Below are 70,799 nucleotides of genomic sequence, written 5' to 3'. Positions count from 1 at the left end.
TGCCCTTCAATACTGCTAAGAATTTAGCTCCCATGGCCTTCAGTTAACACTCCCCAACACCCGTCCCCGCACCGCCAGTGTGGCAGAGGCTATGGTGGTACCTGTCACCATCCCACCTACTCCCCACATTCTCCACGCCCCCCTCCAGGTAACAAGGCCCAGGAGAGTGAATCTGGCCAGCAAAACGTATGCATCAGCGCTGACGGCCGCTGCCAGGCTGAAACAAGGTAAAAACCACGTGCAATGCCCCAGTCTTTCTCTGCCCCTCGTGGTGGAACCAGAAGATGGAGGCAGCTTGGATCCCTGAGTCACAGCATGGAGGACCCTTGTCCGGGAAATTCCCGCAGATGCTCAGCAGTCTCTGTGTGAGTGAGAAATACACTTTGGTTGTTTTAAACCACTGATATTGAGATCTGTGACTAGTAAACTATTGCATGGTGGTTTCAGCCTATCAATAACCAGTGTTTTGGCTGGAGCAGCCCTTATGGTTGTTATGACTGCAAGATGCCCCTCAGCAATAACCATCAAAAAACCTTGATAGAGGGCTTCCCTGGTGGCGCAGTGGTTGAGAGTCCGCCTGCCGATGCAGGAGATGCGGGTTCGTGCCCCGGTCCGGGAAGAACCCACATGCCGCGGAGTGACTGGGCCCGTGAGCCATGGCCGCTGAGCCTGCGCGTCCGGAGCCAGTGCTCCGCAACGGGAGAGGCCACAACGGTGAGAGGCCCGCATACCGCAAAAAAAAAAAAAAAAGCCTTGATAGAATAAAGGTTTATTACTTATAGGACCTGGAAATTACACGGTACAGCTGGGTCCCCACAGTGAGGTCTTGGGTAGAGAGCAGGAGATCATGGGCCTGAGGTTTTGCTTTTATTGGGGTTGAGAGTGGGGGTCTAGGGTTTTGTGTGTTCTCTCTTTACTGGTGAATTTAAAACACATGAGTGGGGCTTCCCCGGTGGCGCAGTGGTTGAGAGTCTGCCTGCCGATGCAGGGGACACGGGTTCGTGCCCTGGTCCGGGAAGATCCCACGTGCCGCGGAGCGGCTGGGCCCGTGAGCCGTGGCCGCTGAGCCTGCGCGTCCGGAGCCTGTGCTCTGCAACAGGAGAGGCCACAACAGTGAGAGGCCCGCATACCGCAAAAAAAACCCAAAAAACAAAAAACACATGAGTGGTAATGTAAAACATGGGATGAGAAAAAAACAGGTGGCCCAAATATTCAGATTAACCCAAATCTCTAAAACAAAGGAGCCTCAGTGAGGGGAGGCAGCCTGGCCCTTTATGTAGTCGTGTGGCTGGCAATGTGTTTATTCAAGATAGCCGTCTTTGAAGTGTGTGTGTGTGTGTGTGTGTGTGTGTGTGTCCAAATTTCCCCTTTTTAAAGACACCAGTCAATACTGCATTAAGGCCCACACTAATAACAGTATCTAAACTAATCACTTCCACAAAGACCTTGTTTCAAAATAAAGCCACCTTGTACGCTACAATCTTACTATAATTGGTTATCAGTTCTAATAGTTTTTTGCTATTGTTGATTCTTTGAGATTTTCTACTTAGACAATCATATCATCTGTGAAAAGACAGTTTTATTTATTTCTTCCCAATAAGTATACTTTTCTTTTTTTTCCTTATTACATTAACTATGATTTGCAGTATGATGTTGAATAGGAATGGTAAGATGGGACGTTTTTGTCTTCTTCCTTATCTTAGTAGGAAAGCATCTAGTTTCTTATCATTAAGTATGATTTTAGCTGTAGATTTTTTGTAGATGTTCTTTATCAAGCTGAGGAAGTCCCCTTCTATTCCTAGTTTCTGAGAGTTTTTATTATGAATGTGTTGGATTTTGTCAAATGCCCTCTGCATCTATTGTTATGATCATGTGATTTTTCTTCTTTAACCTGTTGGTGTGATGGAGCACATTAATTGAGTTTCAAATATTGAACCAACCTTGCATATCTGGAATAAATCCCACTTGGTTGTGAGGTACAGTTCTTTTTTAATACATTGTTCGATTTGATTTGTTAATTGTTTTAAAGAACTTTGCACCTATGTTTATGAGAGATATCAGTCTGTAGTTTTCCTTTCTTGTAATGCTTTTGTCTGGTTTTGGTATCAGAATAATGTTGGCCCTATAGAATGAGTTAGGGAGTTTCTGGAAGACATTTTCTGGAAGAATTTTCTGGAAGAGATTGTAGAGAATTGGTATAATTTCTTCCTTAAATATTTGGTAGAATTGACCAGTGAAATCATCTGGACCTGGCTTTTTGTTTTTTGGAAAGTTATTAGTTCTTGATTCAATTTCTTTAATAAATATTGACCTATTCAAATGATCTGTTTCTTCTTGTGTGTGTTTTCATACATTGTGTTTTTCAAGGAATTGGCCCATTCCTCCTAATCTATCAAATTTGTCACCATAGAATTGTTCATAATATTTGTTTATTATCTCTTTAATATCCATGGGATCAGTAATGATGGCCCCTCTTTCATTTAAGACTTTTTTAAAAAAAATAGACCTTTATTGGAGTATAATTACTTCACAATACTGTGTTAGTTTCTGTTGCACAACAAAGTGAATCAGCCATATACATACACATGTCCCCATATCCCCTCGCTCTTGAGCCTCCCTCCCATCCTCCTTATCCCACCCCTCTAGGTCATCGCAAAGCACTGAGCTGATCTCCCTGTGCTATGCTGCTTCTTCCCACCAGCCAACTGTTTTACATTCCGTAGTGTATGTATGTCAATGCTACTCTCACTTCACCCCAGCTTCACCCTCACAACCCATGTCCTCAAGTCCATTTTCTATGTCTATCTCCTTATTCCTGCCCTGCAACTAGGTTCATCAGTACCATTTTTTCTTAAGATTCCATGTATATGTGTTAGCATATGGTATTTTTTTCTCTCTTTCTGACTTACTTCACTCTGTGTGATAGACTTTAGGTCCATCCACCTCACTACAAATAACTCAATTTCATTTCTTTTTATGGCTGAGTAATATTCCATTGTATATATGTGCCACATCTTCTTTATCCATTCATCTGTCGATGGACATTTAGATTGGTTCCATGTCCTGGCTGTTGTAAATAGTGCTGCAATGAATATTGTGGTACATGACTCTTTTTGAATTATGGTTTTCTCAGAGTATATGCCCAGTAGTGGGATTGCTGGGTCATATGGTAGTTCTATTTTTAGTTTTCTAAGGAACCTCCATACTGTTTTCCATAGTGGCTGCATCAATTTATATTTCCACCAACAGTGCAGGAGAGTTCCTTTTCACCACAATCTTTTATTGTTTCTAGCTTTTTTGATAATGGCCATTCTGACTGGTGTGAGTCAGATTTGGATTCCTTTTATTTCTTTTCCTTCTCTGATTGCTGTGGCTAGAACTTCCAAAACTATGTTGAATAATAGTGGCAAGAGTGGACATCCTTGTCTTGTTCCTGATCTTAGTGGAAATGCTTTCAGTTTTTCATCATTGAGTATGATGCTTGCTGTGGTTTTTGTCATATATGGCCTTTATTATGTTGAGGTAGGTACCCTATGACCATTTTCTGGAGAGTTTTTATCATAAATCGGTGTTGAATTTTGTCCAAAGCCTTTTCTGCATCTACTGAGATGATCATATGGTTTTTATTCCTTAATTTGTTAATGTGGTGTATCACATTGATTGATTTGCATATACTGAAGAATCATTGCATCCCTGGGGTAAATCCTGCTTCATCATGGTGTATGATCCTTTTAATGTGCTGTTGGATTCTGTTTGCTAGTATTTTGTTCATGATTTTTTTGCATCTATGTTCATCAGTGATATTGGTCTGTAATTTTCTTTTTTGTGATATCTTTTCCTGGTTTTGGTATCAGGATGATGGTGGCTTTGTAGAATGAATTTGGGAGTGTTTCTCTCTCTGCAATGTTTTGGAAGAATTTGAGAAGGATCGGTGTTAGCTCTTCTCTAAATGTTTGATAGAATTCGCCTGTGAAGCCATCTGGTCCTGGGCTTTTGTTTGTTGGAAGATTTTAAATTACAGTTTCAATTTCATTACTTGTGATAGATCTGTTTATATTTTCTAATTTTTCCTGGTTCAGTCTTGGAAAATTGTACCTTTTCAAGAATTTGTCCATTTCTTCGTGGTTGTCTATCTTATTGGCATATAGTTGTTTGTAGTAGTCTCTTATAATCCTTTGTATTTCTGCAGTGTCCGCTGTGATTTCTCCTTTTTCATCTCTTATTTTATTGATTTGCATCCTCTACCTTTTTTTCTTGATGAGTCTGGCTAAGAGTTTATCAATTTTGTTTATCATCTCCAAGAACCAGCTTTTAGTTTTATTGATCTTTGCTATTATTTTCTTCATTTCTATTTCATTTATTTCTGCTCTGATCTTTATGATTTCTTTCCTTCTACTGACTTTGGATTTTCTTTGTTCTTCTTTCTCTAGTTGTTTTAAGTGTAGGGTTAGATTGTTTATTTGAAATTTTTCTTGTTTCTTGAGGTGAGAGTGCATTGCTATAAACTTCCCTCTTGAACTGCTTTTGCTGCATCCCATAGGTTTTGGGTCATTGTGTTTTCATTGCCATTTTCTTCTATGTATTTTTAAATTTCTTCTCTGATTTCTTCAGTGATCTCTTGGTTATATAGTAGCGCACTGTTTAACTTCCATGTATTTGTGTTGTTTTCCTCTAATTGATTTCCAATCTCATAGCATTGTGGTTGGAAAAGGTGCTTGATATGATTTCAATCTTCTTAAATTTTCTGAGGCTTGATTTGTGACCCACGATGGACCTATCCTGGAGAATGTTCCATGTGCACTTGAGAAGAAAGTGTGTCCTGCCACTTTTGGGTGGAATGTTCTATAAATATCAATTAGATCTATTTGGTCTATTGTTTCATTTAAAGTTTGTGTTTCCTTATTTATTTTCCATTTGGATGATCTGTCCATTGGTGTAAGTGGGGTGTTAAACTCCCCTATTATTATTGTGTTACTGTTGATTTCTCCTTTCATGGTTGTTACCATTTGCCTTATGTATTGAGGTGTTCCTGTGTTGGGTGCATAAACATTTATAATTGTTATACCTTCTTCTTGGATTGATCCTTTGATCATTATGTAGTGTCCCTCCTTATCTTTTGTAGCAGTCTTTATTTTAAAGTCTATTTTATCTGATATGACTATTGCTACTCCAGCTTTCTTTTGCTTTCCATTTGCATGGGATAACTTTTTCCATCCCTTCACTTTCAGTCTGTATGTGTCCCTAGGTCTGAAGTGGGTCTCCTGTAGACAGCATATATATGGGTCTTGTTTTTGTATCCATTCAGTCAGTCTGTGTCTTTTGGTTGGGGCATTTAATCCATTTACATTCAGGTTATGATCGATATGTATGTTCCTATTACCATTTTCTTAATTGTTTTGAGTTTGTTTTTGTGGTTCTTTTTCTTCTCTTGTGTTTCCCACTTAGAGAACTTTCTTTAGCATTTGTTGTAAAGCTGGTTTGATAGTGCTGAATTCTCTTAGCTTTTGCTTGTCTGAAAAGCTTTTGACTTCTCCATCGAATCTGAATGAGATCCTGGTTGGGTAGAGTAATCTTGGTTTTTGGTTTTTCTCTTTTACCACTTAAAGTATATCCTGCTACTCCCTTCTGGCCTGCAGAACTTCCACTGAAAAATCAGCTGATATTGGTTATTATTTTTTGTTTTTACCTTCCTGCTTTTATTCTTTGAATTTAATTTTTGTTAGTTTGATTAACATGTGTCTTGGTGAGTTTTTCCTAGGGTTTGTCTGTATGGGACTCTCTGTGCTTCCTAGACTTGAATGACTATTTCCTTTCCCATGTTAGGGAAGTTTTCAACTATAATCTCTTCAAATATTTTCTCAGACCCTTTTTTTTTCTCTTCTTCTTCTGGGACCCTTATAATTTGAATGTTGGTGTGTTTATTGTTGTCCCAGAGGTCTCTGAGTTTGTCTTCAGTTCTTTTCTTTCTTTTTTTCTTTATTCTGCTCCTTGGCAGTTATTTCCACCATTTTATCTTCTAGCTCACTTATGCATTCTTCTGCCTCAGTTATTCTGTTACTGATTCCTTCTAGTGTATTTTTCATTTCAGTTATTATGTTGTTCATCTCTGTTTGTTAGTTCTTTAGTTCTTCTAAATCTTTGTTAAACAGTTCTTGTATTTTCTCAATCTGTGCCTCCATTCTATTTCTGAGATTCTGGGTCACCTTTACTATCATTACTCTGAATTCTTTTTCAGGTAGATTGCCTATTTCCTCTTCATTTATTTGGTCTTGTAGGTTTTTATCTTGCTCCTTCATCTGTGACATATTTTTTTGACATCCCAATTTTTTTTTTTTTTTAAATGAGTGGGATTGTGTTCCTGTCCTACTGATTATTTGGCCTGAGGTTTCCAACTCTGGGGTTTGTAGGCTATTGGGTAGAGTTGGGTCTTGATGCTGAGATGAGGAACTCCATGAGACCTCACTTCAATGAATATTCCCTGGGGTCTGAGGTTCTCTGTTGGCCCAGTGGTTTGGACTCAGAGCTTCCACTGCAGGAGCTTTGGCCTGACCTCGGGCTTGTGAACCAAGATCCTGCAAGCTGTCTGGGGTGGCAAAAAAAAAAAAAAAAAATAAACAATAAGAAAGTAAAAAATAAAATTAGGCTAGGAAACTAACGGATGTGTTAGGAAGAATATAAAAATAAAAATATAGATGAATCAACCACTGGAAGGTAAAACAGTACCACAATAGTAAAAAGGAGGAGGAGGGAAAGGAAAAAAAAAATGTGGGGGAAAGGCCTTGGCTGTGGAGTGTGGGGCCTAAGCAAGGATGAGGTTTGGGTGGTGGGTGGGGCCAATGCTCAGGACTCACAGGGCTGGAAAAGGCCCTGGGGGCTCTGGGCAGTGGGGTTTAGGCTCAAGGAACAGAGGGGCCCAGGTGTGCCCCCCCCCGGTCTCAGAGGGCAGGGGACCTCACCTGGGAACCCAGAAGGCTCCCCGGACCTGAGTGGGTGGGGCAGTCACCCTCAGCTCCTCTCCTGCTCTTCCTGGAGAGTCCCTCCCACCTGCCTCTCCTGATCTCCCCAGCCTCAGGGGCGCCAATCCTGTCTGGCCTTCACTTCTCCTGCCCCCTCAGTCCCCCTACATCCTACTGGTTTACCTTGGGGTTCCTCCCATCTCCTTGGCTCTCAGAGTCCCTCACCAGCGGCCAGCAGGCACCCTAGTTTTGGGGAGATGCTAACTCCACGTCTTCCCACACTGCCATCTTGACTGCCTCCTCATTTAAGATTAATGTTTGTATATTCTCTCTGTTTAGATGCCTCACTAGAGGTTATTGATTTTATTAATCTTTTCTTTTTTAAAAAATAAATTTATTTATTTATTTATTTATTTATTTTTGGCTGTGTTGGGTCTTCGTTGCTGCATGCAGGCTTTCTCTACTTGCAGCAAGTGAGAGCTAGTCTTTGTTGTGGTGTGCTGGCTTCTCATTGCAGTGGCTTCTCTTGCTGTGGAGCACAGGCTCTAGGTGCACGGGCTTCAGTAGTTGTGGCACATGGGCTTAGTTGCTCCTCAGCATGTGCGATCTTCCCAGACCAGGGCTCAAATCTGTGTCCCCTGCATTGGCAGGCAGACTCTTAACCACTGTGCCACCAGGGAAGCCCTATTTTATTAATCTTTCAAAGAACCAGCTTTTGGTTTCATTGCTTTTCTCTACTGATTTCCTGCTTTTTGTTTCATGAATTTCTCTCATTTTTGTTATTTCTTTTCTTCTGCTTACTCTGGGTTTTTTTTTTTTTGCTTTTCTTTTTCTATTTCCAAAGGTGGAAGATTAGACTATTGACTTTAGATCTTCTTTTCTAATGTATGCATTCAATGCTATAAATTCCCCCCCAAACACTGCTTTCACTGTATCCCACAAATTTTGAGGGGCTGTGTTTTCATTTTCATTTAGCTCAAAATGTCTTTTAATTTCTCCTCATGTGTTATTTAGAAACTGCACTGTTTAATCGGCAAGTGTTTTTGAGATTTTTCAGCTATCTTTCTGTTGTTCGTTTCTAGTTTAATTTTAGTGTGGCCAGAGAGCATATGTTGTATGATTTCTGTTCTTTTAAATTTAAGGTGTGTTTTATGGCCCAGAATGTGGTCTATCTTGGTGAATGTTTCACAGGATTTTGGGAAGAATGTGTGTTCTGCTGTTGCTGAGTGAAGTACTCTATAGATGTCAATTAGATACAGTTGATTGATGGTGCTGTTCAGTTTTGCTGATCTGTTGATAGGACATATACAATAAGGATTGTTATATCTTCCTAGAGAACGAATCTCTTTATTATTGTGTAAATGCCCCTTTTTATTCCTGATAATTTTCCTTGCTCTGAAGTGTGCTTTGTCTAAAATTAATACAGTTGTTCCTGCTTTCTTTTTATTAGTGTTAGCATGGTGTACCTTTCTCCATCCCTCTACTTTTAACCTGTATGTGTCTTTAAAGTGGGTTTTTGTAGACAACATTCCTGGTCTCTTTTGCAGCTAGGTTTCTGAATTAGATATAGGTTCTGTAAATAAGTTACAATCATATGAGTCTTGAATTCAGAGCGGATTTAATGGGAGAGAGAGCTGGGTTCTGTGGCATCCATGTGGCTGGAGCAGCTTGTAGCAGGGGCATTGTGATTTGGGAACTGTAGCTTCAGCAGCAGCTTCTCGATCTGACAAGTCAGTTTCCTGATTCTGTCTGGAGCTGCAGGTCCCTCTGTGACCTAGCTGAGAGATTAAAGATATTAGTGTCTAGGTAAGGAGTAACGTCACTAGGGTATGCGAAATTGGTTCAGTTAAACTGGAAGTTAATGACATATGGAATTACCACATGGCCATTTTGGGGTCCTTATGCCACTGGAACAATAGGCTCAAAGGGAGACCACTTAGTTGAAAGTGAGGTACAGATATGGGAAGAAGGGTGTGTATTGCACTTGAATAAACAAAAAGACAGACTGTAGAAGATATCTATGAACTGGCTTGTTCAGCATCTATTTCATCTCCTTCTAGTGCACTGCAGAGGCTGGAAAACTTAAATAAGACTTCCTTGCAAGTAAGATTCCATGTGTTTTAAGATTCTGCCTATCAGATATATTTGTCTGAGATTTGAAATCAGAACTGAGTGAATGGGAAAAGAGCAAGATGTAAGGCATCAATTTGCTGACAGAGTGTTCTAGTGAAGGCATGATGATGGAAGCTGTGATGACAGCTTCACCATTTGACAAACAGCTTTCTGTTGTGGCAGAAGCCGCAGCTCCCTTGGTAGATTAGTTCTGTGGTGTGACTCTGGGAGTCTTTTCTGGAAACTCAACCTGCTCTTCCAGCACCCCCACTCCCAATGATTGCAGGATGCACTGCCCTTCTGGAAATAGTTTTCTAAATAAATTAGACCTTCAATCTTAAGTGGAGCCCTAAGGGTAATTTGTTGGGGCCAGTCTAGGCAGAGGAAGCTGTAAGCACTATGACTGTGTTCAGGAGAAAGTATGCTGTTGGAGGAAGTGAGAAAAGGCCAGATGGACCAAGCTCAGAGAGTAAAATAATGGTGGAGAGGTCAGAAGGGGCCAGATTACTGCAGCTCTTCCGGCCTTCTTGGCTCAACCTATGGCACTTTGAAGCCATACTGTAAAAGATAGAATTATTGTGGAAGATGGAATTATCGATCTGCCTTTATCTTCAACCAATTCAGTATTTTCAAGAGAGAGGCAGATACAGTATAATGACAGGTTTAAGCTAGATGTGACTCTCATTTTGGAGATGGCTAGTGTTGGAATGACCTTTAGAAAGAGGCCAAGAGCCCGTTTGGGAGCTAGATAAAGCAAGTCTTTCATTATAGCAGGGGGCTGGAGTTAATGACCCCTCATGGACCCTGCAGCTTGGTGATTCCTTACCTCTCTTCTGGGTTGGTTACATCTCTCCATTGCTCAGACCTCTCTCTGGGGTTTGATCCAGGGACACAGATAAAACCACCTCTCCATCTTTTCCAGAGAACACACTTCATTCTGTGTTCCACTTTAAAATGTTGGCACTTAGAATGGTCATCTCCCATTTGCTCCACCCCGGCCTGCCTGCTGCACTTATAAATCTCTCAGCACAATTATGATTGTGGGCTTCTCCTTCATGCCTGAATTGAGCAGGGCCTAAAAGAAACCCTGTTTCCACATATCTTATGTCAAAGGACCTCTCCTAGGGCTTAGTCACCTCCTTTCCTTCCCTCAGCAGTAAGCCAGCCCACTGCTTTTTAATAAGGTGCTGCAAATCTTTGGATATTAGTATTTATGTATCCAATCTTTCCACCAAACAAGGAGCTCTCTGCAGTCTGGGAGCTCTCCAAGCACAGAGCTGTGTATCTCCCTGATGACTGAGAACCCCTTTGGGAATATGGAATGACTTTCCCATCAGACGTGAAACTCCCTGCATCTCACAGTCTTATATTTCCTTGTGTCGTGCTCCAAGGAGGTGTAAGAAACTCGTCCCTTCCATTCAAACCACAGGGAGAACGCCAGGACACCAGAGTGAGCAGGGAAGTCCTGTGCAGAGTAAATCCTCTGTCAGCATTAGGGAGATGAAGTTGAGCATACCCTTCTCTCCTGAGCTGAAAACTCAGAGGGCACTTGCTATGGGCTGACAAGGTGTGGTGGTCAGCTACTGTGATCTCACTCCCCTAGCACATAGCACAGGGCCTGTTGAATTTGGGTCCATAAATGTGTGTTGAGTGAATGAATGAATGAAGGAACAGTAAATATGTGGGTACTGTGAATGAAAAACATTGCCTGCCATAGCAATAAACAAAGGACATTGCAGCCGTCAAGCCATCACATTACAGCAGCCTTGAGGGAACCCAGGATGGAGGCAGGTTGCCCCCACAACTAGCAGTCAGCTGCTGCAGCCACCCCCCCAGGGGTGCACCCTGAGGAGATTCAGAGTGAGAAGCCCAGATACTGGTCCCAGAGAGCTGAGGTGCATATCAAAGATTTCAGTGACCCCAACTCTTGCATCTTCCCATACATAGACAAGCACTAAATTCCTTAACTTGAGATATCTGGTTTTCTTTAATTAACAATAATCTTTTGATGCTCCAACTACCTGGTCTTTGTTGCAAAAACTCCTGTATATCCTGGCTCCCCACCTTGCCTCACTGGAGCAGTCTCTCAGAGTTATCTGAGATGCTGTGTCCCGGGCTTAAGTCCTCAGTTTTGTCTGCCGAATAAAACATAATGCTTAACTTTTAGGTTGTGCATTTGTTTTTCAGTCAACAGTATAGAGGGTCCATCCCAGACACCGAGTACTAGGGCAACGAGGCCCATCCCAGACACCAAGTAGTAGGGCAACGAGATTAACTCTAGGCCCCGCCTGAGGAAAGCTCTGAGCTGACTGATAAGCTGCTTGTCTGGGTCACAGTTGGCTCACACCTGGACAGAACTATGGTCTGAAGTTTCTAGAGGCCCAGGACCTGCAGCTGAGAAGATCCAAGGAAGGTTCAGGAAATGCCCGCTCACGGCTTCTTGAAGCCATGGTTTGGTTTAAGTCAAGAGTTTGATTTCCCCATAGCAAATAAGGGCTCTGGTTTGAGCCAGCTGCCTCTCCCATCATTTCCTCAGTTGACTCTCTGAATCTATTCGATTGTAGCAAAATCATCTTTGGTTCCAGGATGGACCCAGGAACTTCTGCAGCCAGATGTCCCTCAGGCCATCTGAGGTCAGTGGAAAATGTGGTTGGAGGTATTCTATCTGTGATCAGCATCCTGGGGTCTGCCCAGGAGAGGCCACACGCCCTGGGACTGGATTCCCTTTGCTTTTGAGACATGAAGTCAGGCATCTGGAAGGCCAGAGCCTGATGAGCAAGGTGGGGCAGTGCGGAGGGGGGTGAAGGATGCAACTGGAAACTTGAGGCCTTTGCCCTGGAAGAGGAAGATCCAGGCCCTTATTTGGAATGAATGTGCTTAGAAGAAAAAGAAGGAATGCAGAGTTAGAAGCACCCTTAACTAGAATGCAGTGCAATCTCTTATTTTACAGATGGGCAAGCTGAGGCTCAGCAAGTTTGTGGCAGGACCGGAACTCTAATCCCGAGTCCTTGCACCATGCTATGGCTGTCTGGAAACATAAGCTTTGTTCACTGCAACCACCTCCCTCTCATCGTGTTTGTCACCTGGCTTAAGACTCTCCTTCAAGTAAGCAGCATGTTCTGACTAGCCCCAAAGTAGCCATTGTCTGGGTGACCCCAGCTGTGACCTTCACAGCCTTTGGAACACGATATGCTCTTGACTTATACAAACACAAATATCTGTTGGTCCAGTTGACTGCTGTGGGGTGTTATGGACCTTTTGTTGAGTTTCACTCAGACATACAAACTTCCAATCTCAGACGACTCATTTAGCTGAAGCAAGGAGTTCCAGCATCTTTGGAAATAGAAACTGAACGTGATTCAGAAAGAAAGGGCAGTGAAAACAGCCCTTTAAAGATGGATTTAGAAAAAAACACAAAAACACTGCACTGAGTAACATTGTCATGAAATTAGATATTTCTTGCCCCCTTATTTAGAAACCAGATTACAGAGGGCAGAGACTGGGTCTTCTGGTCTTGTTTGTTTGTCTGTTTGCACGTCCTGCTCCTCCAAGCATGGGCCACATGCCCACAGTATTGGGATCACCAGGGAGCTTGTATGTAAATTTTCCAGCCTCACCCAAGACCCAGGGGTCAAAATCTGCATCTTAAAAAGATCCCTGTGTGATCTGTAGGCACAATAAAATTTAAGAAACACTGCTCGAGAGCATGGAAGCCAGTCAAACACAAAATGGGCTCTGAGCAAAGAAAGAAAATAAAATCTTCGCCATACTTGTGTTGTAATCAAGAATGTATAGTCATCATGAGTCATCAGGGATATGCTAATCAAAACCACAATGAGATATCACCTTACATCTGTCAGAATAGCTTTTGTCAAAAAGACAACAAGGGCTTTCCTGGTGGCACAGTGGTTGGGAGTCTGCCTGCCAATGCAGGGGACACGGGTTCCAGCCCTGGTCCGGAAGGATCCCATGTGCCGCAGAGCAACTGTGTCCGTGGGCCACAACTGCCGAGCCTGCACTCTGGAGCCCGCGAGCCACAACTGCTGAGCCTGCACACCACGACTGCCGAAGCCCGTGCACCTGGAGCCTGTGCTCTGCAACAGAAGAAGCCACCGCAGGGAGAAGCCCATGCACTGCAGGGAAGAGTGGCCCCCATTCTCCGCAACTGGAGAGAGCCCGCTTGCAGCAACAAAGGCCCAACACAGCCAAAAATAAATAAAAATAAAATAAAAAAATTAAAAAGACAACAAATAGCAAGTGTTGGCAAGGATGTAGAGAAAAGGTAACCCTCCTGCACTGTTGGTGGGAATGTAAATTGGTGCAGCCAAGCAGTATGGAGGTTCCACAACATATTAAAAAGAGAACTACCATATGATTCAGCAATTTCACTTCTGAGTATTTACCAGAAGAAAACAAAAACACGAATTTAAAAAGATATATGCACCCCAATGTTCATTGCAGCATTATTTACAATAGTCAAGATATGGAAACAACCAAAGTGTCCATCAATAGCTGAATGGATAAAGAAGATGTGGTGTATACATACACACACACACACACACACACACACACACACAATGGAATATTACTCAGCCATAAAAAATGAAATCTTGGGGCTTCCCTGGTGGCACAGTGGTTGAGAGTCCGCCTGCCGATGCAGGGGACACAGGTTCGTGCCCTGGTCCGGGAAGATCCCACGTGCCGCGGAGTGGCTGGACCTGTGAGCCATGGCCGCTGAGCCTGCGTCCGGAGAGGCCACAACAGTGAGAGGCCTGCGTACCACAAAAAAAATAAATAAAAAAAATGAAATCTTGCCATTTGTGACAACATGGATGGATCTAGAGGGTTTTATGCTCAGTGAAATAAATCAGACAGAGAAAGTCAAATTGTCTATGATCTCACTTATATGGGGAAAGTAAAACAACAAAACAAAACAAAATGAAAACAGACTCATAGATAACAAATAGAGAACAAATGAGTGGTTGCTAGAGGGGAAGGGTTGGGGGTTGGATGAAATAGGTGAAAGGAATTAAGAAGTACAAACCTCCAGTTATAAAATAAATAACCCATGGGGATGTAACATACAACATAAGGAATATGGTCAATAATATCGTAATAACTTTGTACGGGGCCAGATGGTTACTAAATCTATCATGGTGATCAATTCATAATGTATACAGATGTAATACACCTGAAACTAATGTAATATTGTACATCAACTGTATTTCAGTTTTTAAAAATAGAATGTCTGTACTCATGTAAAAGCACATATTGCAATAACAGTTCTTTATAAGTTAATAAACTTTGGTTTTGTTTCTCTATTTAGGAATGGTTTTAGATTTACAGAAGAATTGTACAGAATTCCCATAAACCTCCTCCCATCCTGGGTACAGACATACTATTAACATTTTACATTAGTGTGATACATCTCTTACAATGAATGAATTAATATTGATGCATTATTATTAACTAACGTCTATAGTTTGCATTCAGGTTGAGTCTTTGTGTTGTATATTCTCTGGATTTTGACAAATGGGTAATGTCATGTATCTATCATCACTGTATTTTACAGAATGGTTTAACTGCCCTAAGGATCCCCCTGTGTTTCACCTACTCATGTGCTCTCCCCATCCCAAACTCTTGGCAACCAGAGATATTTTTACTCTCAATAGTTTTGCCTATTCCAGAATGTCATATAGTTGGAATCATATAACATGTAGACTTTTCAGATTGGTTTCCTTTACTTAGTAATATCTTTTATTTTATTTATTTATTTATTTATTTATTTTTTTAAAGGGATCTTCCCGGACTGGGGCACAAACCCGTGTCCCCTGCATCGGCGGGCGGACTCCCAACCACTGCGCCACCAGGGAAGCCCAGTAATATCTTTTAAGGTTCCTCCATGTCTTTTGGAGGCCTGATAGTTCATGTCTTTTGTTACTGAATAGTATCTCACTGTATGGAAGAAAAATCATAAAACCTTATTGAAGGACATATAAGAAGACCTAAGTAAATGGAGAGTAAGACCATGTCATGTTCAGGGTTAGCAAGACTAAATATCGTCACATCATCTACAAAATTCAATGAAATTCCAATAAAAATTCCAATGGGAGTTGTCATAGAACTAGAAAAACTGATTCCAAAATTCATGTGGAGGGATAAGTGTTTAAAAATAACCAAAACATTTGTAAAGAAGAAGGAGGAAGAAGAGAGATGTCTTTAGTATATATGAAGACTTAAAAAGCCATAGTAATTGGGCAGAGTGATATTAGGGCAAGTGTAGACAAACAGATCAAAGTAAAATAAAGCAAGTCCAGAAACAGATCTAAGCATAGGTGGAAACTTAGGTGATAGAGGGAGCATGAAAATCAGAAGGGAAAGATTGTACTGTTTGACAAAAGGTATTGAAATCATCAACCTACCCTACAGAGATATGGAATTCCTTACCTCATACCATACTCACCCCCCACCTGACCTATGGAGTATTCTTACCAAAAACGTTTAACCTGATTAACCATGAGGAAACAATCAGGCAAATCCAAATGGAGGGGGATTCTGTAAGACAGTTGGCCTGGATTCAAAAATGTCAATGTCATAAACACAAGCAAACAAAAATGACTGAGGAATATTCTAGATGAAAGATTACCAAAGAGGCACAACGGATTGCAAATAAATGCAATGCCTGATTCTTGTTTGGATTCTGGATTGAAAAAAAATCAAAAAATTAGTCATAAAGAGCATTATTGAGACAACAGAGGAAAATTGGATATTAGACATTTTTAATGTATACTAGATAATAGTATTCTATCAATGTTAAATTTCTTGAGTGTCATAACTGTGTTCAGTTATGTAAGAGAATGTCTATCTTTAGACGATAGATGCTGAATTATTTAGAATGAAGTCTCTGCAACTTACCCTCAAATGTGTGTGTGTGAGAGAGATGTAAAGCAATTATAGCAAAATGTCAACAATTGGTGAATTGAAGGATTTATGAGTATTAATTACATGAATCTTGCAACTTTTCTGTTGATTTCAAATTTTTCAAAATAAAATTTTAAGAAAAAATGTGGATAGTCTATGACCCAACATTGCCTTTTTCATTATATACCTTAAATCAGTTGTATAGGGATAAATGTGCATAGAGTGAAAAAAGCACCTTGCAAGATGTTAAGTTCACTATGATTCCATTTGTGTAGAAATAAAAACCAGGAAATAATGTTATTAATTTTGTGGATACACATCAATTTCATGATTTGTTTATCTGTGGATAGGGAAGGAAGGCTGGAAATAGGGCAGAAGAAGGGTCAAGGAAGAATTCCAATTCAGTCTTTAAGGCTTTAATTCTAAAAAAAAAAAGCCAATATGGACAAAATCTCAAAGAAAGAGATAAAAATTATTTTTAATCAGGGTTATTTTAAATATTATTCTTAAGAATATAAATCATTCTGAAAAGTGGTTATCTTGGATGGATTATGATTCACTTTTTTTTTTTTTTTTTTTTTTTTTTTTTTTTTTTTTTTGGCGGTACGCAGGCCTCTCACTGTTGTGGCCTCTCCCGTTGCGGAGCACAGGCTCCGGACGCGCCGGCCCAGCGGCCACGGCTCACGGGCCCAGCCGCTCCGCGGCAGGTGGGATCTTCCCGGACCGGGGCACGAACCCGTGTCCCCTGCATCGGCAGGCGGACTCTCAACCACTGCGCCACCAGGGAAATGATTCACTTTTAACTTTATACATTTCTGGATTGTTTTTTAAGGCTTTTATCTCCCTCTCTGATGATGAGAGAAAAAAAAAAGACAGTATCTGTATTGTGTCAAGGACTATACCAGTCAAACCAGGGCCTGCCAAATCTGAATAAAGGGTCCTTCTAAGCTCATGGGAAGCTCTGGTTAGCTGTGTGACCTTGGCTAAGTTCCTGGATCACTGTCTGAATAGCCCTTTCTCCCACGGAGTTAATGCCTATGTTAGATGGGATAAATCATCTGTTGCACTTAGCAGGGTGCACAGTAAGTACCCACAAATGTTAATTCTACCATCATTATTGTGGCTGCTGAGTTATTAGTCCCCAGCCTGTGCTGGCTGGGCGGGGCCTCCCTCTCCCTGCTGCTGCTCTGGGCATATCTATCCTGGCACTTCTGCAGGGTTTTTGGTGGTGTGCTCATTCCTGCTCTGTCTCCATCATTAAACTCTGAGTTCCTTGAGAGCAAGGACCCTCCCGCACCGCCCCCTCCATTATTCATCTCTGTACCTGCCTCTCAGCCCAGCAGCTGGCACACAGTAGGTATTCAGGAAATAATGATGGTAGGTCTTCAGAAATGAATGACACCACCTGATTTCTGGCCACTGGTCTCCACTCTCAGAACTCACTTCCAGAAGTACATTTGCTTCCCTGACGGCTCCAGTACCTCCCCCTCTGACCACCTTCCTCCCCATCTGTTTTCCTAGGCATCCCATCCCCAGGCTCTGTGTTCAGAGCCTCTGCCTCTGTCAAGACTGGGGACCCCAGGGACTAGAAGAGTCGAGTTACTTAGCAGACTGTCGGATCCTTAAGAAAGTTCTGAGCTCAGGACCGAGGAGGTGGGGGAAGTGATCCCTCCAGGCTTGAGGAGATTAGCAAAGCCTGTGAAGCCGGATAAGGCTGTGACCTGGATAATTCAGGACTCACATCCACCCTCATTGGAATTCTCTGGGTGACTGCCCAGGCTTGCTTGGCAGGAGAGCCAGTTCCAGGCTCCAGGCTTTTGCTGGACTTCCTGCACCTGCCGTGGCAGCTGTGGGCTGAGCAGGCAGATGCCCGGCTGGGTCCGGGCAGAAGTTCCTCCTCACCACCTCCAGGCCTGTCTTCACCACTCGTTCTCATGCACGACTTTAAGATTCTGGAGGCCTAGAATCCATTGGGATCTGAAGCCCGTGGACCCCAAAGTTGTGGCTGGAGGAGGGGAGCCAGCGGGGCCTGCAGCTCCAGGCTCTGCCCGATGCCACTGCCCGTGGGAGCAGGAGCTGAGACCAGGCCAGAGAGGTCAGTTGCGGGCATGGAGGCTGCAGGGCAACCAGCTGGAGTGGGTGAGACTGGAGAAGGTGGGGTCCAGGAAGCCAAAGAGGGGGCCCTGGGAGGGGTGGGCGAGGCACAGACCCTGTAAGAGGAGATCCCTCGGGCTGCAGGGTCCTTTAACCAGAAAGTGTCAAAGTTTCTGAGCTGTGTCATTCTTAAAGAGGCAAGGCCACACCTTAAAGGGAGATGGAGGTTACTCAGAAGATCATTCCTAAGATAGGGGCAAAGCTGGGCAGGGTTATATCCGTAGGATTCAAGTTGGGACTCCTGTTCGTGTTAATCTGAGGCCTTGCTGGAATTTCTCTTTAACTTAAACCACACAAAACTATTCCTTTTGGGGAAAAGGAATCGTCAACATCTACTTAATATTCCTTAACTTTTACTAAAATCCTCTGTATACCATGCACTTTGGTACATGTGGAAAGTAATACAGAGACGGGGAAGATGCTGTTCTTGGCCCCTATAGGGAGATCTTTCTTCTCCTTTCCTCTCTCTCTCTCCCTACCCCTCCCTCCCTCCACTCCCAGGCCCTCTTCTCTGGAAGGCAGTTTAGCTTTGGGCTGAACAGACATGGCCTTGGGAGTCAAACTAATGAGGTTCAACTCAGAGCTTTGCCAATTACCAGCTGTCTGGTTTGGGTGTCTTTTCCTTTGAGCCTCGCTGTCCTAATCTGCAAACTGCATCTGACAGTAGTGCCTCCCTCATAGGATCACTTTAAGGATAAATAGGATAAGCCACATAAAGAACTTAGCAGGGTGTCTGTGCTTAATAAGCATTAGCTATTTCTATTAGTCATTCAACAAACATTTTTTTTTCTAGGGCCCAATCTGTGCCATACTGTGTACTAGATGCTGCCAGGGGTAGAGATGAATGAAACACCCTCAAGGATTCATAGCCTAGTTTGTTTATTCATTGATTGATTCAGTTAGACAGTCAATAAATATGTATTAAGCCCTATGCTGGGTGCTGGAAAGTCAAAAGTCCCCAAATTGCTCCCGGTCTGGTGGGGAGACGTTGTAATGTACTGTGATTGATGTTATGATGTGGGAGCTCACAGGCTGCTGGGAGAACGCAGAGAAGCAAAACTTATCCAGTTTGGGGCAGGACGATGGGTCCAGAAGAAGGCTTTTTGGCAAAGGTAGACCTAATTTCCTTATTATTTCTCCAACTCATAGGCATGCTTCTGTTCCAGGACCTTTGTACTTCCTTTGCCTGGAGGCTTCTTCTCCAGGGTGTCCCCATAGCCTGCTCCGTCCCCTCCTTCATGTCCCCTCCGCCCTGAGATGTTTCCTGGCCACCCTATTTAAACTGGCTTCTCCCACCATCAGCCCTCTTTCCCAAAACACACAGACACACACACACACACACACACACCACTCTCCTCCTTTCCTGATTTTTCTCCGCAACGTTTATCAACACCTGCCCAACTCTATATATTTTATTTATTGACTTGTCTATGTCTGTCTGCTCCCACCAGAATGCAAGGTCTCTGGGGGCCATGAGCGTGGAGTTCTCATCTGTTTTGTTCATTGCTTTTCCCCAGAACAGAGCTTGGCACATAGTAGGTGCTCACAAAATAGTTACTGAATGCTAAGCATGTTAAGTCTAGAAAGAGGAGAAGGAATCGAGGAAGAGAAGAAAGTGGGGGGAGTAAAAGAAGAAAGGGAAGGAGGAAAAAAGAGAGAGAGAGAGAGAGGGAGGCGAGTAGGGGGTGGAGAGAGAAAGAGGGAGCACAGGATGGTGTGTCTGAGAACTGGAGGGGGTTGGCATCAGTCTTCTTCCCAGCAAAGCACCGGGTTGTGTGTGGATCCAAGGCAAGCCTGGAGAGGCGTGGCAGCAGGTCCTGATGGGCCACGTACCTGCCGGGGAGGCAGGTGCTCTGACTTTGGCAGCTTGTGGCCCGTGCTGTCATAGAGGTGAGGCCGATTGACCCAGGAACAGAAGGGGAGGCTGTGAACTCTGCCAGGCGGATATCAGGGAGGCGTCTGGAAGAGGCGGCTCCTCCTCTTAAGCACTGGGAAGGAGTTCAAACGTTCTTCTGGGTGCCGTGGGCATTCGAAAGGCCTGTTCTCGTCTCCCCCGTGCTAACAGACAGGCGCCGGATCACCATCCCTTGATTTCGCTCTGCGTCTTTTCCTCAGCGCCTCACTGCAGCTCTGTCCACAGGTCTTGCTCAGGAAATGGTTGCTGGGTTGGACTGGGGTTGAAGACAAGCGGATTGGCCTGGAATCGTAGCTCAGGATCGTGAGCCAAGAAGCTTTGCTCTTAGGTTGTGGATCTTGACAGTCAGAGCCATAGGTTGTTCTAGGGTTTCTCCTGCCTCCAAAAAAGAGGTGGCATTACTGCATGGAAGAACAGTAGGCTTTTACCAGGTGAAAAAGCGAGTGAAGAACATTCCAGATGGAGGGACCAACAGAAACAGAGTCAGAAAGGAAGGCTAGTTCAGGGAATGTTTCCCAAGAACGAACAGTTGGATTGATTTTTCAAAGATAAAGCAAAACATGTCCTTGCTACCAAGTAGGTGTTTGGATTGCATCTTTAGCAAAAGTTTTGGTGAAAGTTGAACTTGAGCCTGTTACATATGTACCAATAGACCGAGACCAAGACTGGGCTGGCTGTGTGCGTCTTTAGAGCAAACTGCCAACCTACAGAATGGCTGACATCCAGTGAGGCTGCTACTCCCTCCGGACGTAATTGGTTTACCAATCCAATTGCTGTTACTCCACAAATAAGTGTCAACCACCGAATATGTATTAGGCTTTGCGCTAGTGGCTGATAATGTGATGAAGAGCAAGACTGACAAGTTTCCTGCTCTTTAGGGGAAGGAGGGGTAGGAGACGGATGTCATAAACGAGTAAAGAAATACATCAAAGAGAGTGAAAGATGATGTCAAAGTGCTGTGAGGGCTGTCGAGTTGTAGAAAGGTAAAGTGGGCATGAGAAGTTGCTAAATTACTTAGGTTTGGCTAGGTTAGTGGGAGAAGTTAAAAGTTAGCTGAATGTTGATAATTGGCAAAAGCTTATAAACGGAAAAAAAATCCAATTTAGTAGTTTATTGAGTTGGGTCAGAATATTTCTATGATTTGTTGGTTTAATCTTGAAGAATATGATCACTGAATATGAAATCATTTCAACTATATAGAATTTTCATCATTTGTACCTAAGTAGATAAATCATCTTTATATTTTCAGAAGGAAAAAAAACTTTGTTTAATAATATACTGCATACAACATCAAAAAGAAAGATGGTGGTAAGTGCTGTGCAGGGGTAAAACAGTGATATGGGATTAATGGGAGGAGGAGGAGCTACCTTGGGTAGATGGTCAGGGAGGGCCTCCTGGAAGAGGTGTCATTTAAGACGAGACCTGGAGGATTAGGAATGCGCCATGTCTTGCTAAGTATTAGTATTCTAGGCAGGGGGAACAGCAAGTGCCAAAGTCCTCAGTAGAAAAGCTTGGAATGTTCAAGAACAGGTTAACATGAGAGCACCCACTGTCACAGAATGTCGACCTGGAGCTCATCCAGCCCGTGTCTGACTTAATAGATGTTGCTCTTCGCAACATCCCTGGCCATGACTTGGGCGTGAATCAATGCTGGGACAGGACACCCAAGAAGGTGAGGAGCGTAGAATATTTGACAGCTTGTTCCATGCCATAGAGCAACTGAAGGGGTCCTGATTTTTCTGTTTTTTTCTTTTTCTTTTTAATCTTGGTAAAATGTAATATTTTTTTCTACACTTTTACAAACCTATGAACCTAATCTTCGTAGCTGGCATAACTGACTTCATGTGTTTCTGATGAGGCTCTCGTGTTCCCAACACCTAAAGAAAGCTCCTTTTCCTGTGAAGTCAAGCGAGGGCATGACTCACCCCCTCCGTCCCTCCTGCCCCTACTACATTTCTGTTCCTAAAAAGTGGTAAATAAAAAGTGCCCCTGGGGACAGGAAACTCACCACTCCCAAGACAGCTCATTATTTCCCCAGGACACTGGAGGTGCTAGAAAAATCTTTCTTGGCTCTAGCTCAAACCTTGACTCCTTGAAGTGCCCACGCTTGGGGCCAGCTCTGCAATGGAGCCACGTGGGACAACGAGGCTGCTTTTTATCCCTGAATATCCCTCAGAAGTTCGGAGACAGAGGCTGGGTACCCCAAACCCCCTTCCAAACACCAGTCGGCCCCCATTCCGTCTATCTGACAGGCATCCTGTGACCCAGACACCCTCAGTTTTCAAGAAGCCCTCCTGGAGATGGGGCTCGGGAACAGGCACTCCCCTCCAGGTAAGGTCAGCTAGGACCTCATTCTGGGCACCCACTCCTGCCATCCCTGCCAACAGAGCTGTTGCTTTTGTGATCTGACTGGTCCCAGGCTTGGGAATCATACATATGATTGCTGAGCTGTGTCACCCACCCCTGTCCTTGTGTGCTTCAGTTTTGGGGATCTTAGGATAAGACCTGTTCATTCTCTTCTTCCTGGAGTCATATCATCTTGCTATTGATCGAGGTCATTCTGGGACACTCAGCAGAAGAGTAAAACTCCTTAGCCTGACACCCAAGGTTCTTTGTTGACACCCCCAGTTGCATCTCTTCAGCTAGCCTTTCCCACCATTCCTAAATTCCTGCTGTACACGTAGAGAAGGTCCCCTTTCCTGAGAGGTCAAGAGTGCGCATGTCCGTCTTTCGTAGGAAAAATAGCAAGCATGAACTGGGCCTTTACTATGTGCCAACACAATTCGAAATGCCTGCCATGTATCAACTCAGAACATAGGGATGAGGCAGGTAAAATGATTCACCCCATTATTCAGGTGGGTAAACTGAGGAGCAGAGCACTTGCCGGAGGTCACAGCTAATAAATAAGTGGCACTTCCAGAACACGGGCTCTTAGCTACCAAGCATCCTTGCCTGGTAAGTGTGTGTTCCCAGCCCTACATTCAGTGACATGATGTTAGTTGCATGAAATTGCTCAGGGTGAGAGTATTTACACGACGGAAATTGGCAAATGTTAAAAATCAGGGCTTTTTACCCCCCTGGAGAGTCATTTATTAAATACTTACTAGAATATCGCTGCCTAACACCCTCAGCTAGCCCATCTGTTTGCAGTTCCCTGAATGAGCCCTCATAATTCATGCCTATGAGTCCTGCAGGTGCTGTTCCTTCTACCTGAATGTCCTTCTTCACATTCTTGTCCTGGTGAACTCCAATCCACTTTCTCTCTCTCTCTCTTTTTTCTTTCATTTTTAAAAATTGTGGTAATATACACATAACCTAAAATTTACCATCTTAACCATTTGAAGTATGTAGTTCAGTGGCATTAACTACATTTATAGTGCGGTGCAACCATTACCACCCACCATCTTCATAACTCTTTTCATCTTATAAAACTAAAGCTCTGCATCCATTAAACATTAACTCCGCATTCTGCCTCTCCCAGCCTCTGGCAACCACTATTCTACTTTCTATGATGTTGATTAAGTATCTCATGTAAATGGAATTATACAGTCTTTCTTTTTTTTCATCAGTTTATTTTATTTTTGGCTGCATTGAGTCTTTGTTGCTGTGCACGGGCTTTCCCTAGTTGCAGTGAATGGGGGCTACTCTTCGTTGCGGTGCACGGGCTCTCGGTGCGTGGGCTCCGTAGTTGTGGCTCGCAGGCTCTAGAGCGCAGGCTCAGTAGTTGTGGCGCACGGGCTTAGTTGCTCCGCGGCATGTGGGATCTTCCCGGACCAGGGCTCGAAACCGTGTCCCCTGCATTGGCAGGCGGATTCTTAACCACCGTGCCACCAGGGAAGCCCAGTCTATGTCTTTCTGTGACTGATTTATTTCAGAATTCCCTCCCCGTTTAAGGCTGAATACTATTCCATTGTATGTACACACCACATTTTACCTATGCATTCACCTGTCAGTGGGCTCTGGGGTTGCTTCCATGTTTTAGCTACATGAAGAATGCTGCTATCATTATGGTTGTATAAATATCTCTTTGAGACTCTGCTTTCACTCCTTTTGGGAACACATCCAGAAGTGGAATTGCTGGGTTGTATAGTAATTCTACTTTTAATTTTTGAGGAGCTGCCATATACTGCTTTCCACAGCAACTGCACCATTTTACATTCCCACCACGACAGTGCACAAGGGTTCCAATTTCTCCAACCTACTTTTCGAGATTCAGTCCAGGTGTCTCCTCTTCTAGAAAGCCCTCAGTGACCTCTTCATCCTGGGATGGGTTCCTTTAATGTGCTTATACAACATTTACTGAGCAACTACTATGGACTAGGCTCTGAGCTGAGCACTTCAATCACGAGTTTGCGGAAGAGGTGGTTTCTGCTCTCAAGGCACTCCCTGTCCCATTACTGATGAACACGTGGATGTGAGAGCCCACTAGAGAGCCCTCCAGGCAGAAAGCCACAATGAGGCAGGGAGAGGAGAAGGAATGAGGAAGGCCAGGGCAAGGCTAAACACGTGTGCAGTTTTTGGGTGTAGCTACTTCTCAACTCCAGAGCCACATCTTTTACAGAGAAGCTGGAAATTTGGATTTCAGTCTGAGATCTCTTCACATTTATACATAAACTACTAATTCCATTTTTTAAAGTCACTTGGTAGGACAAGCAAAGCATTTCCAAGGGCTGGTCTGGGAGTTTATTGTTGCCCTGGGCTGAAAGTTTATTGTTGAGTGAGAGTTAGTTCCAGACACTGCTTGACCTGGGATATCTCAGGACATCTGCCTAGAAATAAGACCTAAATCCCTGTTCACGGATAACTCACCCTGAGAGAAGGGTAGGGAGGGAGGAGCAGGTCCCTTGAAAACATCTGCATTTGGGGGTCCACAAAGATGGGGGGGTGAGCCGCAGGAGGACAGATGGCAGACCGTGGCCTCTTGAAGACCGGAGGGCAAGAGTTTCAAGAAGGAGGAGGCGATCAGTGTGATGGAGTGTTCAAGAGAAGCCCAAACTTGGTCAATGCCAGGCTTTGGGGGATCCCTGAGAGCCAGCTTAGGGATGCAGCAAAAGGTAGGCAGCAGGGGCTCAGAAGAGAGTGGGTGATTGGCGACAGGGGGTGTCTCTGTCCTGAATTTTGGCTTTTAGAGGAAAAAGAAAGCTGGAGAGAGATCAGCAGAGGCAAGGGATGTTTTCCCTTTTTTTTGGGGGGGGGGGTGGCTTCCTTTTGTTTGGTTTAGGATGGTGAAGCTTGTATATACCTGTAGGCAGAGGAAGGAATTGGTTGAGAAAAAGAAATGAAAATGCAGACCAGAGAGGACTTTTCCCCACCGCAGTTATTGCCCTTGGACACACTGTATATTTATTTGATGCCTTTACTGTCTGTTTTCCCACCCAGAAGAGAAGCTGTCCTATTCACAGTGCATTCCCAGCAATAACCTGGCAGGGATCAGACACTCGATAAGTAATTTCCATACTGAAATGAATTCACAGCGCCCCTGTGGGTGCCCGGTGCTTAGGTCCTGGGAAGAGAAGGGTTCATCGGGGCCCTGGGAGGGGCTTCTCTCTGATACTGCCGTGAAGGGCGGGGGAGAGAAAAGGAAGGCAAGAGCGGGGAGGGGAAGGAGCTCACGCCCACACCTTCTCAGAAAATTGTGTGTTGAGGGGGTGTGTGTCAGGCAAAATGGGCCATGGATGGAGAAGAACCTTGACTGTGGTTATTCCCTCCTCTGTGTCTCTCCCGAAAGCCTCCCAGGCGCCTGACCTGCTTCAGGAAATAGCTACTTCTGAGCGCAGAGAGGAAAAATATCCCCCGGGATCTTGAGGGGTGAAGTAAGGCTTTCTGCGGGAGTTACCATGAATGCTGGAGCTGGCCCGGGTGGGGTGTAAGAGGTGGGCAGGGAGGCCCTTGAAGCCAGTGGGGCCCAGCTCCTGACTCTACTCCAGACCGAGGACAGAGAGAAGGTGTCACTGGTGAAGAATCTCATTCTGGGGGCTGCCTTGCCCGAGGGGTGTGGGGTCAGGGCGTATAGGGGGATGGGGCTGTGGGAGGAGACCTCTGGCCCCCCATGGCCTCCCCCAGATTTCGGGGAGGTCTCAGTAGCACCTTCTGTATAGTGGGGGCTTGGTGCTGTTGATCATTTCCATCCAGGAGACATGAACTGGGTTGGGGGGGTGGTCCTGGGAGCAGGGGGGCTGCTGTATATAGACCTGGAGGACCTGTCTCCCCAGTGACCCGGCCGCTCCCCGGCCCCCATGTCTCCATGCTTCTGTCGGGCTGTCTGTCCCCACTGTCCCCACCTCACGCTACCGCAGCTACCGCTCCACTCCACAATTATCTCTTGGCCTCGCTCATTCTCCTCCGTGGTTTCTTGATTAAAAATAGCCAGCCGCACAGCCTTCTGTTGGGAGCCTGCTTTGGGATCCATTGATGGTCCACTTTCCCGGCCTCCAGAGCAGCTATTTCAATGCCTCTGCCATGTCCTCTGTGAAACTTCTTTTGTGCACCTTCAGACTCCTCTGTGTGGGACCTGGCACTGCTCCCTCACATCAACAGGCATGTCCCAAGATGATCTAATGTGCACCTGGGACTTTGGTTTTCTTCAGGTATGGTGAAGCCAAGAGATCAGGAGACGATTGCATTTAAAAGATGGTTCGTTACAGTTTCCAAGAGAAAGGGGCGTAACACACCTAGCAGGGCCACACAGGGAAGGACCAGGGTTGATCAGGAGACAGAAGAAATGAGGGAAAGCATCGTCCAGAGCCTGTATTGTGTTTTCTGTGGCGAAGGCAAGACAGGGCAGGGTGAACAGTTAGGACAGGCTAGCTTGAATAATTTCAGTGGACTTCAGGCCGTAAGGGTGATATCCGGTGGTCTGGTCCCAGCCTGGGGTGATTTAGGCCAGGGGAAATATTGGCTGGGAGTGTGAAATTGAGATAGAGTTCGTGGTTGGGCGTGGCAGTTTAGGATGGGTTGGTTTGCACTTGAAAGCCACGGTTCGCAGGAGAGTCTTTTGCTTTATCTAGGGATTAGCTAGTCTTGGAGGGGCTGTCTCTTTCCAGCCCGGCAAGGTCCCCAAGATGCTAAAGTGTCATGAAATATAGAAAGTGAACAAGATGATTAGTACACAGAGGCTGTTCAGAAGCAGTGGAGTAGGGTCAGTCAAAGGAGTAGATAGATTCACAGTCCTGGGCTGAATCCTTGGGCAACTCACTTTCCCTTCCTGAGGCTCCACTTCTTCGCCTGTAAAGTCAACAACTGCTATTCTCTCGTTCAACAAATGACTGTTAAAGGGCAGACACTGCCAGCAGGTTTCACAGTACCCACGTGTTAGGGTCATTTGCAGGTTTAAGGAGACAGTGGACAGTGTCTGGCATGTCTTAGGTGCCCAGTACATGGTAGCTGGTGTCCTCCTCCTGCTACAGCTACAGGAAGCAGTGAGGAAGATTGGCTTGCACGGGTAAGGTCTAGGGTCATTTTCCTTGTCTGTTTAGAGCCCTCAGAGTGGAGGCTGTGGGCGGACAGAACCCTCAGGAATGTTCTTGGAACTCAGAGGAGCTGCTGGACAAAGGATGGCATGGAGAGGCCAGCCCAGCTGCTGGGAGCCCTGGGGAGTTGGAGGTTGTGTGTTTGGAGCCAGGCCACAGGAGGTACCAGGGGCCCAGGGCAGAGCTCTGGCAGAGGGACCACAGAACTCAGGGATCGGAGACAGCAGGGCATCGGAGTAGAATCCTGGTAGACTGTAGGCCAGCTGAGCAGCTCTGGGTGAACAAGGACTTTGGGATCCAGAGAGGGAAGGGAAGCAGGTAGCCACTGGTAAGGAACTTCTAAGAGGTCAAGTTAGAATCCATCACTGGCCCGAGACATAAGGAATTTCCCTTGCCTTCTGGGTGAGATTATTTGGACTCGTGGCTAGTGATTCATGCGTTTGTCAAAGGTAGATGCTAGGGGGGCTTCCCTGGTGGCGCAGTGGTTGAGAGTCCGCCTGCTGATGCGGGGGACACGGGTTCGTGCCCCGGTCCGGGAGGATCCCACACGCCGCGGAGCGGCTGGGCCCGTGAGCCATGGCCGCGGCGCCTGCGCGTCCGGAGCCTGTGCTCCGCAATGGAAGAGGCCACAACAGTGAGAGGCCCGCGTACTGAAAAAAAGAAATAAAGTAAGGTAGATGCTGGGGAGGGAAGCTGGGGCCTCCAGACCCACGGGGTAGAGCAAGCGAAGGACCCTAGCCCACTTTGCTCAAAAGGGAACACATCCCTCTAGGGAGGGAGGATGTATGGGGCAGTGAGCGACGCGCCAGGCTTGGGTTTGAACCTCACCTCCACTTTTTGCCAGCTGCGTGACTTCTGGCAGGTTGTTTGAGCTCTCTGAGCCTCCATTTCTGCGCTGGCAAAGTGAGAACTGTTGGGGAGGAAGACATTTCCTACCCTTCTAAGTTCTCCTGGCTGGTCTAAGAATTAAATCGACATGAGATAGACTAACAGGAGAAAAACAAACAGAAGTTTAATAACACATACACATGGGAGAGACCCAGGAAAACTAAGGAACTCACCAAAATGGCCCAAGCCCTTGTCTTAAATACCATCTTCTGCTAAAGACCAGAGAGGGTGTTGGGGGTAGGGGTTTGGGACTTCACAGGGGAGGAAGGCAATTCACATAGAGTTGGAAAAGCAAATGTTTGTTACGCAGATGTTTGCTGGGCCTGCAGAGACAATGGAACACAGGGTCGACTCTGGTCTCTAGGCCCTGTCAAGTTTCTCCAGCCACAACTATTCCCATATTCCTTGCAGATACCTCTGTAATAGCTCTATGCCGGGAACAGACCCTTTATCTAAATTCTTGAGGCAGCTAAGGGAGAGGTAAAAAGAAAGACTCCCCTAATCTTCTGTTTCTTAAAATTAATCAGCCTAAATTAACCCTTATGCCAAAGAGACACACTTTGGGGTTCAAATTTTGCTCTCTTACAGAACAATGATACCTACCCTTCAGAGCTGCTGTAAGCACCCAGGGGTGACTTATTTTTTTAGGTAGACATGGTGCCTGGGGCCCATGAAAACGTTTTAATTTTAAATTCTTTTAAAATCAGGAGAAAAAATAATATAATATAATGAACATATAAGAATGAATCCAGGGCTTCCCTGGTGGCGCAGTGGTTGAGAGTCCGCCTGCCGATGCAGGGGACGCAGGTTCGTGCCCCGGTTCAGGAAGATCCCACGTGCCGCGGAGCGGCTGGGCCCGTGAGCCATGGCCGCTGAGCCTGCGCGTCCGGAGCCTGTGCTCCGCAATGGGAGAGGCCACGACAGTGAGAGGCCCGCGTACCGCAAAAAAAAAAAAAAAAAAAAAAGAATGAATCCAGCCTGGATTGTATTTGTTTTTTTTTTTTTTTTTTTTTTTGCGGTACGCGGGCCTCACTGTTGTGGCCTCTCCCGTTGTGGAGCACAGGCTCCGGACGCGCAGGCCCAGCGGCCGTAGCTCACGGGCCCAGCCGCTCCGCGGCACGTGGGACCTTCCCGGACCGGGGCACGAACCTGCGTCCCCTGCATCGGCAGGCAGACTCTCAACCACTGCGCCACCAGGGAAGCCCGTATTTGTTTTTATACCAACACAGCTGTAAAATATAATTGAAAAAGAATTTTCAGGAAGGGGCAATTGTGTTGGGGGTATTTGCGATGGGAAAATTCTCTCCCATCTCTAATGGGGACAACCCATGGGTGCCCCTCTCTTCCCAGGGACCCCTTGGGTCAACTCCTTGAGGTTTTTGCCTCATCTTTTCCAGCTGCTGTTGCCTGTTTACTGCTCAACACGAGAGGGGGGGGCCTGGTGGGCCATGGAGTGGCCCTCCCCAGCCAGGAGTGGATCTGAATGGGCCATGAGGGCCTCTCCCGATCGACATGTCATGGGCTGTGTTTTCTTTTCCAGAACCCTGGAGATGAAGGGCCTCCTCACACTGGCTTGGTTCCTGGCTTGTAGTAAGTGCTTGCCCCAAGACCTCTGAACTTTTGACCTTTCACCCCACAGGAACAGTAAGGGAGTGGAAAGGAGACCAGTCTTGGAAGTCCTGGCGACCTGATTTTGAATCTTGGCTCTACCCTGACCATGTCGATTTCAGCAAGAGCCTTGGGCTCTCCGAGCCTCTGTCTCCTCATCTGTGACACAGAATAATAGTCGATGGGTTGGGCTGCGGCAGGATTCTAGGAGGGGATATGGAAAGATTGTGCCATGTGGAAGGTCTGGGGCTTGTAGACATGGGAGGCAGATATTTTACTTTGATGCCAAATAAAATACGATAAAACTATCACAACACAAGGTCCTTATATAAATATTCCATTCCACGATTCCTGGGCATTCTCTGCTCAGGCCTGTCCAGGTTTTCTACATGTCTCACCTGCTGCCACCTCCCAGCTGGAGGGAACTGCCCAGCGTTGGGGGGAGCCTGGCTTTAGGCCTCCCCTGCAGCCCCGTCACCATGTACACAGCTTCTGACAGGCTGTCCTACTGATGCCTTGCCAGATCCCTGGAGACTGCAGGAAGAGTGGAAAAGTGCAGGGAGAGGGCCTCTGGCTCACTGCAAAACCCTGGGCAGGGCACCTTCCCCTCTGAGCTACAGTTTCCCAACTGTAAGATGAGGGAGCTGCCTTCAGTGATCTCTACGGGTCCCACACTGCTCTAAGAGTCTGTGCCTCCTGTTTCAGATGGTGTTAACTGCGGGGAGGGACGGGTGTATCATCGGGAGAGGCAGGAAGTGCCTGTCTGCCTGCTTCATACAGATACCATATTCATTATCCCTAACATTTCTTGGTCACTTAACTGTGTGTCTGTCACTGTGCTAGAAATGTACATACTTTACCTTCTTTCAACCCTCATGACATCTCCAAAAAGTAGGCGTTCATGTTAGGCCCCCCCGCCCCCCGTATTTTGCAGATGAGGAAACTGAAGCTCTGAGAGATGAAGTGACCTATTCAACATCATACTGTGAATTAGTGGCAGAGCTGGGATTGTCCACGTCCAAATTTCTAGTCCCTTCTCTATACTGCTTGCCCTCACGTTTCTCATTCCTCTCCCATGAAGGGGGAGGATAAAAAAGGGACACATTGGTCCCTCGGAGCCTCAAGGTGAAAGAAAGGGCGGAGCACATGGGAAAGTGGGCCTGGAGCAGGTTTGCCTGGGCTGTCTTTCAGGTGTGCCTGCCGTCCCAGGGAGCTTGCTGGAGCTGAGAGTGATGATTGTAAAGGTGACGAGGAAGCCCGCCCTGATGAGCTATGGCTTCTACGGCTGTTACTGCGGCTGGGGAGGTCAAGGAACCCCCAAGGATGGTACTGATTGGTGAGTTGATTGTCATAACTGCCTTTCATGCTCCAGGCTCTGTATCCACATTATCTCATTTAATTCGATATCAATTCTGAAAGATGAGTATTAAAGCACCATTTTATAGATAAGAAAACTGAGTCTCAGAGAGGTTAACTGACTTGCCCAAGATACATCTAGTAACTCCCCGAATCTCACTGCCTAATATATCGGTTGATCTATCACTACAGAACAAACCACCCCAAAATGTAGTAGCCTAAAGCGATGACAACCATTTATTTTGCTAAGATTCTGCCACTTGGGCAGGGCTTGGTGGGATGGCTTGTCTCTTCTCCACCTGGCTTCAGCTTGGGCAGCTCCGCTGAGGCTGGGTGATCTGCTTTCTAGAATGATTACTCCTATGGCTGGCAAGTTGTTGCTGTTTGCTGGCTGGGAGCTCAGCTGAGGCTGTGGGCCAGGGGCCTCAGTTCCTCTCACTTAAGCCTCTCTAAGGTTCCTCACAGCACGGTGACTCTTGGGTTTCAAGAGTGAGTGTTCCAGAACGGCATGACAAAAGAGCATGGCGTTTTTGTGATCCAGCCTCAGAAATTCTACTGTGTCACTTCCACTGTTCTCTTTGTCAAGGCAGTCACAAAGGCTTTAAGAGAGAGGGGGCCTAGTTTCCACCTCTTGATTGGGAAGTGGCAATGTTCTAGAAGAACATGTGAGATGGGAGAGATTGCTCTTTGAAAAATACAACCTGCTGGGTTAACAATTCTTATACAGTTAGACATGTATAAGGGGATGGGGGCTTAAACAAATGGAGGGCAGATGGTTGGAGCCAAGCTTGTCACTGCTGAAGTGGGAGTTTACAGACCAGACAAGCAGGGACAGGAAGCTAGAATGATCTATGTGATGATGGATTAGAGCTGGAGACTTCAGTATAAACTCCTAGTTAGCTGAATATAGATGCAGATGGTTACATATAAAAACACGTAGAGATATGTGTAATTACGTGGGTTGATATAGACACATATTTTATTTGCTCTGTCGTCTGAGAGGCCCTAAAAGAAACAATACCCCAGAAGCAATAAGCAGCATCTAGTGCCCAGACCTGGTTTCTGATACCATTCTCCAATAAGAGGAACCAAGGCTCCTTGGAAAGATGGCTGATCCTAGGACTGGGCAGGAAATATACAACATGAACCTGGAGCTTTTTGTAGCGCCCAAAATTAAGGAAGGGCTTGAACAAAACAAACCCAAACCAAACCCCTCATTGATAGGAATATGTCAAAGAGCACAGGAGCCAACTGGGGGAGCCCCCAATGGCCAAGACTGGAACAACAAGGGCAACAAAATAAACCCATAACCCATCTTATCATGACAAAAACATCAAAGAACTCCCAGTAGGAGAGCATCCTACAAAAGACTTGACCACCATTCCTCAAAATTGTCAAGGTCATCAAAAACAAGGAGAGTGTTACAAACTGCCACAGCCAAGAGGAGCCTGAAGAGACAGGACAACTACGTGAAACATGGTGCCCGTCACTGGATCTTGGAAGAGAAAAGAACATTTAGGTAAAAACGAAGGAAATCTAAAGAAACTATGGACTTTTACAATTAATGAATCCATAGTGATAGGTTATTGTTTAATGAGTTAACATTTATTTAATAATGTATCAGTATTGGTTTGTTAGCTGTGACAAACGTATTATACTCATAAAAAGTGTTGATAATGGGGAAACTGGGTGTGGGGTAAAAGGCAGCATTTGACACAAACTTCTCGATTTTTCTGTAAATCTACATTTTTAAAAAATGCAGTTGCCCACAGCTATCACACTGGAAGTTCAGTTTTTGCTCATTTAACCATGTGAATCACCTGCCTCATTTAACCATTTTGCTCATTTAACCATCTGCTCCACCTGGCTTCCGCTTGGGCAGCTCCGCTGAGGCTGGGTGATCTGCTTTCTAGAATGACTACTCCTATGGCTGGCAAGTTGTTGCTGTCTGCTGTTGCTGGGAGAACATCAATTCCAGGACCCAGGTTTCTCCTGTCTCATGACTTTCCCCATGGCCTCAGAGTCCTCGGCTGGGGCATCTGTATCCAGCTGAGATGGAGAGAGAGAGAGTGGAGGACAGAGCAGGAATTTTTTTTTTAACATCTTTATTGGAGTATAATTGCTTTACAATGGTGTGTTAGTTTCTGCTTTATAACAGAGTGAATCAGCTATACATATACATATATCCCCATATCCCCTCCCTCTTGCGTCTCCCTCCCACCCTCCCTATTCCACCCCTCTAAGTGGTCACAAAGCACCAAGCTGATCTCTCTTTACTATGCGGCTGCTTCCCACTAGATATCTATTTTACATTTGATAGTGTATATATAAGTCCATGCCACACTCTCACTTTGTCCCAGCTTTACCTTCCCCCTCCCTGTGTCCTCAAGTCCATTCTCTACGTCTGTGTCTTTATTCCTGTCCTAGCCCTAGGTTCTCCAGAACCATTTTTAATTTTTTTAGATTCCATATATATGTGTTAGCATATGGCATTTGTTTTTCTCTTTCTGACTTACTTCACTCTGTATGACAGACTCTATGTCCATCCACCTCACCACAAACAACTCAGTTTCGTTTCTTTTTATGGCTGAGTAATATTCCATTGTATATATGTGCCACATCTTCTTTAGCCATTCATCTGTCGATGGACACTTAGGTTGCTTCCATGTCCTGGCTATTGTAAATAGAGCTGCAATGAACATTGTGGTACATGACTCTTTTTGAATTATGGTTTTCTCAGGGTATATGCCCAGTAGTGGGATTCCTGGGTCATATGGTAGTTCTATTTTTAGTTTTTTAAGGAACCTCCATACTGTTCTCCATAGCGGCTGTATTAATTTACATTCCCACCAACAGAGCAAGAGGGTTTCCTTTTCTCCACATCCTTTCCAGCATTTATTGTTTGTAGATTTTTTGATGATGGCCATTCTGACTGGTGTGAGGTGATACCTCATTGTAGTTTTGATTTGCATTTCTCTGATTAATGATGTTGAGCATCCTTTCATGTGTTTGTTGGCAATCTGTATATCTTCTTTGGAGAAATATCTTTTTAGGTCTTCTGCCCATTTTTGGATTAGGTTGTTTGTTTTTTTGATATTGAGCTGCATGAGTTGCTTGTAAATTTTGGAGATCAATCCTTTGTCAATTGCTTCATTTGCAAATATTTTCTCACTGTTTGAGGGTTGTCTTTTGGTCTTGTTTATGGTATCCTTTGCTGTGCAAAAGCTTTTAAGTTTCATTAGGTCCCATTTGTTTATTTTTATTTTTATTTCCATTTCTCTAAGAGGTGGGTCAAAAAGGATCTTGCTGTGATTTATGTCATAGAGTGTTCTGCCTAGGTTTTCCTCTAAGAGTTTGATAGTGTCTGGCCTTACATTTAGGTCTTTAATCCATTTTGAGTTTATTTTTGTTTATTGTGTTAGGGAGTGTTCTAATTTCATTCTTTTGTATGTAGCTGTCCAGTTTTCCCAGCACCACTTATTGAAGAGGCTGTCTTTTCTCCATTATATATTCTTGCCTCCTTTACCAAAAATAAGGTGACCATATGTGCATGGGTTTATCTCTGGGCTTTCTATCCTGTTCCATTGATCTATATTTCTGTTTTTGTGCCAGTACCATGCTGTCTTGTTTACTGTAGCTTTGTAGTATAGACTGAAGTCCGGGAGCCCGATTCCTCCAGTCTGTTTTTCTTTCTCAAGATTGCTTTGGCTATTCAGGGTCTTTTGTGTTTCCATACAAATTGTGAAATTTTTTGTTCTAGTTCTGTGAAAAATGCCATTGGTAGTTTGATAGGGATTGCATTGAATCTGTAGATTGCTTTGGGTAGTAGAGTCATTTTCACAATGTTGATTCTTCCAATCCAAGAACATGGTGTATCTCTCCATCTATTTGTATCATCTTTAATTTCTTTCATCAGTGTCTTATAGTTTTCTGCATACAGGCCTCTGGTCTCCTTAGGTAGGTTTATTCCTAGTTATTTTATTCTTTTTGTTATGATGGTAAATGGGAGTGTTTCCTTAATTTCTCTTTCAGATTTTTCATCATTAGTGTATAGGAATGCAAGAGATTTCTGTGCATTAATTTTGTATCCTGCTACTTTACCAGATTCATAAATTAGTTCTAGCAGTTTTCTGGTAGCATCTTTAGGATTCCCTATGTATAGTTTCATGTCATCTGCAAACAGTGACAGCTTTACTTCTTCTTTTCCGATTTTGATTCCTTTTATTTCTTTTTCTTCTCTCATTGCTGTGGCTAGAACTTCCAAAACGATGTTGAATAAGAGTGGTGAGAGTGGGCAACCTTGTCTTGTTCGTGATCTTAGAGAAAATGGTTTCAGTTTTTCACCATTGAGAACAATGTTGGCTGTGGGTTTGCTTTATTATGTTGAGGTAAGTTCCCTCTCTGCCTACTTTCTGGAGGGTTTTTATCATAAATGGGTGTTGAATTTGTCAAAAGCTTTTTCTGCATCTATTGAGATGATCATACGGTTTTTCTCCTTCAATTTGTTAATATGGTGTATCACGTTGATTGATTTGCGTATATTGAAGAATCCTTGCATTCCTTGGATAAACCCCACTTGATCATGGTGTATGATCCTTTTAATGTGTTGTTGGATTCTGTTTGCTAGTATTGAGGATTTTTACATTTATGTTCATCAGTGATATTGGCCTGTAGTTTTCTTTCTTTGTGACATCTTTGTCTGGTTTTGGTATCAGGGTGATGGTGGCCTCGGAGAATGAGTTTGGGAGAGTTCCTCCCTCTGCTATATTTTGGAAGAGTTTGAGAAGGATAAGTGTTAGCTCTTCTCTAAATGTTTGACAGAATTCACCTGTGAAGCCATCTGGTCCTGGGCTTTTGTTTGTTGGAAGATTTTTAATCACAGTCTCAATGTCAGTGCTTGTGATTGGTCTGTTTATATTTTCTATTTCTTCCTGTTTCAGTCTCAGAAGGTTGTTCTTTTCTAACAATTTGTCCACTTCTTCCAGTTTGTCCATTTTATTGGCATATAGTTGCTTGTAGTAATCTCTCATTATCCTTTGTATTTCTGCAGAGTCAGTTGTTACTTCTCCTTTTTCATTTCCACTTCTATTGATTTGAGTCTTCTCCCTTTTTTTCTTGATGAGTCTGGCTAATGATTTATCAATTTGTTTATCTTCTCAAAGAACCAGCTTTTAGTTTTATTGATCTTTGCTATCATTTCCTTCATTTCTTTTTCATTTATTTCTGATCTGATCTTTTTTTTTTTTCTTTTGCGGTACGTGGGTCCCTCACTGTTGTGGCCTCTCCTGTTGCAGAGCACAGGCTCAGGATGCGCAGGTTCAGAGGCCATGGCTCACAGTCCCAGCTGCTCCGCGGCATGTGGGATCTTCCCGGACCGAGGCACGAACCCGTGTCCCCTGCATCGGCAGGTGGACTCTCAACCACTGCGCCACCAGGGAAGCCCTCTGATCTGATCTTTATGATTTCTTTCCTACTGCTAACTTTTGGAGGTTATTTGTTCTTCTTTCTCTAATTGCTTTAGGTGTAAGGTTAGGTTGTTTATTTGAGATGTTTCTTGTTTCTTGAGGTAGGATTGTATTGCTATAAACTTCCCACTTAGAACTGCTTTTGCTCCATCCCATAGGTTTTGTGTCGTCATGTTTTCATTGTCATGTGTTTCTAGGTATTTTTAAATTTTCTCTTTGATTTCTTCAATGATCTCTTGGTTATTTATTTTTATTTATTTATTTATTTTTTTGCGGTATGCGGGCCTCTCACTGTTGTGGCCTCTCCCGTTGCGGGGCACAGGCTCCGGACACACAGGCTCAGCGGCCATGGCTCACGGGCTTAGTTGCTCCGCGGCATGTGGGATCTTCCCGGACCAGGGCACGAACCCGTGTCTCCTGCATCGGCAGGCGGATTCTCAACCACTGCGCCACCAGGGAAGCCCTCTTGGTTATTTAGTAGTGTATTGTTTAGCCTCCACGTGTTTGTATTTTTTACAGATTTTTTCCTCTAACTGATAACTAGTCTCATAGCATTGTGGTCAGAAAAGATACTTGATACGATTTCAGTTTTCTTAAATCTACCAAGGTTTGATTTGTGACCCAAGAGATGATCTATCCTGGAGAATGTTCCACGAGCACTTGAGAAGAAAGTGTATTCTGTTGTTTTTGGATGGAATGTCCTATAAATATCAATTAAGTCCATCTTGTTTAATGTATCAATTAAAGCTTGTGTTTCCTTATTTATTTTCATTTTGGATGATCTGTCCATTGGTGAAAGTGGGGTGTTAAAGTCCAGTACTATGATTGTGTTACTGTTGATTCCCCCTTTTATGGCTGTTAGCATTTGCCTTATGTATTGAGGTGTTCCTATGTTGGGTGCATAAATATTTACAATTGTTATATCTTCTTCTTGGATCAATCCCTTGATCATTATGTAGTGTCCTTCTTTGTCTCTTGTAATAGTCTTTATTTTAAAATCTATTTTGTCTGATATGAGAATTGCTACTCCAGCTTTGTTTTGATTTCTATTTGCATGGAGTATCTTTTTCCATCCCCTCACTTTCAGTCTGTATGTGTTCCTAGGTCTGAAGTAGGTCTCTTGTAGACAGCATATATATGGGTCTTGTTTTTGTATCCATTCAGCCAGTCTATGTCTTTTGGTTGGAGCATTTAATTGATTTACATTTAAGGTAGTTATCGAGCTGGGAAGTCTCTGGTGGACCAGCGTCCTGAACTTGGCTCTCCCACCTCAGAGGCACAGGCCTGACACCCAGCCAGAGCACAAAGACCCTGTCAGCCACACGACTCAGAAGAAAAGGGATAAATAAATAAATAAATGAAATAAAATAAAACAGTTATTAAAATAAAAAAATATTAAAAATAAAAAAATTTAAAAAAGAAAAAAAAAGAAAGAAAGAAGAGAGCAACAAAACCAAAAAAGAAATCCACAAATTATAACAAGAGCTAAAAACTATACTAAAAAAACCCCCCAAAACAAAAACAGACAGAACCGTAGGACAAATGGTAAAAACAAAGCTATACAGACAAAATCACACAAAGAAGCATATACATACACACTCACAAAAAGAGAAAAAGGAAAAAATATATATATATATATTTTAAAAAAGGAAGAGAGCAACCAAATCAATAAACAAATCTACCAATGGTAATAAACTCTAAATACTAAACTAAGATAAACATAAAACCAGAAACAAATTAGATGCAGGAAGCAAACCCCAAGTCTACAGTTGCTCCCAAAGTCCACCACCTCAATTTTGGGATGATTCATTGTCTATTCAGGTATTCCACAGATGCAGCGTACATCAGGTTGATTGTGGAGATTTAATCACTGCTCCTGAGGCTGCTGGGAGAGATTTCCCTTTCTCTTCTTTGTTTGCACAGCTCCTGGGGTTCAGCTTTGGATTTGGCCTTGCCTCTGTTTGTAGGTCTCCTGAGGGTGTCTGTTCCCTTTTGAGAAGTCTGAGGTCTTCTATCAGTGTTCAGTAGGTGTTCCGTAGGAGTTGTTCCACATGTAGATGTATTTCTGATGTATTTGTGGGGAAGAAGGTGATCTCCATGTCTTACTCCTCCACCATCTTGAAGGTCTCCTAGAGTGGGAGGTTTTTATGGGTAGGTCTAGAAGTGCTGTACATTTTCCAGGGCACCAGCCTCATCATGTGACCACACATAGCTGCAAGGGGGGCTGGGAAATGTAGTCTCACCGTGGGCCCAGGAGGAAAGAGCCGGTCCATGAACTGGCACAAGTGTGGGACAGACTTAATGGAAGAGCAGGAAGGACTCAGCCATATTATGAGATTCTTTCTTGGTCAGATCTCACCAACCATCGTGGCCTCTGCTCAAGGGACAGGCCCCTTCTGTTCAGGATCTAAATCTCTTGCATTGACAGGTGCTGTTGGATGCATGACCACTGCTATGCACAGCTGGAGAAAAAAGGCTGCAATGCCTTGACACAGGTGTACAGATACAGGATTGCATGCGGCCTGGTCACCTGTGGTAAGGCTGGGGCTTCCATTCAGGCCACTGGAAGAGCCTGGGTCCCTGCTGCCTCTGAAGTCAGGTTCCCCAAGTGGTCAGCCAGTCTACATCCTGGGGGGGCAGAGATGGGGGCAACAGGGGTAGAATTATTGCAGCTGTATCTGACCTCTAGGGGGCAGGAGGAAACATCTTAGACTCAGCATGTATTAGGAGTCAAGTGCTTTCCATATGTCCTTTTGCTTGCTGTGGGGTGGCTTTAGTGTCCCCACTTTACAGATGAGGGAACAGACTCAAAGCCTTGCCAGTGCACACAGCCAGAGTCAGGATTCAAACTCAGGTCCTTCTGGGTTCAAAGCTAAATCTGGGGGTCGTGTCTCCTCTATGAGAACTGAAGTTCCTCCAGAGCCAGGGCTGTCTCCATCACCAGACCGGGAGCTCCCAGTCTGATGGGGAGGGAATGTGTGTCCTCCATCAGACTGGGGACCCCCTGGGGGCAGGAGCTGTGTCTCCCTCAGCTGAAACCTCGCCCTGGGCAGCAGCTGTGCCTCTTCCATCAGGTTATGCACCCCCAGTGTAGAAGCTGTGCCTCCCACATCAGACTGAAGGCAGGAAGGAGACTGGAGAGTCTTCTCAGGCTAGCAGCAAGTCCTGACTGAAGCAAGTCCAGAGTCAGTGTCACAGAGCATCTCTTCTCTTCCTCATCCTGCATTTGGTGTCCTGTTTGCAGAACGTGGGTCTCTCTGCCAGATGCAGCTCTGTACCTGTGACCGGCATTTCGTCTACTGCCTGAAAAGAAACGTGAGGAGTTACAACCCTTATTATCAATACTTTCCCAACTTCCTCTGCACCTAGTTGCCTCAGTGAGCTCCTCCTGGACCAAGACTCTTACACCCTCTCCTACAGCACAGAGCTTATCCACTCTGCTGGAATCCCCAGAGAGGATCCCAGGTCTGGGACCTCGTCCTTTCTTGATGTTCCACTGGGCTCGGAGGAGCCCCACAGCCACACTTCACCCTCCAGAGTTCCAGGAGAGTGACTCTGGTCATTAGACTTGGCAAGGTCAGGGTCCCCGGCCTCCACTTGTGAGATCAGCCGCTCTGGTGCCGGAAGCTCACCCTTCACTCCAGGCCAGCTGTGTTTCTCCTCATCCCTGGAGACAGCCCTGTTTCTCCAGGAAGGAGGCTTTCCTGGGATGCATTGACTTTTCAGTTCTGCAGTTGGGTTATCATTACCATCCTGTAGAGAATTTTCACTGAAGTGGAAGCAAAAGTGACTCCATAATTCTGCCACATAGATATTAAATAAAATGCCTTCTCAAGACTAATAATAACCACACAGTTATTTCCCCTGCTGTGGAGGATTGCCTGCACCTCTTTCTCTGCTGTTGGGGCACCAGACCCAGCATTAACCATGTTCCCTCAGAGGATGAAGGTACAGATTAGTAACTAGAAGGTTTCCTGGGATGAGTACCAAGCCTTCTTTGGGACTCATCTCCTTAAACCTTGGGTCCACTCGAGCCAAGCACTAGACCTCATTCTTCCTCCAGGGAGAGAGGAGAAGATGATTGGCAATCGTGCCATCTTGGGCTTCCAGACCAGAGAGCGCCTCATTTGAATGCCAACGTGGCTTCTCCAGCTGTGTGGTCTCAGGCTCATTACTGAACCTCTCTGATTTCTGGTCTCTTTAAAAAAGAAACTGTAATGTTTTTTGCGATGTAAATTGGGAATCCCAAAGCTACCTTGATGATGACCTGGCGATGCTGAGGTTCTGGGATTTCACAGAGCAAGACATTAAAAATATAGAGTTCAACTATGGAGTTTAAAAAAATAGAGTTCAACTATGGAGTTTATTTTTACCAAGGAAGGACACTAAAGAACCCACCTCATGTATCTATTCATAAAAGAAAGGGTGTTCTAATACTCAGACTGCAGGAAGAAAGGACACATCCCCAAACAGAGTCCTTTCCAAGAAAGGACATTTGGCTTCCTTCCACTGACAAATCCCAAAATAACCACATGATAAATAGGATCTATATTTAAAAACCTCCAATGTTGAACATTTTCAAAATAAAATTTAATTTTATGCAATTACCCTGAATGTACTAGTGTTTTTGAAAAGTTTGCTATGGACTCGTGTCTAAATTTGACAATGTAACAAAGAACACAATTCAAATGTCCAATTTGCTCATGAAATTTTTTTGATCAGAGCCATTTTCCAAATCCATTTTTAAATAGGTATGTAAAGGAAATTGGGAGCTTCACTCTCAATGCCATTTCTCTTCAATTGCGATATTCTGGATGATGGAGAAGAGACCTCAGCCCAGGCTTCTCCCTTCTCCCATCAGGGTCAGGTGGCAGGTAGGGTGGTGTCTTGCTGGTAAGTTCTGCAGGAGGGGACTGCATTCAGGCCCCTCTTACTGGGGCATCCAAGTAAGCTCAAAGCACTGGTATTCAGACAGGCATTTGTGGATGAGGGATGCTACAATATTATGAAAGCAACACCACAGGCTGACATGGGTTTGAGCTGGAAGGGCTCATGGAGAGCCTTCATTTATCTACCAAGAAACTGAGGCCCAGAGAGGTTAGGAGACTTTCCCAAAGTCTCACAGCACATCAATAGCAGAAGTAGGTTTTGACCTCAGATCCTGGTTCTAGAATCTGGGTTCTGAACACTATCCCACTGTCTTCAACTCTGGCCCCAAAAGAGAGAAAATGGAACCTGGAGTGGTTCAGGGACTCACCCACATTGGGAGTTCTTAGGAGAATCCCCTGGATTCAGCCTGAGAGCCAGCTCTATTTCTTCTCTGCTCTGACTCCCTCTGGGGATTCCAGAGTCTGTCCTTTGGTGGTAAGACTCGCTGGTGCACTGGTTTCATCCTCAGTAGAGGGGACCCCACTGAGGTCCTCCATGGTACTCCCCTGCCCCACTCTCACTGCAGTGAACAGCCGTGGGGAAATTATGGAGTCACGCGATCCCTGTAACCTGGGAAGAGTTGGTCTCCCTGACTGCTCTCTTTGACTATTCCTTGGCTGGAAAGAGAACCATTGGGAAGGTCTCCCTTTCAAAATCACATCCCCCACCCTTTCAAGGGAGTTACTGAAATGTACAGACCAGACCATAAATGCCTCCCTGGAGAGACCTTTTTTGGTTTTTTTTTGCGGTACGGTACGCGGGCCTCTCACTGTTGTGGCCTCTCCCGTTGCGGAGCACAGGCTCCGGACACGCAGGCTCAGCGGCCACGGCTCACGGGCCCAGCCACTCCGCGGCATGTGGGTTCTTCCCAGTCCGGGGCACGAACCCGTGTCCCCTGCATCGGCAGGCGGACTCTCAACCACTGTGCCACCAGGGAAGCCCTCTGGATAGATCTTTATACAGAAGTTGGCAGATAACACAGATACACAGACACTTAAGGACAGGTTGCCTTGTAAGTACAGGCCCTCACTGGCATTTGAAAGTGGGCTTCAGATACAAATGGGACCCCCTCGAACATGAAAAATCATCTCTAGAGCATACGTACATGGGGGTTGTTAATTATAGCTGTTACCAAACTGAAAATGCACAGGAGACCCAGCAGACCAATGGTTCCTGAGTGTGTGCAGGTAGAAATGTCACATGGAAGATTTCACAGGGCCCTATTGGTAAAGCACAGGGCAGACCCTTAGGATTTTGGAGCAAAGCCCCTCCATCAGCTGCAGATAACTGTTCTCCTTTTGAGAAACAACATCTGGCTTGCTAATGGATCTTCAGGGAGACTGAATTCTTGACCTTGGGTTAACAAGTTATCGTGAGACGGGCTGTTATCTGACCCACCGAGTTACGAAGTTGGGTGTGCGTGGCGGCAGTTACATCATCACATGATAATATGTGAAACTGGACCTAAACAGGTGCTGAAGGCCCAGGTGAGCTGCATAAGTAAGGGGCACAGAGGTCCACGGCCCCTAGACCTGCTGCATTGTCTCCTTTCTCTTAATCTGTACCAGTGACTTCATGGGCGAGTTCCCTATGACCAGATGCACAAGGAAGAAAAAGGTCTGGGCCTGTCTGACAGATGGCTGTCCACGATGCGCTGGCACTCCACGAATGTGGACGGCTGCAACATTACAGACCTCCTCTGGGGTGGCCCTCCCGTCATGCAGAAGCTGTGCTCGTGCGGCTAAGCTTACATCTCAGTATTGAAATCAGAGAATATCAAAAGGGGGTTACGACCCAACTGGAATAGAAATGAGCATGACCCAAAGCTGTGTAAAAGGACTTGGTATCCTCTTTAGGGGATGTTAGTTTGTGTCAAGTTATACTCATTATGTTGGGCAGAAACAGGATTTTGCTATTGTCTTTATTTGGAGGTTAAGAATAGTTGAAAGAGGGCTTCCCTGGTGGCGCAGTGGTTGAGAATCCGCCTGCCGATGCAGGGGACACGGGTTCGTGCCCCGGTCCGGGAAGATCCCACATGCCGCAGAGCGGCTGCGCCCGTGAGCCATGGCCGCTGAGCCTGCGCTTCTGGAGCCTGCGCTCCGCAATGGGAGAGGCCACAAGAGTGAGAGGCCCGCGTACCACAAAAAAAAAAAAAGAATAGTTGAAAGAGATGTGTATGGATGCCAAGGCAACAAGGGGTAGACTGTCATGGATCTGTACTGTGTCACTTAGCTATGCTGAAGCTGTATTTCCCAGAATTTCCATCCCTGCAGAGTTCCAGGTTAGCATGGGTCTCTTAAGAGATGCTTTGCCTGAGATTTGGAAGCAGAGGTGGACTAGAAGTCACTTGATTTTTACAATCAGAAAGTCGGAGCCTGGCATGGGCTGCATTTGCGGCTAATGCACGTGGTCCTTTACCTGCTGGCTCACTGTGTGGGTGTGGCGAAGAAGCCAGGGCTGCAGCAACTCTGGGTCCTGCCAGATCGCCTCCTGTATCTTCTCTGGGTGAAGACTTGGAGGTGGTGAGATGCAGAAGGGTGTTCTAGGCTTTCCTCTTGGGCTCCACCCAACCTTGCAGTTCCAGTTTGCCCTGCCACTTGAGCTGTAAGATTTCAGGCAACAGCAATAGCACAAAAGGGAACAAATAGCCTCTCACAGACTGTTTCATGGGCTCCCAGCATCACAGAAAGACAACCCCCTATGAAAATCCCTCATTTTATATACAGGTACCTCTTAGCAGTTCTGCCAATCTGACCAAACCCTGGTTGATAACAGCCGGATCCCCAGTGCCTAAAAGCGTGCTTGCCACATGGCAGGCGCTCAACAAGTGTTTGCTGAATGAATAAGTGACTGAATGAACAAATGAATGAGTGAATGAGACACAGTCCCTACCCTCAAGGAGTTCACAGACCACTGTGGCAGCAGAGAGAACTGAAAAGTTGGGCCGAAAATACAGCGGTTGTGGCATTTTGACCTCCTTGGTGGAGCCGTCTGGACCAGCGCTGGGCTCAACCTTTGGCCTCCCAGTCACTGATGTCTCTCTGGTCTGGGCCTCCACTGGATGAGGGGATGGGCACTTTATTAGACAGCCATGCTAGGTGGTATCCTCAGAGGGCCGGGGGGATGGGAGAAGATAACTCAGTGTCCTAATGTCCACTAGGGGAACATGGACTTCCTGCATGGCTTGCTCTTGAAAATGAGGTTCCAGCCGTTGGATGTGTCCAGATGCTGGCTGTAGTTGACACAAGGGCAACTTCTGGTCACTCCTGCAGATCGGCTTCTGGCACTTGCTCCTGGGACCTGTACCAGCCCAGCAAGGAAACTGGAGGGCTCACCTCCGGTTAGCCAATCAGAGAGACCCAACCCATCCCGCCCAAGTGGCAAGAGCCTCCTTTGGGAACCTTAGAAATCCTGCCACCTCCTGGAAGCCTCCCAGGATGGTGACGGAATCCCATTTCCTGCTAATTTCCGAAAGCCACAACTATAGGATAAGTGAACTCCTGGCAGGGTTTGCTACTATCAATCAAGTGTCCTCTATCCATCTATTCTATCATGCGCTCCAATTACATCATTCCCCTCCTCCAAGGCCTTCAATGGCTCCCTATTGCCAAATTCTTCAGCCTGACACTTAACGGCCTTTCCGCCTGTGGCTGTAGTGTGCTTCCAGTTTGCTCTCCCGATTACTCCCTACTTCCCAAAACATCTGCTCCTCGAATCTTGCCCTATGCTTTCCACTCTGCCTCCGCTCATGCTGTTTCTTCCCTTCTGGAATGTTCATTCCCTATCTATAACTGTGAATTGCATCTTTTTCTTATCAGTAATAATAATAAAAGCTACCACTTACTGATTACCTACTGTGTGCCGGGACTTTCATAGAGGTTATCTCATTTGAGCCTCCCAAACAACCCAATAGGTGGAGGTGATTAACCCATTTAATGGATGAGTAAATTGAGGCTGAGCATGTAATCTTGGCCATGCAACCAGAGAAAGGCAGAGTGAGGGTTTGAACCTGAGACTGTGCCAATCCAGAGGCTGAGCTCACAGAGGCAGGGCCCATGCCTCACTGCTCTCAGCACTCCCTGCCTTGCTTGGTACAGGACCTGGCACAGCGGGGGCGCCTGGTAAATGTCCATGAGTCAGACCGCCTGCGCATTGCTGCCTCATTTGCTGCCATCAGTGCTGCCTTAGATCACAGATGCCCAGAGAGCAGGGGTCACATCTACGTCTTCTCAGAAACCACAGCCCAGAGTCAGAATTAGGAACTCAATACAGGAAATCGGGTCTGGGGGGAGCCCTGCCACCGAGACGCCCATGGATCAGTGAAACCTGGTAGACATAGAAGTGACCCAGAGGCACTGAGCTTCTGAGCCCTCCAAGAAGCACAGTATGACCCTGTCTGGCTGTAGGGATTTTGAACCCCAAAGCATCCAAATACCTCCTACACGATCACCTGGGTTACCATTCTATTAGTCAGCATTTTGGATAACTAGAAGTATTGGGAACTAGACACCAGATTCTAGTCTGACTTTGCATACGTCCTGGGTACCCTTGGGCAGGCCCCTGACCCTTCCTGACCTCAGCTTTCCCACAGGCACAGGTCTGAGAGAGAATTTTCACTGTAGCCCTGCTCCGTTAGTGGATCATAACATGAGTATAGAGGGTTGCTTCTGGCTTGTGCACGTGTGCGTATGCTTGTGTGTGTGCATGTGTGTGTGCATGCTTGTGCCGATATAGCACGAGTCATAAAGTGCTGCTTCAGCAAACTGTGTTTCTAGCCTGGGAGTGTATATGTGGGTTGACTGGGTCCGGGTGTCAATTTTATTACACTGTGCGGGTTGCCATCAAAAGGATTTGAGAAACCCTTGTTCACATGACCTCTCAGGGCCCCCCTGGCTCTGAAGTTGCAAACATCTAAGTGGCTTCCATGTTTTAGCCTTAATTATACGAAACCCCATAAAGTCTCCCATGGGGCTCGATGTCTGACTCCCTCACGCTTCTCTTCAGATATTAGATTAGGACTAGGCTTTTGACTGTGGATCTCCAAGCCTGTGATAGCATCAGTCCCTAAATATTCAACAGCTACCCAGCAAAGGAACAGGACATAAGCACAGGTGTGTGACACCTGATTGGAAAACAGAGATCCAAGCCACTGAGTTTCAGTCATGGGGAGCCAGTGCGTAAGGGTTTTGGGATCAGAGAGGGACTCATATCGTAGCTCTGCGTATTTCCTCTCCACGTGCCTTCTGGGCTGTGATTTCATTCCCTAAGCCTCAGCTGTCAAATGACTAATAACACCTTCCTCACTAGGTTGTTGGGAATATTTGATGATATGATGCACATAAATTACCCATTGCAGAGCCTGGCATACAGTAGGCACTCAATAAATGGCACTTGTCATGGGAGAGTACCATTAAACCCAAGCCCAAGAGTTTTGACTCCAAACACAAGCCCTAGGGGCCAAGGTTGGTGTCCAGGGCAGAAGATGGTCCTCTCCTCGTCTTCCCAGGCTGCCCCGTGAAGCTCTTACCACATTGGATGTGGCAATTGGTGATGCAGTGGTTGTAGTGGTCCCATGTGGGGAGCACCGCTGAGCTCTCCGGAAGGAGTAGCCGCAGTTGTGGGTGAGAGGCAGCACCTGTGGGGAGACCAAAACTGGGCCCGGGACAAGCGGTCCAGCAGCCAGTCCAGAGGCTGTGCGTTTCTGCACCTCCAGCCTTTGACTGGGCTGTGCCCTGGGCCTGGAACACTTGTCTCCCCATCCCTCCCATCCACCAAGGCCCGGCCTAAATGCTCCTTCCAGGTGGCACCTGTCCCAGCTTCCCCAGCACAGGGCATCGTTCCTCTTTTGGGTCCCCGTAGAGGGCAAGTCATTAGTTCTTCAGTGCACATTTATGGAACATCTGCTTGTGCTGGGCCTGGCTGGGCCCCGGGGACACAGAGATTCAACAACAACAGCATATAAATCTCTCTCTCTCGAAGCTCGGTCTGGGGAAGGAAACAGACATGCAATAGACAAGCACTCCACACGGGATGAGGATGGGATGCCTGATGGCGGAGTTTTGAGTTAAACCAGGAGGCTATCATTTACGGAGGCATCATTTACTGCATGGGCCAGCAGCCTCCCTACAGATTCTACTCCATCTCCCTCCACCAGGGCAAGCAAAGAGCACGGACACTGCGCATAAAGGACCCGGGTCATGCACTCTCAGGCCACGAAGAAGTCACTCAGCCCCACCTACCAATACAGGGGGGCCTGGTGACTCCAAGCTCAGAGACCACAATTTCCCAGTGTCATGTACGGTCTCTATAGCGGTAGAAAGGGTTAACCATTTCGTCCTAGTGGGGAGGAGAAAGCTCTGCACAGGTGGAACCCCGATGCCTTCTAAGGCTGCCCTAGGGACTGACAGGTAGAAGGGCTGTCTCCGAATCACCTGTGGTTACAAATACAACTCCCCAGGCTGAATCAGCACTTCCGGTTTGGGGACCAGAAATCTGTATTTATAAACCGGCTCCAGGGTGAAGCAGATAGCGGTCAGGTATGGGGACGCTGGGAGGTTGTATAGGTCACAAAAGATGAGCAAAGCTTACCTTCTGTACTCACATGCGTCCATGGGAATAGCCTGATGTCAACCACAGAGGCTGGGACAAGCTGTGGCCCTGGTCCTGATGTTATACATTTCTAAATTTACAACAGTGCCCCCAGGGTAAAGATGAGTTCTCCTAATGACAACAGAATTATGTGTCACTGTCTTTGTCCCCCAAATGCGGGTATGTTTTATAACTTTCTCTTTTAATTAAAAAATTTTTCATCTTTTATGGTAGAACATTCTCTTCAAATGTGTTACATCTCTGCCTTTTAAACCTGTGACTTTGTTACTGGCAGGGACTTTCTTTGTCCAAACTTGAGTTAGGCCCCTCTCAGTCCTTTTTTGACGGGACCCTGTCCTTGGACGTTGTCCTCCAAAGCAAGAATCAGCAGTCAGTTTATCGAGAATCCCCTACCTTGGATATCGGATCAGATTTCCAATCCCCACCGTCCCCAGGTAATGGCTCATCATCCTGGGCTGCCTTCAGCAAGAATCCCCTCCTTACCCATGATGTCTCCTCTTAGTAATTTTCCATCCACTGACCCCCACCCTGCTCCTCAGCTGTCGATCCCCACTTGTTCATGCTGTGTTTGGACTTGACCCCAGTTCTATACGAAGTCTCTTTTCCTCTACTGAAATCCTTCTTGGTTAAAAATCTGCTTTTCCTGCTATGACTACTGTCCAGCTCTGGTTTTCTTTAACGGTTAAGTGCTGGAGACTCAGCCTGGATCAGATTTCATCAATGGTCCCCCAGACCTCTCACCCAGGACCCTAAGTGGGTCTCTCTGAAGCCTTCGTCTTCACTCCTGACTCATTGATTGGGGACCCATTGTTGAATCTGACTCCTGAGCCAGTGCTCCAGACAAATGCTCACTGAAGCACAGTAAGGACAGATTTTGGTTCCTAAGGTTCTGAGTATATTCCAGAAGCTGCATTGGAGCCCTGGGCACACAGAAGCTGGGCTGGAGCCCTAGTTATCTCTGTTCATAAGTCTACAGGCATTGATAATTAAGAACATGGGAGCTTCTCAGTCGACTGAAAACTCCCTTCTCAAACCCCTGCTGACAATATGCTCCACCAACTTGGTTGTAAGTGTATTTTTTTTTTTTTTTTTTTTTTTTTTTTTTGTGGTACGCGGGCCTCTCACTGCTGTGGCCTCTCCCGTTGTGGAGCACAGGCTCCGGACGCACAGGCTCAGCGGCCATGGCTCACGGGCCCAGCCGCTCCGCGGTATGTGGGATCTTCCCGGACCAGGGCACGAACCCGTGTCCCCTGCATCGGCAGGCGGATTCTCAACCACTGCGCCACCAGGGAAGCCCGGTTGTAAGTGTATTGATTGTTTACCTTAATGATCATGTTGTTGACTGGGAAACGCAGTGGCAGCCACTGCCCAGCATCACAAGAGAGCATCATACTATATATCGCTAGTCCAGGAAAAGATCAAAATTCAAAGTATGGTTTCTATTGAACGCGTATGGCATTAGCAACATTGTAAAACAAAAACGTCATAAGTTGAACGCTTGTAAGTTGGGAACCACCTGTAAAGAAACGTCTCTAGAAATTGTGACATGTATGTGTAAAATTGGCTAGTCTGCTACAGAATGCTGGTACAGGACTCATCACAATTTCTCAGAGAAAACTTTGTAGTTTTCTCTGTAAAATAAAGGTTACTAGTGGCTAAAAATTACAATCAAAATATGACAATAAAACTACTAAAAATAATAAGGGGAACAATGTATGCAAGGAAATTAGGATATGTTTTTGATAGGGAAAAATATACAAGGTATGATGGCTGTGTTTTTCTCAAGAAAAAAGAGAGTAATTTTGTCTTAAAGTAAGATGACTGGTTGTTCCAGAATGAGAAAGAGAGAGAGAGAAAAAAAGGACAAACCCAAATGGATGTAGAAAGTTGTAGGTTTGCAGAACATGGATGTTTAGATGTGGTCAAGTGGGTAACACTGAATTGATTTATTTATAAAGTTTTTAAAAAAATAAACTTTTGGGCTTCCCTGGTGGCGCAGTGGTTGAGAATCCGCCTGCCGATGCAGGGGACGCGGGTTCGTGCCCCGGTCTGGGAGGATCCCACATGCCGCGGAGCGGCTGGGCCCGTGAGCCATGGCCCCTGGGCCTGCGCGTCCGGAGCCTGTGCTCCGCAACGGGAGAGGCCACAACAGTGAGAGGCCCGCATACCACAAATAAATAAATAAAAATTTTAAAAAAATTAAAAATAAACTTTGATAGCAAAAGTACACTGATGCAAAATTAGACTTAGGTTTTGTCTCTGCTAAAATGAAAAAATGATTTCTTGGAATATTGGTCTGCTCTTAATGAGATGGTAAAAGGTAGTCTGCCTAGGAACCAAAATTTTGCCTTATCAGAATAATTTCCTGTAGTTTATGTTAACTTTTATTATATCCTAGATTATTTAAGAGAATGAGACTTCTCACTTTTAAAAAGATCTGAGGCTTTTTACATTTTTGACACTCTAGCCTTCCCAAAATCAAGCACTAAATGAAATCTTTTATTTTTAATTTTTATTGCAGTACAGTTATTTTACAATGTTGTGTTTGTTTCTACCGTACAGTGGAGTTCCCTGTGCTATAACAGCAGGTTCTTATTAGTTACCTATTTTATACATAGTAGTGTATAAATGTCAATCCCAATTTCCTGATTCATCCCCCCCCACCCTTTCCCCCCTTGGTGTCCATACATTTGTTCTCTACATCTGTGTCTCTATTTCTGCCTTGCAAACCGGTTCATCTGTACCATTTTTCTAGATTCCACATATATGTGTTAATATACAATATTTGTTTTTCTCTTTCTGACTTACTTCACTCTGTATGACAGTCTCTAGGTCCATCCACGTCTCTACAAATGACCCAATTTCGTTCCTTTTTATGGCTGAAAAGGAATAAATGCCCATGGCTGTCCACAGGCATTTAGGTTGCTTCCATGTCTTGGCTATTGTAAATAGTGTGCAGACTCCCTTTCTATGTAGAACACTTCAGACCTTCTTTTTTAAATTGAAGTATACTTGATTAACAATATTGTGTTATTTTCAGGTATACAGAAAAGTGATTCAGTTATATATATACATTTTCTGATTCATTTCCATTATACTTATTACACTGTATTGAATATAGTTCCCTGTGCTATGCAGTAGGTCCTTGTTGTTTATCTATTTTATATATAGTAGCGTGTATCTGTTCATCCCATACTCCAAATTTATCCCTCCCCCTTCCCCTTTGATAACCATAGTTTGTTGTCTATGTCTGTGAGTCTGTTTCTGTTTTGTTAATAAGTTCATCTGTACTGTTTTTTTAGATTCTACACGTAGGAGATATCATATAATATTTACCTTGCTCTGCACCCGAGACCTTTTAATATCTTATGCTTTTCAAAATATTTTCAAATCCACGATCCAATATAGCCTCAAAACATCCCATTTTACTGGGTGGGAAACAGAGACAGAGAGAAAAGTGTCTTGTTTAAGGCCACACCCAAGTTAGTGGCACTTGAACCAGGTTCTCAGACCCTGAAGTTTGGGGCAGTCTCTCCAACCCAAGCTGGTTCCCTGTAGCAATGTTAGAGCGCCTTGTGGGAACGGTGATCTCTTGAGGACTGACTGGGACTACTTTATGAATCCCATGGCCTTGCCTGGTGCCTGACACAATGGGGCAGAGCCCAGTGTAGACAGTGTCTGAAGTGCGCTTCACCGTGGTTCCACGGAACCCTCATAGTCACTCATGAGGGAAGTACTGTGAATGCCCCCATCCTGTGTGTGAAGAGATTGAGGCACAGAGAGGTCAAGGAGCTTGCCCCAGGAAGCACAGCTGGTAAACAGGGCAAAAGGGTATGAACCCCAGAGCCCGCCCTCTTTGCCCAGGAAAGGTGTGCTGAATCAATGTGGCTGCCCCTTGCTCAAATGAAATCTTGCTCGGGCAAGATTTCAGTGTAGACCTCAGCCAGCCTGCCTGCTGTCCCCAGACAGGAGAGTTAGCTGCCGGTATCATCCATAGGCTGCCCCTGGTCCCCCAAGCCACAGTGACCGCCGTCGACTGGAAAAAAGTGCGCAACCTAAAAGCTGAGAGTTCTGTTTTATTCGGCAGACATTCTTAGGACTTCAAGCCCAGGAGGCAGCATCTCAAGTTAACCCTGAGAAAACTGCTCCTAGGAGGCGAGGGGGGAGCTAGGATATATAGGAGTTTTTCAATAAAGGGCAGGTGGTTAATACTATTATTTATTATTAATTTATTATTTATTAACAGGTACTGTTAATAAAAGAAAACTAGATATCTCAAGTTAAGGAATTTAGCCCTTTTCTATATGGGAAGATGCAAGAGTCTGAGCTCACTGAAATCATTGCTTTGATGTGCACCTCAGCTATCTGGGACCAGTGTCCTGTGTTTTCACATCCTGAGTTTGCTCAAGCTGCACCCTTGGGGGTGGCTGCAGTCTGCTGACTGCTAGATGGTAGGTATTCTTTGTTTCCTTCCTGAGTTCCCTCAGGGTTCACCACTGCGGATAGCTGCAATCGCTGATGTGACTGCGACATCCTTTGTTTACTGGTGTGGCAGGCAGCATTCTTAGTCCACACAGCCCTGGGTGAGGCAGCTGAGGAGAGCCCACTTCCCTGTGGACTGCTTGATCCTGCCATAGAGCTCTGAAAAGCTGGCCTGGGGGAGGACGAGCCCTGTGGGGGAAGAAAGAAACAAGGAAATGTCAGAAAGGTGATGCTGTTGTTGTGGCTGATAACATTCATTCAACCACAATCACAACCATCACAACAACAGCTGCTCTGCATTTCACAGGCCGTCCACACGCCAGACAGGGTGCTCAGTGCTTTCCGGAGGTCTGTCATGCATTCTTCACAGGACCTTGTAAAGACAGTAATATAATTCCCATTTTATAGATAAAGAAACTGAGGCTCAGAAAGGTTCAATGACAAAATCCCATGCCCAGGAGTCAGGAGACCCTTGTGTGTGGGACTGATGCCAAAAACTTGGCCTCTGTGCACAGGTGCCGAATCAAATCTCAGAGACAAAGTTTTGGGTGAACTAGAAAAGAATTGTTTATTCCTTTGCCAGGCAAAGGGGGACACAGCAGGCTCCTGCCCTTGAAAACTGTGTGTCCCATCCTGGGAAGATTTGTTGAGGAGTTTTATAGCAATACTTCAAGGGAGGGTTTGCTGATAAGATTAAGGTGTGTGCAGGGCCTGCACTCCTTTAATCTGGTCTCAGGTAAATTTTTTTTTTTTTTTTGGCGGTACGCGGACCTCTCACTGCTGTGGCCTCTCCCGTTGCGGAGCATAGGCTCTGGACGCGCAAGCTCAGCGGCCATGGCTCACGGGCCCAGCCACTCCGCGGCATGTGGGATCTTCCCGGACCGGGGCACGAACCCGTGTCCCCTGCATCGGCAGGCGGACTCTCAACCACTGCGCCACCAGGGAAGCCCCAGGTAATTTCTTGATGAGCTTCTCTGGTTCCTTTAATCTGGCCTCAGGTGGTCTTCTCTGGAATGAAGAATGCTGACATCTTTCATTTGTTGGGGGTTTTGGTTCTATAAAGAGCTTAAAGGTATTGTTATATGTATCCCTTGAGGTGGAACCAGGACCATGCCCCAAGGCTGCACTATTGTTTCTTGGCTGCCCCTCTCTCCTCTGAGTCCCCTCCCTTCCCTGATTAGCAACTGTTTGAATCTGCCCTTTGGGACTCAGGGAAGGTCATGGAGGCTGGAGTCTGTTCCCTACAAATAAAGAAAAGAGGAAACAGAAAAGCTTTGGTGCCCAGGATCCCCACAGGATCCTGCTCAGTTTCAAGACCCTGAACACACACTCTTGACTACTATGTTAGAGCATTTCTCCTGCCAACCTTTCATGTGGTGTATTTCCCCAATACAGACAAGATGAACATACAGCTGTGCTTCTTGTTTTATTTTTCCATTTAACATGAGGTTTTTCACCTTGGTCACTTTGGTGTCAATGGGGAATTGCAGACCAGTGTTGGTGAGGAAAAGCTTTTCCTCTGCCCTCTTAGGTTTAGTGCCTGGGGGGTCTGCAAAGTAAACTAAGAAAAGACAGATAAATAGGGGAAAAGGCACATGATATTTATTAATATTTACATGCACAGGAGTTCACAGAAAAGAAGTGAAACTCAAAGAAGTGGTTAGACTCAGGGACTCATCTACCTTTTTTGCAAAGGAAAGAGGGTTGAGATTTCAAGGGACAATAAATTGTAGGGAAATGACCAGGAAATATATGGGGGAGAAATGGAAGATAAGAGCTATTTTAGTAAAGTCTGCTTATGCAAACTCATCTTGGAGCTGACTCCCGGTCTTTGATGATAAAAGTTGCTTTTTCTCTCCTTAATACAAGGGTGGTGGCAGAGGGCACCTTCCTCAAAGGGAAATTTTTATCTGCTTTTAGGCAGGTGAAGGGAGGAAAAAGAACTCTTCATGCATCTGTCAATTCTCAATTGCCTTCAGCTCAAAATAATTTTATGCTAAAGTGGCATATTTTGGGTGGCATATTCTGATTGCTTTCAAGGCCATGCAGCGGAGGAGTGAGAAAATCAGGCTTAATATTGGGGTCTCTTGTCTCCCAGCACAGTACTGCTTCCCTGCCCTCTTCCCTTGCCATGCTTGGGCTCTCCAGGAACAGACCCCATGTTCCTCATCCTTCATTTCCAGGACCTTCTACAGCATCACCCGGCCCGGCATTTCCCCGGTTGTGGGGCTTCCCAGAGGAGAGGACAAATAGCACTGGCTCACAGCGTGCCTGACTCATTCCCTTCTGGTTCCTTCCCAATCCTTCAGACAACATCAAGGCGAAGGTGGTCTCAGCTTGGAGCCTGGGTGTCCTCAGCCCTTCTCAAGTGCTTGCTCTTTCACCCAACAACTATTGATGGTGCATCTTCTCTGTCTAAATCTGTCATACAGTGAAGTAAGTCAGAAAGAGAAAAACCAATATCGTATACTAACGCATGTATGTGGAATCTAGAAAAATAGTACAGATGAACCTATTTGCAGGACAGGAATAGAGACCCAGATGTAGAGAAAAGACGTGTGGACATGGCGGCAGTGGGGAGGGGGTGGGTGGGAAGAACTGGGAGATTAGGATTGACATAAATACACTACCATGTGTAGAACAGCTAGCTAGTGGGAACCTGCTGTATAGCACAGGGAGCTCAGCTCGGTGCTCTGTGGTGACCTAGATGGGGGGGATGGGAGGGATGGGGGGAGGGAGGTCCAAAAGACAGAGGGGATATATGTATACATGTGGCTGATTCACTTCATTGTACAGCAGAAACTAACACAACATTGTAAAGCAATTATACTCCAATTTTTTTTTTAAAGTTTTATTTTCATGGTCACCTTCTGTTTATGACAATTGATGCTAGTTTTCCCTTTGCCAGGGTGCTGTAAGTTCCCGTCTTAAATACATTTGTTTAGATTAAGAAAGCTTTTTAAAAAAAAGTAAAGTAGGGAAAGTGGTTAGGACTCTGAGCTTTCACCGCCGTGGGCGTGGGTTCAATCCCTGGTCGGGGAACTAAGATCCAACAAGCTGCATGGTATGGCCAAGAAACCTGAAAAAAATAGAGTAAAAGTGAAATAGTAAACCAAACACCAGGAAGGGGATGTGTGAAAGGCTGGCGACTGTGTGAAATACGTCCGTTCTCTACCCCCTTCTGTCTGACAGATGATGCAATGGAGGCCCATAGAACGGGGTTTACATGGAGTCTGAGCTGAAATGTGGGTCTCCGATCTTTCAGTCCAGTGAGCTGTGCAGGGACAGGAGGAAGAACCTTGGTATTAATGGGCTGGTCAGCCGTCGGGTTGGCCATGGGGATGGACTCCACCTGCTCTAGGTGCCAGGCACAGGGAATGTGAGGGTCATGGGAGCCCACTGAGAGAGGAGAGGGGGAGTGTGATTCTCGTCCAGATGCATCAGAATCTCCAGCAGCACTTGTAAAAAAATGCAGGTCTCTGGGCCCCGCCCCAGACCTACAAAATCAGATCCTCTGAGTGTGAGGCCCGGGAAACTGCATTTTAAGCAAACCCCCCTTCACCCCCAGGGGTTCCTTGTCCGCCATAATGATTTAGAAACACACTGCCTTGAGTAATGCGCCATCTGGGCTGGAGAAGGCGGCACCAGCATGGCTTTACTTCCCGCGCCCAGCCTCTGCCCCTTCCTGCTGAGCGAGTCACGTCGGGCAAGATATTTAACTTGTCAGAGCCTGTTGCCTCATCTGTACAGTGAAGTAGGGCCATGTGTAATGAGGTGTAAATGAGAAAATGTATATAAGGTTCTTAGCGCAGGGAAATCCAGAAAATGGCATTTTGCTGTCTCCCTTTTGGGAAGCCGGAAGCTACCGCAGCTGATTTTTTTCTTCTACACTGGGGTGTTTGGGGCCTGGGAGGGGCAGTCTGCCATCAGCAGAACCAGGAACAGAGGCAGACTTCATCTCAGGGCTGGGTCCTCAACAGGAGGGGACAGCCTTAGCTTCTGCTGGCCCCGGCCCGGCCCGGCCCCTGGAAGGGGCTCCAGATGAAGCGGCCCACCTGGAGAATGACCTTTGACCTCACTTCTATGGCCTTCTGGGAGTAGGGGGTGCTCTTGGCAGAGGATGGGTGGCTGATTTCTGATAGCCCGAGGGAGGAAGCAGGGAGGTGATAAAACGTGCCGCCTTTCCGATCTGGGCGTCCCACCCCTTTCACTCTGTCTCCACCTTCTCACCAACTGGAAGCGCTCATCGGGAAAGAGACGAAGATTTGGTCAAAAATTCCCTTTCATGGGAATCATGAACAGTCTTAAGAAGCAGGTGTTGTCGCCCCCATTTGATTGATCACAAAGTGAGGATCAAAGGAGTGAAACCACTAGCCCGAGGTCGCACGGCTGGGAAGTAGCCAGTTGAGAGAAACAGGGTAAGCTTCCCTATCAATCCTCATTCATTCAACAGATATTTCACATGCCTCTGGCGTCATTCTGGATCATTCTGGGTGCTGGTGGGGTGGTGGTCCCTCCCTGAGTTTGTTGTGTTTACGTTTTAGTGGAGCTCTGGGGTGATAGAGACAAGTGGATGAGTAAGTGACAGGAAAACCATCAGAAAGTGTGAAGCAGAGAACGAAGATAAGGCAGGAGACAGGGAGCAAGTAAGGGCGGGGAGGTGGTGGCTTCAGGTTGGGAGGGCGGGGAGGGGGCGGGGCGTTGTCGGAGGGCGTGGCTATCAGCTGAGCTCGGGATGACAGAAGGGGCCAGTTTTGCAAAGAGCTCAGGGAAGTGCCTTCCAGAAGCCCCAAGGTGGGCACGGCTTGGCCAGGAACCTACAGCACAGAGAAGAGAGAGGCATCCCCCGCACCGCCTTCTCTGACCTGCTTCGAGTTTTCACAAACTGTCTTAACATCTCTCCTTCATTTTAAGTGAAAACAATGAGAGGGAGAGAGACAGCAGGTCCTGACTCTGGGTCATCCAGCTGGCCCGGGGGTCAGGTCAGCTCACGGGCTGACTTTAGCAAGGATGTCAAGGACCCCAGGTGGGAACACCTGGCAAGGAACCTACATCCCCCCTCAAGAGTGGGGGCAGGGACAGGGGCCCCAGCCTCACCTGTACAGCCCAGCAAGAAGGAAGGAGCAGGATCCAGTAGGAAAAACTGGCAGAGACATGGAGAAGTCATCCGCCCATCACTGCCCTGGGCTGGGCTCCCACGCTACGGAGGTGGAAACCGACATCCAGGTGAACGGAGGACCAGCCAACGGTGGGAAGGGGATTAGTGCAGGATAAAGTGCTCCAAATGTGAGGGCTCGATTTGAGGGCAACTATTATTGTCAATACGATTATTACTCACCATACCTTCCTCCAGGATCCCTCCTTGCCATGCCCCAACCTCGCTTCCTTGTCCCTGGGGGTAGCTGTTCCCCTCTGAGGGACACGGAGGGCTGAGTCAACAACTGTTCTAATGAAGAGTGTGGGAGGTAGGGTGAGACATGGCCCTGGAGCCAAAGAGACCCGGGTTCGAATACCAGCCCTGCCATTTATCAGCAAGTGACTCATCCTCGAGTTTCAGTTTCTGCAGCTGGAAGATGCAGGTGACAATTCCAGTGCTCCGAGCGAGTTAAGAGGACTGCGTGAGTGGGCGTCACAGGTTTTCAATGTCAGGGGTTCATTGTCCACCCCTCCCACCCCCTGCCTTTTCCGAGTCTGGCCCCGGAGGAAAAGGAAGCATGGGGTCTGTGTCCTTCCATCTGCTTCCTTCATCCTGGGGTATGTGAGAGATGAGGTGGAGGACAGAAGCTGCCTGTGAGCCTCTCCTTCCCTTGTGCCTCTTCTCCAATTCCAGTTGCTGGCAATTGGCCCCAAATGAGAACTCACAGGGCAGGAGGTTCTCCCCTTACTTTGGACACTCTGTCCTGGCTGCCCTGAGACACCACCTGCCCATGCCACCTCCTGGTCCAAAGTCCTACTTCTTTACCCACCCGGGATTCCTTCATTCATTTATTCATTCAACAAGTGTTGGCAGGCACCAACACTAAGGTGATTGGCCCACAGAGGGTTCTCCAGGCAGAGTCCTCCTCCTGACCCAGCCCTGGACTTGCCCATCCAACACCAATCCCATCAATAACCCCAACAGCCCTGATTCTGGCAGTTCTCCTCCCCTGAGGGACATTGACCTTGTCCCTTCTCAGGAGTAAATAAATCTTGAGGAATCTAAACCAAACATGGTGATTCCATGGTGGTCTGGGGCCACCATGGTTTAACGTGGCCAGTCCTGAGCTGGAGGTCTGCTGGGTGGTGGTGGTAGGGCTTACTAAAAAGAGACACGGAACAGACAACATTTTCTCCTCTGGATGTTATCCTGCCTTGGCTTGAGGTCTGAATGATGGCTGCCATCTTGGAGAGGGAAGGGGAGCCACCTAGAGGACAAAGCCAGCACAGTGAGGGTGGCCAGCCGAGACCAGGAAAGAAACCGGTGCTGATGACATCATCAAGCCACTGAAGAGCCACCTTCCTCCTGGATGTCTTGTCACGTGAGGTGATAAGGGCCCTCATTGTTGAAACCCATTGAGTCACAGTTTTTGGCTGGAAGCTTCCTGATCGGTACAAATGGGAGGGGGTGCCTGGGAGCAGAGGGGGAAGAGTTTGGGGTGGCATCCTGGCTCTGCCTTTTGTTGGTTGTGGGACCTGTGGAGGTTCCTGTTCCCATTCTGAACCTCAGGTGGCTCAGCTGTAAAATGGGGATAATAATGTCCGTATCTGCCAACATTGATATTGTCACAAAGCCACAGAGCCTAGCACAGGGAACCTCGGATGGGCAAGTAGGGTCGCCAGCTCTTGACTGTGTGTCTTGAATAAATGGACCTCATGTCTCATCATCTAACATACACAGCTTTCGTGCAGAAAGGAGAGAGGAATTGGGTGGAAAGAGGGGAACACTGATTAACTGTTTTCTCCTCCTGTTTCATTCTGGGGGTGACTTCAGATCTGGCCTCTGCATAACGACAACAACAACAATAGTAATAATACAGTTAATTTTTTTTTTTTTTTTTTTTGCGGTACGCGGGCCTGTCACCGTTGTGGCCTCTCCCGTCGCGGAGCACAGGCTCTGGACGCGCAGGGTCAGCGGCCATGGCTCACGGGCCCGGCCACTCCGCGGCATGTGGGATCTTCCAGGACTGGGGCACGAACCCATGTCCCCAGCATCGGCAGGCGGACTCCCAACCACTGCGCCACCAGGGAAGCCCCAACACAGTTAATTTTAAAAGAGGGATTACTATGGGCCAGGCACTGTGCTAAGAGCTTAATATGCATTAATCTTGTTTAATACATTAGCCTCATCTTATCTTCTTTTTAGTATTTCCATCTATACTTCACACACGAGGAAACCTAGATTTCTCATATAAGGTCACCTGGCTGGCCAGTGGTATAATGGAATTTTTTTTTTCTTTTTTTTTTGGCTGCACGGCACAGCTTGCAGATCTTGGCTCCCCGACCAGGGATCAAACCCGGGCCCTTGGCAGTGAGAGAGTGGAGTCCTAACCACTGGACCGCCAGGGAATTCCCTGGAATTCGAACCCAGCACCCGTAGTTCTTTATTCCTATTACTCTCTCCAGCATGAGCCACTGAGCTTCATGTGGAAGGAAAACCCCTTGGTCAGCTGTTTCACAGGTGTGTGTTATGGGCCAGAGGGTGTGGGGTGGCTCCAGGTGCCCCAGCCACGTAGCTGGAAATACCGCTAATCACATATGAATGACAGATTGTGATTCCTTATATGAAAATATTATCCATCCATCCATCCATCCATCCAAAATTAGTTTCCCTAAAAGCCAAGCCTGAGATGGGAACTCTTGTGCAAGTGAATGATTTATTGAGGGAGGGGTCTCAGGAGAAACCTGTAGGAGATCAAGGAAAACAGGATAGGCCAGGGGACAAAGCAAGACATCTAGCCCGATCCCGCGAGGAGCACTGGGGCACACAGCGTATGACCCAGATGGTCCTGCACGAGGCGGGGGGCAGTTATGCCCTACATGGTATTATTCTCCCAACTCATTGGTTAGAGGTGGGCGGGGTGGGGTGGGCGATGGGCACGGTGGCTCCCAGCAGCCAAGGGCAAATCCTCAAGAGAAGGAGGCCGATGTGAGCACGTGGTAGCCAACACCTGGCTTTGCTGGCACGGACACCACCCGCCTCCACCTCCATCTCTCCATTATGGGCTCCTTTGATCTCAAAGCACGGATTGAGCACGTATTATGTGGGGCAGCAGAGGAAACAAAGATGAAACTGATGTGGCTCCATCTTCCCGGAGCTCCAGTCTGGGCCGGGGAGGTCAGAGCAGTCTGGACCATCATATGCCACTCAAGCGAGAGCTTGGCAAGTTGTTAGACTCCTAACGTGCTGTGGGAGCTCAAAGGCGGGAGTGAGCCCTTAGGACTGGGGAGGAATCAGCCAGGGAAGACTCCTGTAGGAAGTTGCCCTTGGACCCCAAGGAGCCTAGCGTGGGCTTAGCCACCTGGAGACGGCGGGACGGTGGAGCATCGCTGTAGAAGTCCAGGCTGAGCAAATGCCTGGCAACGGGAGAGGAACGGGCGCCTGGAGGACACATGGCCTGTGGACCGGGTGCCTGGAGCAAAGGGAGCGGGCTGCTTGGTCCAGCCTGTCAACAGCAAATTGGCACTTGCCACTGACACTTGCCAACTACCTCTACAAGGACTCAATCATGAGCTGCTGCAGCCGCTGACCTTTCAACACCCCTTGAAAGGAGTTCAGGGTGGAGATCAGGAATGAGGCCCTCTGTGCTCTGGGAAAAACTGGCAGAACAGGCCTTTAGATAGATATTTTCAGGAGCTGATTTTATGAGCCCAATTCTTGCATCTCCTCATATCTAGAAAAGCACTAAAATCCTTCACGGCGACGTCTGCTGCTCATGACGAGCAGAAACCTTCTGCAAAACATGTGTGCTTGATCGCATGTACTCCCCCTGCACCAAAATCACATCTACACTGACTTTCCCCCCTACCTCTTTGGAGCAGTTTCTCAGAGCTCTCTGAGGTGCCGTCTCCCAGGCTACAGTCCTCATTTTACCCCCAATAAAACTTAATTCGCAACTCTTCATGTTGTGCTTTTTTTTTTTTTTTTTTTTTAAGTTGACAAGCCCTTCCCTCAAAAAGTATTTACGGAGTCCCTTCTGGGTTCTGGGTGCTGCTTTGGGCACCAGGGATGCAACTGAGTCCAAGACAGACATTGGCCATGCCCGCGAGGGTCCCCAAGCTTCCAAGAGAGAGAGAGGGACACAGTGCCAGACTGTGCAGGTCCCAAACTCCGCCCCTATCCTGGGTGGTGGAGGACCTTGGGGTTTTAAGAAGTAGAGTCATGCAGACAGAAAGATCAATATCATCCTTTAGAGAGGCCACTCCAGTGGCAGTCTGGATGGTGCATTGGATTGGTGGGGGGGGGACCTGGGGAGGGGGGTGCCTGGTGAGCGGCAGTAGAGCACCTGCTGCACCTCCGCCCCCAGACCCCGCGCGCAACACCCGCTGCTTTGGCCTAAACACCATCCCTGGGGGCTCCCTGGCCTTGGCTTTTCCTAAGACCCCATTCCACCCTCAGGGGAGACAGCTGCTGCCTTGGCTGGGAAGACTTAGAAGGTCCAAGAGGCAAGGTCGGGGGGTGGGGGAAGGCCAAGACCCTCCCTCTTCCAGGGAGTGTTTTAAAGAAGCCAGGCTGGGGGCTTCCCTGGTGGCGCAGTGGTTGAGAGTCCGCCTGCCGATGCAGGGGACACGGGTTCGTGCCCCGGTCCGGGAGGATCCCACATGCCGCGGAGTGGCTGGGCCCGTGAGCCATGGCCGCTGAGCCTGTGCGTCCGGAGCCTGTGCTCCGCAACAGGAGAGGCCACAACAGTGAGAGGCCCGCGTACCACAAAAAAAAAAAAAAAAAAAAAGCCAGGCTGGTTCAGGGGTTAGATCCTGGGGGGGTGGCAGTGGTCCTGCAGGACTTCTGGAGCTCAAGAAGCCAGGAGCAGGGTAGGGAGCGTGGCACGGTGCAGGGGGCCCCTCCTAGCACATGGGGGTCTGGCCCTTGCAGCGGGGCCGCCAGTAGTAACGCAGGTGTTTCTTGTAGGTGTCCAGGTTCCGCTGCAGGCAGAGCACCACCTCCTTGTCACAGGTGCACAGCTGCAGCTCACACCAGCTCCCCTTGTCAGCTGTGGGGTGGAGGGGGAGGGCACTTAGCATCTATCCCTTCCCCAGACGGAGCAGGGGTAGGTCAGGGCCCCTGGAGGGAGACGCTGAAGGCAGCTCAGCCCTTGCATGGCTTTGGGTACCCTTGCCAGCTATTCTGACTCTAGCTCTGTGACCTTGGGCACGGGCCATGGCCTCCCTGTGTGCCATTGCTCCTTTGTTTATTCATCCTTTCAAAAAACAGTTGAGCACCTATCCTGTGGCAGGCCCTGGGGGGAAAGGACCGAACAGAAAGGGCACGTGAGGTTCACACTCCCCTGGGCACGGCAGATATCAGAGAACCACAGAAATGAGGGCCAGCAACTGTGCTACCCGGGAGTGAGGAACAATGCAGGGGCTACGAGATGGGATACGGGTGGGATCTGACTCAGTGTCAAGAGCCATTTGAGCTGAGATCGGAAGGGTTTGCTCCCACTCCCGAAAGTCAGGGTGGAGGAGGGGACTATTCCAGGCAGGTGGAACAGCATGTACGAAGCCTCTGAGGAAAGAGGGACCACGGTGCTTCAGTTTCGTGATCTGTAAAATGGGCGTAAGAAGACCTGAACCTACTGTATAGCACTGGCAACTATACTCAATATTTTGAATAACCTATAAGGGAAAAGAATCTGAAAAAGAATATATATATATATATATATATATATATATATATATATATATATATATATGTATAAAAGATTAAAGGAAGAAGGCAGAGCCCTCAGCACATAGTAAGTGGTCGGTAAATGTTGACTCTTACTGTGTCTATTGTTAAGTTCTCAATTAACAGTGACAGCTAATGAGCCCATTCATCTCCCAGTCCTGGGACCTGCCACCTTTCTCTGTGCATGGACCTGGGGGCCAGGTGACCTGGATTACAGCCCAGGCTTCGTCATTTACATCTGTGTGACCCTGAGCAAACAGTTCACTCTAGTCTCAGTTTCCTGGTTTGTAAAACAGAGATCACCAGGTGTTGCTGCCTCCTGGCTGGGCTGCTCTGAGGACAAATGATGATGAAAAAATTAACAGTAACCTCGAAAGCCTGTGTAATTTATCGAGCATGCATCTGCAGCAGGCATCTGCAGGGCCCATCCTGTCTGCTCTTATTTTAGTTCTTGAATTGACCTTATGGAGTAGAATACTGTTATCTTCCTGAGTTTCCAGAGGAGGTTCAGAGAAGTTAAGCAATGTGTTCAAGGTCACACAGCTGGTTAATGGTGGGTCAGGGATCTAAGCTGAGGTCTGCCAGCCTTCCAGATCTACAGGGCTCAAAGCCCCTATTGGACCTCTCCATACTCCTACCCCCATTCCTGCCTCTCCTCCACAGCCCAGCTACTGCCACTGGACACATGAGAAAAACAGAGAGGTTGAGCAGTTTGTGCATTGTCACACAGCATATTAAGGCAATGCATGCTGGAACTCTCTTCCTCGGCCTCCAACTCCAACCCTGAGGCCTGGGCACTCACAGCACTGGATGTTCCCCTGGGAAAACGTGTAGCTGTAGTGATCCAAGTGAATATTGCATTTGCGGTACTCCAGATGATGGTAGCAGCAGTCATGGGTGTGGCAGCACCTGGAGGGAGAGGACGCGGGGGTGGTGGTGATGAGTCCTTGGCCAACTCGGGTCTCTCGCTGCCCCTACCCCAGAGCAGAAATCGTGTGCCTACCTTGGAAGAGTCAAGGCCTGCAGGGCCTAGTCTTCTTTCTAGCTAACTCTTATTGTTTCCTGTGTACCAGGCACCTGTTCTATCTATGAATTCTCTCTTAAGCCTTTTGACCACCCTATGATGGAGGTGCTTGTGTTATCCCCATTTCACAGATGAGGAAACTGAGACTCTGGGAGGTCAAGCCACTTGCCCAAGATCACACAGCCTGTAAGTGGTGGATGAGGGAACTGACCCCGGGGCCTGGCTGGCTCTCATCCCTCCTCTGGCTGATCCCTAGGGTTGCCGTGAAAACCAAATGTGATCATGGCAAAAAGAGGTAAGACTTTTAAAAAACACCATTCGATGGCACTGAGGAGTGTGTGGGTATTCTAACTGGTTTGGGGTTGAGAGTACAAGGGGGCCTTTAGAGATTCTGGGGAACACTCCAGAAGGGCTGGGGCTGGATTGGAGCTCAGAGGAGTTCCTAGCACATAGTACCAAATGAATAAATGGATGGAGAGGAAAGGGGAGGGTCCCTGGGTAGGGACAGGGCATGAGTGGGAGGAGTTACCAGTCTGTGGCATCTTTGGGTTGGCCTTTGCCACCAAATCCGCAGTGACAGCCATAGTACGAATAGGAGAAGATGGGTCTCTTCCCCGTCACTTGTCTGATCATCTTGTTCAGGTCCAGTATCCCGCCCTGGGCTGGAATCACACCTGTCAAGGAGCCCAGCCACAAGGAGAGGACGTGAATCTAAGTGGAGGCCAGTGGGCTGCAGGCCTGGCACCTGGATCAAACCAATGACCTTGGATAATAAAATGACAACAAACACTAAGGCTATTGAAAATATAATGATAGTTGGTGAGGGCTTACCATGCAACTTTTCATCTAGTGACGTATTGACTCCATCCATCCCATGAGATAAACACTTTTTTAAAAAAATAAATGAACTTTTTCTTTCGGTGTATTCTAGATGTATGGAAAAGTTGCTAAGATCATACAGAGAGTTCTTATATATTCCTCATTCAGTTTCCCCTAGTGTTATTATCTTCTTAGATAATCGTGGTATATTTATGAAAACTAAAAAACCAACATTGGTACAATAAATACTATTTTTAGTCCCCATTTTAGAGATGAACACACTGAGGCCCAGTAACTTGCTCCAGGTCATAGTAGTTGGTAAATAGAAGAGCCAGGATTGAAACCCAAGGCAGTCTTGTTCTGTTCTCTGTCTCTGGGCATGGAGTTCACATTCTATAATAAGAAGACACCCTTCCTCTTACACTCACCCCACCTCCCCAGACCCCCCAGCACAGCCTGTAGAGAAATCCACACATTGAACAGCATGCATGGCTCTCGTGGGAAGCAGTGTGATTTAGAAATCAATGATTTTCATGGATCTTTTTCATTTCGGTCATAATATCTGCTGGTTAGAGTTGATCATAAGGGGAATTTATTTTATTGGGAGAGAGGAATACATTATGTTGAGTTAGGAGAAATAAAATATATTAAGTCAATGAATTCAGGGGAGAATCTGGGAGAAACAGACAAGGTAAGAGGGGTCTGGAACGTACCTGTGTGCAAGCTGGGGAGATGATCCAAGAACACTGACGGAGCCCAGAGTCTCAGGGAGACTGGGCTGGGGAGGCCCCCTCAGGTGACCCTAGTTTTGGAGCCCTCCCCCCGCAAGTAAATGATGTTACAATGAAAGCGCTACACTCAAGTGAAGTAAGTAGTAAACCAGGGATGAGCCCCAGATTGGGAAGGGTGGGATGGGAAGAGGTGGGGTTAAGATGAACTCATGCAGCGGACCAAGGGTTCGATCACAAGCAGGGTGCTTGCCTTGGGCTGCAGGTAAAAGTGACTGGTGGTGTCAGGGACTTGCAGGCAGGTCGTGTCCCCAGCATGTGGGAATCCACAATGCCACTCCTGTTTGCCACAGTGGCTGTAGCTGTACCGGTGTTAAAGAGAAACCTTGCTAAGTTTTGACCATCCTAAGGAATGACCCCAGGCCCTCTGGAATTCCGGATTCGGTGATAAGGCACCAGAAAGCAGCCCACTGCCAAGAGAGTTACCAGCCACCCTGCAGGCCAGCCAGGGACCTGAATTCAGAATCTCGTCTTTTTGCTGTACCTCTGTCCCCCCTAAGTCTAGCCCTTTCCACTTCAGCTTAGAGATAGCCACACAAATAAACTCACACCTGAATGATGCAGCTGTTCCTTGCCAAGCAAACAATAAATTTAACTTTGATTCAGAATGCTTTCGGGTGGTCTTATTTCTCACAATTTTACAGTGAGGTCAACCCAGCCCTGGGAAATTGAGGAGCTCAACTTGTGGTTAGGAGGGCTTCGGGGCACTGGCTTAGCTTGACAGAAATACCTGCCTGGGTTGCTTTTTCCATCCTCAGTTGTCACTGAGGGGGACGGAGCCCTTTGTCCCAAGGGTTAGCGGCAGTGGCAGGAGGTAACATCACTACTATCTCGTGAATGTGCTGTGTGTTAAACTATCGCTCGCTTACTATTACTTACACTTGCTAAACACTTTGTATACGTTTTCTCATTAGAGTCCTTCTAACAACCCAATGAAAAGGGTGCCATTGTGCCCACTTTACAAATGAGGATATAGAGGGGTAGGGGGACTTGGCCAAGGTCATACGACTGGGAGGTGATGGGCCGGCGCCTGAATGCAGGTTCATCTGTGTATTTTATCTCTACACTGTATTGCCTCTTTGCATCTGAGAGATGAATTTCTGCAGCTTGATTGCAATTTTCCTAATGGTTTTTACTGTAACCTTGGAGATGTGTTCCTCTTGAGAATTTGGGAGTCCCCAAAATAACACAAAACCACATTTAAAAATGCAAATCCTTTCTCAAATCACATATTTTGAGATGGATCAAGAAACAAAAACACCAGTTCGCTAGCAACCAGATTTGTACATTTGATCTGCTAAAGATCGGATGGAAACTGCCCCATCTCCCAATGGTCAACAGAACCCTCTTCCTAGGTTCAAGGGAGATAATGAATGTGAAAGAGTTCTAAAAATGTAGAGTGCTGTACATAGGTAAGAGATTGCTATTATCTGGTCAAAGGGACAGAGGAGAGCAGATCCATTTCTGTAATTTGTGTCCGAAGTACCAGAGGCATCAGTTCAGCTGGACCCCAGTTTCTGTAGTTTCCCGCCTTTGTATGCCACACAGCTTGGCCGTCCAGGGCTCTCTGGCCAAAGCCACTGTTCCAGGGGACTGACAGCCACTGATGGCTCCTTGCAGGGGGCCAAAGAGTTGGGGACTGCGAGGCCAGAGCAGTGAGGATCAGAGCAGCAGCTCAGTTTAGGAAAGAGATATAGGGCATCTCCGCTTCCCTCCCTGCCTTCCCAGCTGTGGATCCTGTCCCCACTTACCAGCAAACACCACCAGCATGCACAGCAAGGCAAGTTGCATGATCCCAGCACAGAGCAGTGGAGGCAGCTGCTGGAAGTCCCCTTCCATGCTGAGCCCTTTATATCAGATGCAACCCTACCGGAGCCTGCACGTACCCCTCCCAGCTCCAGCTCTGGACAAGGTCACCCATATTCTTTGTTTCCTCTTTTCTGGCAATGAGAAATTTTATTATTTTTGTTTCTAATATCTGTTTTTTCAACTTTTTGATTGCAGAAGAAACAAGTTCAGCAAAGAAGACGTGGAAAACATAAGCGATTAGAAGAAATTTAAAATCACTTGTAAATCCATTCATCACCATTAATTTTTTTTTTAAAGTTGACATACAACATTGTGTAAATTTAAGGTGTACAACATATTGATACATTATATATTATAATATGAGTTGTCATTGTAGCAATAACTAGCACTTCTATCATGTCACGTAATTACAATTTCTTTTTGTGGTTGGCATAATTAAGATCTAGTCCCTTAGCAAGTTTGGCGATTATAGCACATCGTTGTCTATATTCACTGTACTGTCTCTAGGACTTATTTACTACTTGTTGCAAGTTTGTACCTTTAAACAACTTTGGTCCTATCCTTCCCCATCCCCTACTTCCTGGTAACCACCATTTTACTCTTTGTTTTTACATGTTTGGCTGTTTTAAATTCCACATATAAGTGATATTATACAGTATTTGTCTTTCTCTGTCTTACATCTCACTTACCACAATGCCTCAAGGTCTATCCATATTGTTGCAAATGACAGAATGTCTCTTTTTTTTTTTTTTTTCGGTACGCGGGCCTCTCACTGCCGCGGCCTGTCCCGCTGCAGAGCACAGGCTCTGGAAGCACAGGCCCAGCGGCCATGGCTCACGGGCCCAGCCGCTCCACGGCCTGTGGGATCCTCCCGGACCGGGGCACGAACCCGTGTCCCCTGCCTCGGCAGGCGGCCTCCCAACCACTGCGCCACCAGGGAAGCCCGATGTCCTTCTTTTTATGGCTGCATAATGTTCCATTGTGTATATATATATATATATACTCACCTACACGACATCTTTATCCCTTCACCCGTTGATGGGAGCTTAAGTTGTTTCCACTATTAACACTTTGGTGTATGTCCTTCTGGTTCTATTGCTGTATATATCTTTCCACACTTTTCCCTGACCGAATTAGGAAAATGTTACAGGTAGTACTTTGTAGTCTGTCTTTTCACTTACTAAAATAACTTGAACATATTTCTATGTTGTTAAATATTCTCCTGCAGAAATGTTTTGAAAGGCAGCCTTGTATTCCATTATATGACAATGCTCTTCATTTAACAAATCCCCTATTCCTGGGCATATAGGTCAATATCGTACTCTTTTAGACCATGCAGTGGTACAGTGAAAGAAATCTTTGTTGTTAAATCTCAGTTTATGCCCAAAATTGTTTCTATAGGATCTACTCCTTAAGTGAACTTGCTGAGTCAAAGCACACACACAATCTGAAGGCAATTGATGTGTGTTGACTACTTACCCTGCAGAAGGTCTGCCCCAGATGACAATGGGAGTCCTAAAATGAGGCAAATGGTGTGGACCCAGCCCAACTAGGGCGGAGATGCTGACAGCAGGACACACATGGCATTACAAAGGGATGGTCTGCCACAAAGGCTCCACTGTTAACCTTCCAAGGTTTGATGGAGAGTCCGTGATACCAGAAATTGGGTTTCTTCTGTGCCTGTCGGATGGCTGTTCAAGAACACAGTGCATAGGCTGAGCTCTTTGATCCTAACTAATCAGTCCACCCAAAAAAGCGAGACACTGCTGGGTATTCTCCCTCTCCCTCTCCCAGCCCTCTTCACTCTCTCTTTTAAATCTAATTTTCCTTTGTTCCTAGACTCAGTCACCAACTGATCATCTCATGTGTGAGAAAGCAATCTGCATGCAAAATAATTAAGCAGCAAGTAAATGAAATGCCTCTGGCATATTCTTTGACACTCCTCCCCTCTGTGTGCTCAATAGTCATTCCCTTATACTCTTACCAGTGTGGGACCTTACTGTACAGTCTTCTAGATCTGGGGTCTTGATGGGACATAGGGCTACTCCCCAGAGCCCCAGCTTCCCCCAAGCTGGTATCATTTCAGCAGGAGCAAAAGTAGCCAGGACCTCTGCTGCTTCCAGAATAGATGCTACAAAAAGTTCTCAAAATCTGCTGTCCCAGATACTCCCAGAGGCCCCAGGGCACAGCTGAAAGGCTGAGTTTGAGATCAAAGGGACTGTGTTAAAACTCTGGCTTCTTCTCTTACCAGCTGTGGGACCCTGGACAAATCACCTGACCTCATGAGCCTTGGCTTCCTCATTTGCAGAATGGGGACAATGTGGGGGCAACAGTCCCTCCCTCCTCTGATTGCTGTGGGGTTTAGAGAACACATGCACACAGCACACTGCACCAAGTCTCACCCACAGAGACGAGGCCATTATGGTGACCACAACACGGGCTATGTAGCATCACGTGGAGATGAAGAGGCCGAGAGATTTGGGGATTCAAACTCAGTCTGCCTCTCCAGTGTTCCAGCTGCTTCCCTGGGAGAAAGCTGCTCAGCTCCGTCTTCCATTTCCTCATGTGTGAAATGGGGCAGTGATAGTGTTACTGAACCAAACTTGGGTCTGCTTGCCAGCATAGAGTAAA

At 46.4% G+C, this 70,799-nt stretch overlaps 2 protein-coding genes across 2 annotated transcripts; one reads left to right on the top strand and one right to left on the bottom strand.

The window, feature by feature from the left end:
- The first annotated feature begins 17,932 nt into the window (after window positions 1–17,932).
- Window positions 17,933–41,446, top strand: LOC131768182 (phospholipase A2 group V). Its single transcript, XM_059083898.2, has 5 exons — window positions 17,933–18,084; window positions 29,956–30,005; window positions 31,215–31,359; window positions 39,273–39,379; window positions 40,089–41,446. The coding sequence occupies exons 1-5, from the start codon at window positions 18,041–18,043 to the stop codon at window positions 40,211–40,213; spliced, it is 471 nt and encodes a 156-aa protein (XP_058939881.1). The 5' UTR covers window positions 17,933–18,040; the 3' UTR covers window positions 40,214–41,446.
- Window positions 41,447–62,905: 21,459 nt separating this feature from the next.
- On the bottom strand, window positions 62,906–68,198 carry LOC131768190 (group IID secretory phospholipase A2-like). Its single transcript, XM_059083911.2, has 4 exons — window positions 68,111–68,198; window positions 65,282–65,426; window positions 64,531–64,637; window positions 62,906–63,051 (listed from the first exon to the last, which is right to left on the bottom strand). The coding sequence occupies exons 1-4, from the start codon at window positions 68,196–68,198 to the stop codon at window positions 62,906–62,908; spliced, it is 486 nt and encodes a 161-aa protein (XP_058939894.2).
- Window positions 68,199–70,799: the final 2,601 nt, after the last annotated feature.

The sequence above is a fragment of the Kogia breviceps genome, chromosome 1 (assembly GCF_026419965.1).
Source record: "Kogia breviceps isolate mKogBre1 chromosome 1, mKogBre1 haplotype 1, whole genome shotgun sequence".
Classification (NCBI taxonomy): Eukaryota; Metazoa; Chordata; class Mammalia; order Artiodactyla; family Physeteridae; genus Kogia; species Kogia breviceps.
This window is presented reverse-complemented; position numbering and strand designations above follow the sequence as displayed.

Excerpts from the sequence above, each read along its gene's own strand:
- LOC131768182 (XM_059083898.2), top strand. The coding sequence starts at position 18,041 with ATGCCACTGCCCGTGGGAGCAGGAGCTGAGACCAGGCCAGAGAG. Across the intron at positions 18,085-29,955 it reads GCTGAGACCAGGCCAGAGAG|AACCCTGGAGATGAAGGGCC; the intron begins GTCAGTTGCGGG and ends TTTCTTTTCCAG. Across the intron at positions 31,360-39,272 it reads CCCAAGGATGGTACTGATTG|GTGCTGTTGGATGCATGACC; the intron begins GTGAGTTGATTG and ends TTGCATTGACAG.
- LOC131768190 (XM_059083911.2), bottom strand. The coding sequence starts at position 68,198 with ATGGAAGGGGACTTCCAGCAGCTGCCTCCACTGCTCTGTGCTGGGATC. Across the intron at positions 65,427-68,110 it reads CATGCTGGTGGTGTTTGCTG|GTGTGATTCCAGCCCAGGGC; the intron begins GTAAGTGGGGAC and ends GCTCCTTGACAG. Across the intron at positions 64,638-65,281 it reads CCCAAAGATGCCACAGACTG|GTGCTGCCACACCCATGACT; the intron begins GTAACTCCTCCC and ends CTCTCCCTCCAG.